Source organism: Salmo salar, chromosome ssa21, assembly GCF_905237065.1.
Source record: "Salmo salar chromosome ssa21, Ssal_v3.1, whole genome shotgun sequence".
NCBI classification, from domain to species: domain Eukaryota; kingdom Metazoa; phylum Chordata; class Actinopteri; order Salmoniformes; family Salmonidae; genus Salmo; species Salmo salar.
In genome coordinates, this window is record NC_059462.1 from 30472322 (window position 1) to 30543227 (window position 70906).

The 70906-nt window shown below is 42.9% G+C and overlaps 4 protein-coding genes and 1 long non-coding RNA gene across 15 annotated transcripts; 4 read left to right on the top strand and 1 right to left on the bottom strand.

The window, feature by feature from the left end:
• The first annotated feature begins 11944 nt into the window (after positions 1-11944).
• Positions 11945-17545, top strand: haox2 (Hydroxyacid oxidase 2). Of its 3 annotated transcripts, none has more exons than XM_014164721.2 (8): positions 11945-11968; positions 14434-14586; positions 14720-14871; positions 15351-15634; positions 15963-16187; positions 16838-16996; positions 17085-17154; positions 17287-17545. In XM_014164721.2, exons 2-8 carry the CDS (start codon positions 14456-14458, stop codon positions 17340-17342), a joined length of 1077 nt encoding a protein of 358 aa, XP_014020196.2. In that variant the 5' UTR covers positions 11945-11968; positions 14434-14455; the 3' UTR covers positions 17343-17545.
• Positions 17546-21053: 3508 nt separating this feature from the next.
• klh13 (Kelch-like protein 13) lies at positions 21054-34176 on the top strand. 2 transcript variants are annotated; one of them, NM_001140108.1, is made up of 9 exons: positions 21106-21225; positions 21982-22035; positions 22236-22581; positions 30090-30222; positions 30550-30746; positions 30904-31726; positions 31833-31946; positions 33015-33223; positions 33505-34176. In NM_001140108.1, the coding sequence occupies exons 1-9, from the start codon at positions 21170-21172 to the stop codon at positions 33790-33792; spliced, it is 2220 nt and encodes a 739-aa protein (NP_001133580.1). In that variant the 5' UTR covers positions 21106-21169; the 3' UTR covers positions 33793-34176. The 2 variants fall into 2 exon arrangements, with proteins under 2 accessions (XP_045560281.1, NP_001133580.1); XM_045704325.1 differs by lacking the exon at positions 21982-22035 and having other exon boundaries at positions 21054-21225.
• A 966-nt stretch (positions 34177-35142) lies between these two features.
• LOC106582081 (uncharacterized) lies at positions 35143-39193 on the top strand. The gene is made up of 3 exons (XR_001323245.2): positions 35143-35442; positions 38692-38857; positions 38996-39193. It is a non-coding gene; the product is annotated as an uncharacterized lncRNA (long non-coding RNA).
• A 281-nt stretch (positions 39194-39474) lies between these two features.
• Positions 39475-45998, top strand: LOC106582073 (phospholipase A1 member A). Of its 6 annotated transcripts, none has more exons than XM_045704663.1 (12): positions 39475-39626; positions 39933-40094; positions 40326-40542; positions 40707-40884; positions 41007-41115; positions 42182-42283; positions 42498-42590; positions 43351-43536; positions 43997-44086; positions 44271-44379; positions 44523-44678; positions 44787-45998. In XM_045704663.1, exons 2-12 carry the CDS (start codon positions 40025-40027, stop codon positions 44875-44877), a joined length of 1401 nt encoding a protein of 466 aa, XP_045560619.1. In that variant the 5' UTR covers positions 39475-39626; positions 39933-40024; the 3' UTR covers positions 44878-45998. The 6 variants fall into 6 exon arrangements, with proteins under 6 accessions (XP_045560619.1, XP_045560620.1, XP_045560621.1 ...); XM_045704664.1 differs by having other exon boundaries at positions 40329-40542; XM_045704665.1 differs by having other exon boundaries at positions 39496-39634; positions 40329-40542.
• Positions 45480-51631, bottom strand: LOC106582076 (popeye domain-containing 2). 3 transcript variants are annotated; one of them, XM_014164802.2, is made up of 4 exons: positions 50489-51631; positions 48615-48792; positions 48034-48514; positions 45480-46368 (listed from the first exon to the last, which is right to left on the bottom strand). In XM_014164802.2, the coding sequence occupies exons 1-4, from the start codon at positions 50983-50985 to the stop codon at positions 46286-46288; spliced, it is 1239 nt and encodes a 412-aa protein (XP_014020277.1). In that variant the 5' UTR covers positions 50986-51631; the 3' UTR covers positions 45480-46285. The 3 variants fall into 3 exon arrangements, with proteins under 3 accessions (XP_014020277.1, XP_014020276.1, XP_014020278.1); XM_014164801.2 differs by having other exon boundaries at positions 47894-48514; positions 50489-51628; XM_014164803.2 differs by having other exon boundaries at positions 47894-48514; positions 48615-48723; positions 50489-51620.
• Positions 51632-70906: the final 19275 nt, after the last annotated feature.

The window sequence follows — 70906 nt, forward strand, 5'->3', positions numbered from 1 at the left end:
ATTAACATTAAATTCTCTGGCAACAGCTCTGGTGGACATTCCTGCAGTCACCATGCCAATTGAGTGTTATGTGCAGTACCAGTCAAAAGTCTGGACACATCTACTCATTCAAGGGTTTTTCTTTGTTTTTAATATTTTCTACATTGTAGAATAATAGTGAAGACATTAAAACTATGAAATAACACATATGGAATCATGTAGTAAACAAAAAAAGTGTTAAACAAATCAACAAATATTTTATATTTGTCACGTCCTGACCAGTTTAGGTATTATTTGTATTGTAGTTTGGTCAGGACGTGGCAGAGGGTATTTGTTTTGGTTGGTTTGGGGTGGTTGGTTGTATTTAGGGTGTGTGATTTGTTAGTTCTGGGTGTTGGGTATGTTCTAGGTTGTATTACCTACGTTCTGTCTAGTTTAGTTTTTCTATGTTTAGGTTTGGGTGTGGACTCTCAATTGGAGGCAGGTGTTTCTATTTTCCTCTGATTGAGAGTCCTATATATAGGTATGTGTTTGGGGTTGTTAATTGTGGGTAGTTGATTTTGCACTGCTTGTTATTATAGCCTGTAAAACTGTTCCTTGTCTTTATTTGTTTTCTTGTTTACGGTGTTCTCTTTATTCAAATAAATAATAAGATGAGCATTCATATCCCGGCTGCGTTTTGGTCATCCATTCCCAACGATAAGCGTGACAGAACTACCCACCAAAAATGGACCAAGCAGCGGAGGAGGGAGCAACAGATGGACTATCGTGAGACATGGGCAGAACTGAGGATAAGCATTTCCAGGGCTATGGAGGAGTTAAGGGAGCCCGAGAGGCAGCCCCAATAAATTTTTTTGGGGGGGGCACATGGGTAGTTTGGCTGGGCGAGGGTTGAGCCCCAGGCAAAATCTCTGTACCTTTTTTGGGCAACATATGACTGGACAGGTCTCGTGCTTTGGGGTGATGGGTGCTGTGGGGAGGCCGGGTATTTTCAGGCCGGTATGCGCAGTACCAGCGCCCCGCATGTGCCAGGGGAAAGTGGGTATCCAGCCAGTAGGGGTTGATGCCAGTCCTGCGCTCGAGACCGCCAGTGCGCCTCTACGGTCCAGTGTTTCCCGCTACACGCACTAGCCTTGAGGTGCGTGTCTCCAGGCTGGCACTTCCAGTACCAGCACCACGCATCAGGCTTCCAGTGCGTCAGCCCACTCCAACTCGGCCGGTTCCTGCTCCCCGCATTAGCCCTGAGGTGCGTGTCTCCAGGCTGGCCCGTCTAGTACCAGCACCACGCATCAAGCTTCCAGTGAGTCAGCCCAGTCCAACTCAGCCTGTTCCGCTCCCCGCACTAGCCCGGAGGTGCGTGTCCCCAGGCTGGTACCTCCACTACCAGCCCCACGCATCAGGCTTCCAGTGCGTCAGACCAGGCCAGAGTGTCCGGCAACAGTGCCTCGTCCAGTGTCCGGCAACAGTGCCTCGTCCAGAGTGTCCGGCAACAGTGTCTCGTCCAGAGTGTCCGGAACCAGGTGAGATGGCCCACTGTCCGGAACCAGGTGAGACGGCCCACGACCCGGAACCGAGTGAGTCTGCCCGCGGCCCGGAACCGAGTGAGTCTGCCTGCGGTCCGGATCAGAATGAAGTTTACTATAACTTTGAACTATGTGAGTCTGCCTACAGCTCGGAACCAAATGAGTCTGCCTACGGTCCGGAGTCAAGAAAGCCTGCCTACAGTCTGGAGGACAGTAGGCCAGAACCTGAGCCACCTCCAGTATAGGTGGGTTGGGGAGGGGGGGTGTAGCACAGGTGCCGTCGTTGACGGCAGCCACCCTCCCTTCCCTCCCTTTAGTTAGGGGTTTATTTTGGGTTTTATTTTTGTTGAGGTGCATCCGGGGTCTGCACCTTTGGGGGGGGGGTACTGTCACGTCCTGACCAGTTTAGGTATTATTTGTATTGTAGTTTGGTCAGGACGTGGCAGAGGGTATTTGTTTTGGTTGGTTCGGGGTGGTTGGTTGTGTTTAGGGTGTGTGATTTGTTAGTTCTGGGTGTTGGGTATGTTCTAGGTTTTATTTTTCTACGTTCTGTCTAGTTTAGTTTTTCTATGTTTAGGTTTGGATGTGGACTCTCAATTGGAGGCAGGTGTTTCTATTTTCCTCTGATTGAGAGTCCTATATATAGGTATGTGTTTGGGGTTGTTAATTGTGGGTAGTTGATTTTGCACTGCTTGTTATTATAGCCTGTAAAACTGTTCCTGTCGTTTCTTTGTTTATTGTTTTTTCCGTGTTCACATTATAATAAATAATAATGATGAGCACGCAACCTGCTGCGCCTTGGTCCTCTCTCTCCTACGACAGCCGTTAAAATATTTGAGATTATTCAAAGCAGCCACCCTTTGCCTTGATGACAGCTTTGCAAACTCTTTGCATTCTCTCAACCAGCTTCTTGAGGTAGTCACCTGGAATGCAATTCAATTAATAGGTGTGCCTTATTAAAAGTTAATTTTTGGAATTTCTTTTTTTCTTAATGTGTTTGAGCCAATCAGTTGTGTTGTGACAAGGTAGGGGTGGTATTCAGAAGATAGCCCTATTTGATATAAGACCAAGTAGGGTCTTTTACCAAATAGGGCTAGACCACTTGGCCTCCCGAGGGCGCCACTCGGCCTTCCGGGAACAAGTATTATCTGTGCCACTAGAGATTCTGGGTTCGAGTCCAGGCTCTGTCGCAGCCGACCCGCAACCGGGAGACCCATGGGGCGGTGCACAATTGGCCCAGTGTCGTCCGGTTTAGGGAGGGTTTCGCCAGCAGGGATGTCCTTGTCCCATCGTGCACTAGTGACTCCTGTAGCGGGCCGGGTGCAGTGCACGCTGACACGGTCGCCAGGTGTACAGTGTTTCCTCCGACACATTGGTGTGGCTGGCTTCCGGGTTAAGTGGGCATTGTGTCAAGAAGCAGTGTGGCTTGGTTGGGTTGTCTTCCGGAGGACGCACGGCTCTCAACCTTCGCCTCTCCTGAGTCCGTACGGGAGTTGCAGCGATGAGACAAGACTGTAACTACCAATTGGATACTACAAAATTGGGGAGAAAAAGGGGTAAAAAAATACAATATATATTATATTATGGAAAGAACAGCTGAAATAAGCAAAAAGAAACGACAGTCGAACATTACTTTAAGACATGAAGGTCAAACAATACGGAAAATTTTAAGTGCAGTCTTCAAGTGCAGTCGCAAAAACCATCAAACCCTATGATGAAACTGGCTCTCATGAGGACCACCACAAGAAAGGAAAACCCAGAGTTACCTCTGCTGCAGAAGATAAGTTCATTAGAGTTACCAGCCTCAGAAATTTCAGCCCAAATAAATGCTTCACAGAGTTCAAGTAACAGACACATCTCAACATCAACTGTTCAGAGGAGACTGCATGAATCAGGCCTTCATGGTCGAATTGCTGCAAAGAAACCACTACTAAAGGACACCAATAAGAAGAAGAGATTTGCTTGAGCCAAGAAACACGAGCAATGGACATTAGACCGGTGGAAATCTGTCCTTTGGTCTGATGAGTCCAAATGTGAGATTTTTTGTTCCAACCGCCGTGTCTTTGTGAGACGAGTAGGTAAACGGATGATCTCCGCATGTGTGGTTCCCACCGTGAAGCATAGAGTAGGAAGTGTGATGGTGTGATGGTGTGGGGGTGCTTTGCTGGTGACACTGTCTGTGATTTATTTTGAATTCAAGGCACACCTAAGCAGCATGGCTACAACAGCATTCCGCAGCGATAAGCCATCCCATCTGGTTTGCACTTAGTGTGACTATCATTTGTTTTTCAACAGGACAATGACCCAACACACATCCAGGCTGTGTAAGGGCTATTTGACCAAGAAGGAGAGTGATGGAGTGCTGCATAAGATGACCTGGCCTCCACAATCACCCAACCTCAACCCAATTGAGATGGTTTGGGATGAGTTGGACCGCAGAGTGAAGGAAAAGCAGCATATGTGGGAATTCCTTCAAGACTGTTGGAAAAGCTCGGCAGTCTCAAATGCAGGTCGCTATTGAACATTTTCAACACTGCAGGAGCTGTGTTTACTTTTCTTCATTCCGGGACAATGTGGACCGCCCGGACTTTTAATGTAGCAACTGTTTGCTTGCAGAGGACTACAAGGGCGAAGTGGCTACTCTTAGCAAACAAGTAGTGAACCTCCACAAGCTACTGGGAAATCCACGCCCGCCTACTTTTTATTTTTCTTCTACCCCAGTAGCCGGACGCCGCTCTGGTCTGGTGGAAGTGTCACCGCCGTTTCGGCGGGGATCCCTTCCCGAAGGGGTCTCCACCTTCCCTGGAGAACAGAGGTAATAGGATGCTTCTGGATGATTTGGGGGATGTTCCCGTTCTCGACTCAAAAAAACAGCCATGGAGATATGTAATTTGCGGTGGAAGTCGAAGAAAGCGTCCTCTGGTAACAGGTGCCTCCTTGGAGATGTTAAGCCCAGACCAGACATAGACCAGAAATGGCTTTGAAGCCCTGAATCCAGAGGTTTCGGCCCCTTCTTCCTTAGGGGCTTCCAATTTGAGATCGGATCCGGAGGTACCTACGCCTTTGTCCTCTGTTTTGTCTCAGTCTATGACTAGGGTGGCTGGAGTCTTTGACAATTTTTAGGGCCTTCCTCTGACACTGACTGATATAGAGGTCCTGGATTGCAGGAAGCTTGGCCCCAGTGATGTACTGGGCCGTACGCATTACCCTCTGTAGTACCTTGTGGTCCAAGGCCGAGCAGTTTCCATACCAGGCAGTGATGCAACTAGTCAGGATGCTCTCGATGGTGCAGCTGTAGAACCTTTTGAGGATCTGAGGACCTATGCCAAATCTTTTCAGTGTCCTGAGGGTGAATAGGCTTTGTCGTGCCCTGTTCACGACTGTCTTAGTGTGTTTGGACGTCGGAAATCCACTGTGTGCAGCTCACCGCACACTATCAGCTCCAAAATAAATAACATGAGCTAGTCTACATCTGATAAGCTTCCCAGTAAGTCATTAAAAACAATCAAGCAACCCAGAAAAGTGCTAAAAATAGCCCATATTAACATATGTAGCCTAAGAAGTAAGGTTAATGAAGTCAATAACTTGCTTGTAATAGATTACATTCATATTCTGACTATCTCTGAAACTCACTTAGATAATACCTTTGATGATACAGTGGTAGCAATACAAGGATAAAACATCTACCGAAACGACAGAAATGCCAACGAGGGTGGTGTTGCGCTCTATATTCAGAACCACATTCCTGTAAAGCTTAGAGAGGACCTCATGTTAAATACTGTTGAAGTAATATGGCTAGGGGTTCATCTGCCTCACCTAAAGCCCATTCTTGTGGGAAGCTGCTATAGACCACCAAGTGCTAACAGTCAATATCTGGATAATATGTGTGAAAGGCTGGATAATGTATGTGATATCAACAGAGATGTTGTCACGTCTGTCGTAAGGAGAAGCGGACCAAAGTGCAGCGTGTGTGTCGTTACACATTTTATTTACACTGTGAAACTATGCAATACATAAACTAAAGAACAAAACAACAAACCGTGACGCAGCGGTGAAACATACACTACTCAAAAACAATCTCCCACAAACCCAGGTGGAAAAAAAACCCTACTTAAGTATGATCTCCAATTAGAGACAACGAGGACCAGCTGCCTCTAATTGGAGATCATCCCAAACAAAACCCCATCATAGAAATACAAAACTAGAACCTGACAACATAGAGATAGAAAACAGAAAAAAAACTGTCACGCCCTGACCTACTCTACCATAGAAAATAACATATTTCTATGGTCAGGACGTGACAGACATTTATTTTCTGGGTGATTAAAATATTGACTGGCTTTCATCAAGCTGCCCACTCAAACTTCAAACTGTAACCAGTGCCTGCAACCTGGTTCAGGTTGTCAGTCAACCTACCAGGGTAGTTACAAACAGCACAGGAATGAAATCATCAACATGTATGGATCACGTCTTTACTAATGCTATAGAAATTTGCTTTAAAGCAGTATCCAAATCCATTGGACATAGTGATCACAATATAGTAGCCATATCTAGGAAAACCGAAGTTCTAATATAGCGTATAAGAGGTCATACAAGATGTTTTGTAGTGATTCTTATGTTGATGATGTAAAGAATATTTGCTGGTCTGTAGTGTGTAATGAGTAGCAACCAGACACTGCAATTGACACATTTATGAAATTGTTTATTCCAGTTACTAATAAGCATGCACCCATTAAGAAAATGACTGTAAAAACGGATAAATCCCCTTTGATTGATCAGGAATTGAAAAATGGTATGGTTGAGAGGGATGAGGCAAAATGTATGGCAAATATGTCTGGCAGCCCAACCGATTGGCAAACGTACTGCAAATTGAGAAATCATGTGACTAGACTAAATAAAAATAAACTATACTATGAAACAAAAATAAATTATATAAAGAATGATAGTAAAAAGCTTTGTTGCACCTTAAATTTAATTTTGGGAGAAAAGGCAAACTTGGCTCCATCCTTCATTGAATTAGATTGCTCATTCATCACAAAATCCACTGATTTTGGCAACTACTGTAATGATTTTTTTCATTGGCAAGATTAGCAAATTTAGGCATGACATGCCAGCAACAAACACTGACACTATACATCCAAGTATATCTGACCAAATAATGAAAGATAAGCATTGTACTTTTGAATTCCGTAAATGTGTATTTGACCAGATACTACAATGCTATTATACAGTAAAGAAATTGACAACAGACTTTCAGCACGCTTATAGGGAAGGACATTCAACAAGCACTGCACGTACACAAATGACAACTTTTTTTTTGCTGAGAGAAATTGATGATAAAAAGATTGTAGGGGCTGTTTTCTTAGACTTCAGTGCAGCTTTTGACATTATCGATCATCGTCTGCTGCTGGAAAAATGTATGTGTTATGGCTTTACACCCCCTGCTATATTGTGGATAAAGAGTTACTTGTCTAACAGAACACAGAGGGTGTTCTTTAATGGAAGCCTCTCCAACATAATCCAGGTAGAATCATTTATGGGCTCCTGAGTGGTGCAGCGATCTAAGGTACTGCATCTCAGCACTAAATTGGGAGTCCCATAGGGCAGCTCACAATTGGCCCAGGGTCGTCCGGGTTAGGCTTTGGCCGGTGTAGGCCATCATTATAAATAAGAATTTGTTCTTTACTGACTTGAATAGTTAAATTAAAAAAATAAATCAGGAATTCCCCAGGGAAGCTGTTTCGGCCCCTTCCTTTTTTCAATCTTTACTAACGACATTCCACTGGCTTTGAGTTAAGCCAGTGTGTCTATGTATGCAGATGACTCAACATTATACACCTCAGCTACTACAGCGACTGAAATGACTGCAACACATAACAAAGATTTGCAGTTAGTTTCAGAATGGGTGGCAAGGAATAAGTTAGTCCTAAATATTTAATAAACTAAAAACATTGTACTTGGGACACATCATTCACTAAACCCTCAACCTCAACTAAATATTTTTATGAATAATGTGGAAATTGGGCAATTTGATTTGACTAAACGACTTGGAGTAACTCTGGACTGTAAACTGTCATGGTCAAAACATATTGATACAACAGCAGCTAAGATGGGGAGAAGTCTGTCCATAATATAGCGCTGCTCTGTCTTCTTAACAACACTATCAACAAGCCAGGTCCTACAGGCCCTAGTTTTGTCGCACCTGGACTACTGTTCAGTAGTGTGGTCAGGCGCCACAAAGAAAATTACAATTGGCTCAGAACAAGGCAGCATGGCTGGCCCTTAAAAGTAAGGGAGCTAACATTAATGATATGCATGTCAATCTTTCATGGCTCAAAGTGGAAGATAGATTGACTTCATCACTACTTGTTTTTGTCAGAAGTGTTGACAAGCTGAATGTACCGAGATGTCTGTTTAAACTACTAGCACACAGCTCAGACACCCATGCATACCCCACAAGACATGCCGCCAAAGGTCTCTTCACAATCCCCAAGTCCAGAACAGACTATGGGAGGCGCACATTACTACGTAGAGCCATGACTACATGGAACTCTATTCTATATCAGGTAAATGATGCAAGCAGTAGAATCAGATAAGAAAACGAGTTAAAAAAACACTTTATGTAAGAGCGGGGACTGTGAAGAGACACACACAAAGGTACAGACACACGCATACGCACACAAGCACTAGCACACTCACTCTACAAACACAAACACATACATTGTAAGATTGTTGTATGGTGGTATTATACATTTTGTATTGTAGTGTAATAATGTTATATGATGTACGGTTTTATCTTTTGTTTTATATGTAATGTAAGTGCCTTAATGTTTTCGGACCCCAGGAAGAGTAGCTGCTGCCTTGGTAGCAGCTAATGGGGATCCCTAATAAATACAAATACAAATAGAAATTGTCCACACCATTAAAACTTGAGACATCTGTGGCATTGTGTTGTGTGACAAAACTGCACATTTTAGAGTGGCCTTTTATTGTCCCCAGCACAAGGTGCACCTGTGTAATTATCATGCTGTTCAGCTTCTTGATATGCCACACCTGTCAGGTGGATGGATTATCTTGGCAAAGGAGAAATGCTCACTAACAGCGATGTAAACAAACGTGTGCACAACATTTGAGAGAAATAAGCTTTTTGTGCATAAGGAACATTTCTGGGATCTCTTATTTCAGCATGGGACTAATGCTTTATTTGTAGCATTGATATTTTTGTTCAGTGTAGTAAGAAACAAGTACAGTTCATAACCTGTTGGGTGGCAACTCTGCCACACATTTGACCACATATTTTTTGTAACCTTTATTTGACTAGGCAAGTCAGTTAAGAACAAATTCTTATTTACAATGACGGCCTACCCCAGCCAATTGCTCACTGCCCTATGGGACTCCCAATCACAGCCAGATGTGAATCAGACTGGATTTGAACCAGGTGCTGCAGTGACACCTCTTGTACTGAGATGCAGTGTCTTAGACCACTGCGCCACTCGGGAGCCCAAACATACAGGTTGCTCCTCCCTGTTCTAAGGACTGGGATCAGCAGCCAGTGTTATGGCCTCAATGCAAGGTGGAACGAAACAGTGAGACCCAAACACCTGAGACTACACACCTATGTAATTTATTTTGTCTCAGAATGTGAAAAAGAGAGCCTTAGGTATAAAAAGAGTAGTGAATGCTAGCCAGGGCAGGATAACACCCTAACAATCCAACACACATGTCCTGGGCTAGCCGAGCCGTAGCCTGAGGGAGAAGCAGCATGTGGTAGAGGTTTTCTCCCGTCCTCTCCTAACACGTCTGAGGAGTGGGAGTGAGATAGACGCAGTGATAGGCATCAGAGCCAGCTGTGGATTAACACAATTTACACTTCACTTAGAGTAGGTAACAGAGCCACCTCCCCATGGCCCTTAGAAGGGTCTCCAGTCTCAGCTTCAACACCAGCCTCAGTCCTAGCCTCAGCCTCAACTCAAGCCCCTGGCCTGCACCTTCACAGTCTTTGAGTTTAAACCAAATAAAACACTACAAAGAGCTGTTTTAAGAGGCCAGGCTCTGTTACTGCAGCAGATACATTTACTAGGAGTAAATCAAATTCCAAAGTAGTAATGAAATAGAGAGACAAAATCGAATTTAGCACCACTGCACCCACTGCTGTTTTAGAACGCTTGAACAACGTTTCATGGCGTTTTGTTACATTCGTGGCAAGTTCAGACACTGTGACATTTATTGAATTCTCTCTCTCTCTCTCTCTCTCTCTCTCTCTCTCTCTCTCTCTCTCTCTCTCTCTCTCTCTCTCTCTCTCTCTCTCTCTCTCTCTCTCTCTCTCTCTCTCTCTCTCTCTCTCTCTCTCTCCTCTCTCTCTCTACTCCATCCTTTTTATGTAATGAAAAGATGTATGTGTGGGTGTACAAAGTCCGTTGGAAAACAAGTTGAACATTTCCACAGGACTTTGACAGTAATGATTTAGAGTCAATGGGGTATTGTGCACATGACAAGATGAAGATTATAATTAATCAAAATTACAAAAAGCGGTAATCATTCGACTGTATCCAGGATACACATGCACACACACCGTTCAGTGAGCAATATGACTGTCGCCTTACTCACTCCTACATTTTTAAATTATTTAGCAGACACTCTTATCCACAGCAACTTACAGGAGCAATTAGGGTTAAGTGCCTTGCTCAAGGACAGATACTGCTGACAGGGGAGGCTAGTGTTGAGCCAGTGTGTGTGAGTGGGCAGTGGGGGGCGGTATCAAAGGGATTCTCCCAATGGAAGGGTGTGGAGCTAGAGTTGCCCTGCCCCTGACACTGTCCTGCCCTGCCCTGCACAGGTGTCACATGAGAGGTGACAGGCTACAAGAGAAAACCAGGCCAGGGTAAAGGACAAGGTAAGACACCTCACATATTTTCCTCGTTTGTGGTTGCCCCCAGGGCCTTTTTATATCAGTTAGGCCTACAGCCAATTAACACAGCAGAGCTAGGGAGAGAGAGGAGAGGGAGTGAGCGAGAGAGACTGTAGGCAAAATTCCGATGTACATTACTCATTAACACCATCACCTCCTATTTATTTTTGTAGCTTTTCTTTCTTTGATTAGTATCAAAACATCTGAAGTCATAATAATGTACATCGTGTGATCTTCAGTAAACCAAATCTTGAAATAAATAGTCAAAATATTTTTATATATTTATATATATATATATATATATATATATATATATATATATAATTTTTTTTGCACATTTCCATCGTGTTTCTTTACTTATAATACACACAGCTGCTTTTCTAGAAAGGTATTGTATGTATTGACAGGTGTAGAGAGGTACTGTAGGTAGTTTAACATTCATAATCTATAGGACAAAGGCAAAAATTAATTTAACATCGTGTTCATCTTACTTCAACTGTTATTTGTGGAGAAACGTTAACATAGGCCTGGTCGGATCTGAACATCACATGCAAGTCTATCTTGCACATTCTAAAGAAGACAGAATTGATCAGAAATAGTATGATCATTGATTGAACAACTAATCTAAACTAATCTAAATTCAACACAATGCATTTTACAGTAGGTCCCTATGCATCTGACATATAGTATTGTCAATGGCCATTTTCATTTGAATGGAAATTCAGTGTACTTGCTGAACATTAGGTACTGTACATGTCATGTTCTCTCACTGAATGTGTGATGGCCTGGGATATTATACAGGTTGAGATTGAACAGTTCTGTGTATAATACCTTTATTCAGTATTGCACTGCCCTCAAGTGTTCATAGATCACATTGTTATCACATAGCATTGGAGACGTACAGGCCAAAAGATAAACGCTCTGCACAATAGCAAAAACTTGAATGAGTTTTTATGATTTGCCATTCAGAGACTCAGCTGTAATCGGTGAGTGGTCCTCCATGGATGGCTGCTCAGGTCAGCGGGTCAAATACAGTCACATACAGTATACTCAGAAAAAACTGTAGAGTAATAATCTCAGTCAGGCAAACTCAAAGATAAACCTAGGGCAGTTTTATACACTGTCAACCCTGTGATCATTTGGTATGTAGGACACAGTAACGCTGCAAGTTATTGTGTATGATGAACAGTAGGTCTATAGAAGTCACTGACCACCCTGCTGTTACAGTACTATTACTGTAATGCTGTGTGTTACTGACCATGGTACTGTTTGCCACATTCTGTGTGTTTTATATGTAGGCCTAGTATGTATGTCCCCATCTGTGCTGTAGTATGTAATGTGCGACCCCCCCCCCCTACCCTCTCTATGGATCACTGTGGCATCAGCACATTTCTAGCCTCTGCGGGGTCACACTCACTGTCAGTGTTAATCTCTGTGATAGTTTTATTGAACTCACACAAAAGCATACAATCACACAATAGGAATAGAACTAACTATGAGCTGCATCGTCAGACACCAGACATTTCAGAATGGAGTTGGTGTCATAAGGACTAGAGTGGTGAGTAATAGAGAATGATATTAGTAGATCCTTCCAACTCAATACCTAAATGTATTTTGAAGCAAGTGGAATTGATGAAATGTTGTTGAGATCTACTAAAATTACAATCCGTTATGTTGTTATGAGGTTCATTCTCAGGTTAGGCCAATCAAAATGTGTTTGGGTGCATTGGTGTTTCACAAATGGACTAAGATGGCCTCAGTCTCTTGAAAATGGTTAATATTTAATGGGGTTCATAGTACAACACTGCCAAGATGAGAGATATACTGTTAACCGTTTGTTGACACTTTTACAGAGCTCTTTTCAGAATAAGCAGTTGCCTGGTTTTTAGGGCATGCTAGGGTTGCTATTTGTGTTATCATTCACCATAGCCAATGTGTGAGAAGGTAGGTCTATATTTTCCCCTAATACTTTTGCTGCATTGATAAATGATGTACATTATTTTTAGTTTTACACCCCGCCCTCTGTCTGTCTGTGTTCAGTCGTCGCTGTGTGTGTTGCATTCTTTGCTGTTTCGCTCGTGTGCACCTCTATCGACTTAAGTTTGCATCGAAATACGTTTTTTTCCAGACACCGATTGACATTTCGTGAAATGACAACTACTAGGTGAATACATAGCCTGTTAACGCGGCAAACTAGTTACGCTACTCAACTGAAGGAAAGGAGATTCATAGGCTACTGTAGTAATTTTGTTTGATAAGGAAAAAAGATGAAAGTGACTGCACTGTTATGTTTTCTGGATAACACATTTATTGTGTAGATTTCTTGCTCTGTCATGGTAATTGTTTAGTATTGTGCTAGTCCAGTAGGCATTTTTACAAATGAAAAAAAAACTGGTGTTGACAAGTAGGCTAGTTTTGTATGTTGTCCTTAATTTTCTTTGGGTAATTTGAGGTCATCCCTGTGCGCACCGATCCAAGCCCAGCTGTATTTTCAATGCAGTTTGTAATGCAGTGTAGCCTAGTTTTATTGAGAAGGGTTAATTGCAATCCACAATTCAAGGTGTTCCTGCATGTGGGCATTCCTGCATCTGCAGGAACTCCTCTTTATACATATATTGGTCCATTTTTAAGCTAGGACTCCGGTACACAGGCGGGAGGCGGGGGCGATCCAGTACAGTAGGTGGAGTTAATGCACAATAACGTTGGTTGCCAACCTCCGATAAACCTTACAGAAGAAAAATAGGCAGGGATGACAACGGTAGCTAGTTAGCGAGGACACAGGTATGTCATAACAACAGCGAGGTCAGGTATTGGCAGACAGAAGTGAAGGACACCGTGTGCTAGCGAGCTAGGACGCCGGTACACAGCAGGCTGATAAAAATAATCATATAGACAATCAGGGAAACTCCAGAACATCAAAAGTGTCACACAAGTATGAAGATGGCATGTTCGGGGAGTGGGGGGGAATGAAGGGGATGCTCAAGGGAGGGGGGTGTTCATGCAGTAACCAATGGGATGCTCGGGGTGTTCCCACATGCAAGATCCCAATCCCAAAATCATTTGGGGTTAATGCTGCGTTCGTAACCAAGTGGGAGGTGGGACTTTACCAGTTGTAAAGTCGTAAATACCAGTTGGATGCATTCACATGCTTTGAACTCGTTGAGAAACGCAGATTGGCTAATGGCCAAAAAGCTGCGTAAACCATAAACTAAAAGTACAACTATCATGCTTGTAATTAATATTAATAGATTGTTTTTTATACATAATGTTTTGTTGTTGCATTTGTTATCGAGTTAATTTCCTTAGTAGGTGAAATCAGAGGTCAGCATGTGGGAGAAGTGGGAGCTCAGGATGATAGACGAGTTGTCTACATGGAGGACCATTCAAGTGGATTTTTACCAGTCGTATGTGTTACGTTTCCACTTCCTTCTTGGTTACGAACGCAGCATTAGCCCTCTGTAACGTGTGCGCTGGGAGTCAGGAATCAAGTTCAGTGAGTGAATAATTTAATAAATAAACTAAACATAATACCAAACAAGAAACACGAACAACACACAGACAGGAAACTGAAACAGAACCAATAACACCTGGGGAAGGAACCAAAGGGAGTGACATATATAGGGAAGGTAATCAGGCAAGTGATGGAGTCCAGGTAAGTCTGATGCCGTCGCTGGTGCCATAACGATGGTGACAGGTGTGCGTAAAGAGCAGCCTCGTGACCTAGAGCGCCAGAGAGGGAGTATACGTGACACCCCCAGGTTCTGGTGACGCCACTGAATGTATTTGTGTATTTGTGTAAAATATGCACCAGAAGATGTTTGCAGTTATTGTATGCATTTAAATTGCACAATTTACAACTCAGCCTACAACAAAGAACAGTGTTTTTACTATTTTAAATCTCCACAAATGCCATAAGTATTTATCCATTCCGCTTTTAATACAGGATTACCTGATAGTGTAATTGACATATTGATAGCATTTCTTTACAACTGCTGTCCCTGACAATGATCATATATCCTACAGAGAGGGGACCTGCTGTGCTGAGATGGCTATGGTATGTCTCACAGACTTTGAGGAGTATGCGAAGGAGCACCTCTCCAAGGCCACATGGGACTACTACGCAGCCGGAGCAGACGAGTGCTGCAGCAGGGATGACAATCTGCTGGCCTACAAACGGTAGGTACCTCTCCCAATCCTGCAAACTACAGTACCCACGATTCAATGTCGGTCACTAACATCACTCAATAACAGCACACCTCAAACTGTAGTGCTTGGAAGATCCAAAATAATCACTTTGTCTCGGTCCCAGGATCCGTCTGCGACCACGGATTCTACGGGACGTGTCATTGAGTGACACCAGGACCACGGTGCAGGGCACAGAGATCAGCTTCCCTGTGGGCATCGCCCCCACTGCCTTCCACTGCCTGGCCTGGCATGAGGGAGAGATGGCCACTGCCAGGGGTGAGGACTAGGAGGGCTTTAACAGCTGTAGAGCTCTTTAGGGGTGAGGACTAGGAGGGCTTTAACAGCTGTAGAGCTCTTTAGGGGTGAGGACTAGGAGGGCTTTAACAGCTGTAGTGCTCTTTAGGGGTGAGGACTAGGAGGGCTTTAACAGCTGTAGAGCTCTTTAGGGGTGAGGACTAGGAGGGCTTTAACAGCTGTAGAGCTCTTTAGGGGTGAGGACTAGGAGGGCTTTAACAGCTGTAGAGCTCTTTAGACCAATAGCTTTGTTGTCACTGAGTATCCAAGGGGTGGTCCACTCAAAATCTCTTTCTCTTGTTTACTATTGCTCTTCTTTACTATTGCTAATACTGCACAATTTAAACACTTTCCCCCCAAAACCCCCTTCCCTGATGCATGTGTAAATAAATTGTGCCTTCCTGTATTATACTTGTGCAAAAAAATATATATGTTCTACTTGAAACTCTCTCTCTCCTCAGCTACGGAGGCAGTGAACACATGTTACATCACCAGTACCTACTCCACCTGCTCTGTGGAGGAGATCGCAGCTGCAGCGCCTAACGGCTACCGCTGGTTTCAGCTCTATGTGTACCGGGACAGGAAGCTGTCTGAATCAATCATTCACCGTGTGGAGGCCCTGGGCTACAAGGCCTTGGTCCTCACCGTCGACGTGCCCTACACTGGGAAGCGCCGCAACGATATACGCAACCAGTTCAAGCTCCCGCCACACCTCAAGGTCAAGAACTTTGACGGTGTCTTCCAGGTCAATATTTTTAACAGTAATGATTTTTACCGTAAAATCATATAGGGATGGTTTCCTGGACAAAGATTAAGTCTAGTCTTGGACTAAAAAACACTGTCAATGGAGAATCTTAATCTGTGTCTGGGAAACCAGCCCATAGTGCCATAGTAGCGAGACAGTAGCTGCTCTAGAATTATTTAAGAATAATCCAACTAATGTATTTCCCATGAGGCCTCCTTCTGTGTGTATGTGTTTTGTTCTGTACTGTACTGTCTCCTGTATTGTATTGTGTTCTGTATTGTATGCATCTGTCGTGTCTGGGTGGGTGTCCCTCTGACTACTTCTGTAGGAGGCTACAGGTCCTGCGGGTGAGGAGTATGGGGTCCCTGCTAACACCCTGGACCCCTCCATCAGCTGGAAGGACGTGTACTGGCTGCAGTCTCTCACCCGCCTGCCCATCATCATCAAAGGCATCCTGACAAAGGAGGACGCTGAGCTGGCCGTGGAGCATGGCGTCCAGGGCATCATCGTGTCCAACCACGGAGGACGCCAGCTGGACGGAGGGCCCGCCACAGTAAGAATGGGCACAGAGTATATCACTTCATCATCATCTCACCTCTATTTGACCCTACAGTCAGCAAGCCAAACACCATTTTGTTTATGAAATGTTGATTTTAAAGGACAAGGTCGTTCCATTTGATTTCAATCACTTTTGACCACAACCCTTTTCATACATATTTTCCCATTTTAGAAGTGGTCAGAAGTGAAATTTTGGACCTGAATGCCCACACATTCAAGACATAGAAGTGCTCAAAGTTGACCCTTTTTGCAAAACCCACCATACCATGAGACATCCGTGTCCTCATCACTGGAAAAGATAAACAATTGAGTTTATCATTGAAGATCTTAGAAACAGGGTTGTCAAACTATTCTATACTTTTTTTTATTTCCTAGCCTAGACCCTATTTTACATAATCTGAAGTGTTTGTGTTGTGCCAGCCATCTGTTTAGATACAGCATGCTCTTGAATACAGGGTGGGTGTCATGTTTTGGCTGATAAATGTACTAAAAGGGAATCCAATATAAATGTTCACTTTCAAATGGTACCACAAAGATGGTTGGAGGTCCACACATCATAGAATGTTGATTTGAATATCAGTTGTTTTAAATGATACTGTTAATATTCCATAGGAAGTTTCCTCTGCTCTCTTCTCTACCACCCAGATAGATGCCCTGTCTGAGATTGTGGACACAGTGCAGGGGCGGATCGAGGTATATCTGGACGGGGGCGTCCGCACTGGTAGTGACGTGCTGAAGGCTGTAGCTCTGGGAGCCAAGTGTGTGTTCATCGGCAGGCCTGCCGTGTGGGGCCTCGCCTATAAGGTAACAATTAACATTGTGTGAGATCAACCTATTAACTTGAGAAACTGAGAATAACAAACTGTCTTGCTGCCTGTGTCTGTTCCTTCAGGGTGAAGAGGGGTTGAAGGAGGTACTTCATATCCTCAACGATGAGTTCCGTCTGTCAATGGCTCTGTCTGGTGAATGAGGAACCAAACTTCTTACATAATCATATTTTTTCCAGTCTGAGATTCAAACCCCTTGCTTAGCTATCATTACCTCAACCTCATAACATTGCAACACTAATGTTTTGTTGGTCTTTCCTCCCTTAGGGTGCAGGAACGTGGCTGAGATCAACAGGAACCTCATCCAGTTCTCCAAACTGTGACTTGACAGCAGGGGGCGCCAGAACCAGCTTGACGAATAACGACGAAAGCAATACAGCGCTATCCATTCAATCAATAGAACTTCCAATTAAACCAGAATTTGGGACAACAAAATGAAACCTCTCATGTGAATCATAATGAACTGAAACTGAATCTGACATCAATCAAATAAATCCTGAAATCATAATAAATCTGAATAGTTTTATCCAATGTGGCTGCCTTAGTTCTTGTGAAAAAATAACCAGACATATTTAAATATAAGCATCTTCCATATGATATAAGCAACAAAATATGGTTTTCACTCAGCTATTCCTAACTCTCAATGGCTGCCGGCCCCCTGTCAACCCATCTATGAGTGAGAGAGGCCTGATATTGTGTCTCTGATGAACAGGGGTGGCAGAGAATATGGTGACTAAAATACAGTGCCTTCAGAAAATATTCATACCCCTTGACTTATTACACATTTTGTTGTGTTACTTCCAGAATTCAAAACGGAATAAATATATTTTCTCTCACCCATCTACACAATAATATCAAAGTGAAATCGTGCTTTTAGATTTCTTTTTGAAAATGTAGTGAAAACTAAATAAAGAAATTGTGAGGAACAACACTGCAGAAGAGAAGCAGGTACGGGGAGTTGACATTTAATTAGGAATGGAAATGTAACAGGACAGGAACAGCGTCAGAACTGGGAAAAACAAAGACAGATGACAATCAATGCAGCACCGGGGAACTGACAAATATAGGGGAGGTAATAAACAGATGATTGAGTCCAGGTGAGTCCAATAATCGCTGATGCGTGTGACGAAGGAAAGCAAATGTGCGTAATGATGGTGGCAGGAGTGCATAATGCAGGGCATCCTGGCGCCCTCGAGTGCCGGGGGGGAAGAGTGGGAGCAGGCGTGACAGTACCCTCCCCCCTCTAGGGGCACCACCCGGCGTCCCACCTGGGCGAGCCTGACGGGCCGGCCGAGACACGGGTGCTGGACAAGCCGGCTGGGGGTAGAATCCCGACGAACCAGCAGAGACGTGGGAGCCTGGCGGGCCAGCTGAGGCATAGGAGCCTGTCGATCCCACTGAAGCGTAGGAGCCTGATGATCCAGCTGAGGCGTAGCAGCCTGATGAGCCGGCTTGGCGTAAAAACCTGACGATCCGGCTGAGACCTGACGTGGGATATGCGCCTTCCGAGCCAACCTGGGCAAGGAAACCTAGCAAGCCGGCTAGGGCATGGAAGCCCAACAATCCAGCTAAAGCACCCCCAATTCCATCGGCGCCAACCCCCGGACCCAACGTCACCACCAACTGAACCGCCAGCACTCCCTGATGCTTTATTTGATGGTGGCTGCATTCTGTACGGAACGACGCTGCAGAAGAGAAGCAGGTACGGGGAGTTGGTATTTAATTAGGAACGGACATGTAACAGGAAAGGAACAGCGTCAGAACTGGGAGACACAAAGACAGATGACAATCAATGCAGCATCAGGGAATTTACAAATATTGGGGAGGTAATAAACAGGTGATTGAGTCCAAGTGAGTCCAATAATCGCTGATGCGCGTGACGAGGGACGGCGTAATGATGGTGTCAGGAGTGCGTAATGCAGGGCAGCCTGGCCCCTTGAGCGCCGGGGGGGGAAGAGTGGGATCAGGCATGACAGAAATATCAAGTTTACATAAGAATTCACACTCACATCTCTGAGTAAATACATGTTAGAATCACCTTTGGCAGCGATTACAGCTGTGAGTCTTTCTAGGTAAGTCTGTAAGAGCTTGGCACACCTGAATTGTACAATATTTACCCATTATTCTTTTCAAAATTCTTCAAGATCTGTCAAGTCTTGCCTTTGATTTTCAGGCAGATTTAAGTCAAAACTGTAACTTGCCCACTCAGGAACATTCATTGTCTTCTTGGTAAGCAACTCCAGTATATATTTGGCCTTGTGTTTTAGGTTATTGTCCAGCTGAAAGGTGAATAAATATCCCAGTGTCTGGTGGAAAGCAGACTGAACCAGGTTTTCTCTAGGATTTTGACTTTGCTTAGCTCCATTCTGTAAATCTTTTATCCTGAAAGACGCTGAATGTGTTGTATTGGATTTTCCCCAGACATAACATTTTGTATTCAGGACAAAAAATGAATTGCTTTGCAACATTTTTTGCAGTATTATTTTAGTGCCTTGTTGCAAACAGGATGTATGTTTTAGAATAACTTCCTTCTTTTCACGCTGTGTCACACCCTGACCTTAGAGATCATATTTATTCTCTATGTTTGGTTAGGTCAGGGTGTGACTCGGGTGGGAATGTCTATGTTTTCTATTTCTTTGTTTTTGAGCCGAGTGTGGTTCCCAATCAGAGGCAGCTGTCTATCGTTGTCTCTGATTGGGAATCATACTTAAGCAGCCTGTTTTCTACCTGAGTTTTGTGGGAGGTTATTTTCTGTTTAGCGTGTGTGCCTGAACTGTGCGTTTTCGTATTTCCCTTCTGTTATTTTGTTTGAGTGTTTCTTGAAAATAAAATATCATGAGCACTTACCACGCTGTGCTTTGGTCCACTTCTTCAACTACAAACGACGGGCGTTACACTCTGTCAATTAGGTTAGTATTGTGGAGTAACTACAATGTTGTTAATCCATCCTCCAGTTTTCTCCTATCAAAGCCATTAAACTGTTTTAAAGTCACTATTGGCCTCATAGTGAAATCCCTGAGCAGTATCCTTCCTCTCCGGCAACTGAGTTCAGAAGGACGCCTGTGTCTTTGTAGTGACTGGGTGTATTGATACACCATCCAAAGTGTAATTAATAACTTCACCATGCTTAATTTGTAAAACATTCTAGAAATATGATTCCACTTTGATATTATGTGGTATTGTGTGGAGGCCAGTGACAAAAAATCTAAAATTCATCCATTTTAAATTCAGGCTGTAACACAACAAAATGTGGAAAATGTCAAGGGTTGTGAATACTTTCTGAAGGCACTATAAGTGAATTGTGAAGGTGAATTTGCTTTTAGATCAGTGGCCAACAGAGATCCATCAGTCAAAAAATGTTGAGGGTGAAATGATTGATCCCTTCTGGTTTCATTGTAATAACTGTTCTGGCTGGTGAGGTGGAAGCGAGAGGAGTGTAGTTGGTTGATAGAGTGATGTAACAGGGCTGTTTGGCATTCCAGTTCCTAATCCTCTGAGAACAACAGCGTGATTTGATTCAGAACCCTGGAGACACAATGAGATGAGAACTGCTGTAAAACCACTTTGAGAATAAAATATATTTTAAAATACTTTCTGCCTCCTGTCATACATTTACTTGTATTTGATGCTAAAATATTTGATGGGGTTTGTTATTTGTTTCTTCTTACAATTTAATTGACATCTTTGAAACTTGAGATTATAATGGGATTCTAAAAAAGAATTGTAAGAAACTGTAGTGCCACATTTGACACTAGAGAAGTATAGGAGACTCTAGGGACTGAAAGGATGAGCAAAAACCCACTGGGCACACACTGGTTGAATCAAAGTTGTTTCCATGTCATTTCAATGAAATTACATTGGACCAACGTGGTATAGATGTTTATTTGAAGTCTGTGCCCAGTGGGAAGTCATTGTATGCTTCTGTCTTTACAACAACTAATGTGTAAAAATAAGAGTGGGGAGGGCTAGAACAAAAAGAGAGAGAAGGAGAACTGACACAGGAAGTGGCTGAGGTCTTGGTTAGCTGTGAGAAACTGACTGTGTTGCTGCTTACCCCATTCTACATAACGGTTCCACTCTGCATCCAGCTGCTGCAAGGAGACATTTAGTGATCTGTAAAGAATTTAATAGATTGCTGTATGTTGGTTATATGTCAGAAGAAGGCCTTTCGGTTAAGGAGAGCCTGTTGAAAAGAATAGCTTCAAGGTAGGTTCCTTCCTTTCCTATAATTTATGTTAATGCAGGTGTAAAGTTCGTACACTTGATATAGAGTACAGTCTTGCACAGAAACTGCCATGACCCAAAATAAAGAATATAAATACATATGATGAATACGAAGCGAAGCGTAAGTTCAGTGTTCAGAGGCTACTGAATTAGATCTTATTAACACTACAGTTATCCACTTGAAACATTAACCAATGTGGAAGTAGTGAAACAACACCACAGCACGATAAATCAAATAACATTTTATTGGTCGCGTACACTTATTTTGAAAATGTTATCACAGGTGGAGCGAAATGCTTATGTTTCTAGCTCCAACAGTGCAGTATACTTAACAATACAAAACAATACACACAAATCCCCCAAATTAAAGAAAGAAATTAAGAAACATTAGATACTGCAACATAATCAAGTTCAGGACAACAACATTAAAATAGAGAAGTTAATGAGTTAAGTTACAGGAGTTCAATGTATTAACATTTACAGCAAATACACATAGTATAGTAACAATGTTATCAGGAAAGCCCCACATCTGCATATCTTCTCTGGGCCTGTATATTAAGTGAGTCGTACTGCCTACCAGACAACCTACATATAAAACAAAGACATACTCAACAGTTTCATTTCCCATTTTGTAGCTTGTTCAGAGTGAAGAGGCTCTGAAAAAGAAAACAGCAAATGATTTGGTACTGACAGACCAGACATCAATTTAATCCTGCCCTGTCTTATGCATCTGTTTAGGAACCTTTCACAAAGGTGCAACAGGAAATCCAGCAACACACCAACTGATATGGGGTAGGCTGAAACAATTTTTGGGGTCATTTTTAGGTAATTTAATAGTACATTATAGTGAGTAAATACTGTACATTTCATAACAATCAATATTAGAATGTACTTGCTTCAGTAAACTGCAATGTGAACTGCCAAGCAGTGGACTAAACTACTACAGTGGCTGAAGATGGTACAGCAAGGACCCCTGTTATTTTGTGTTCCAGGGGCAGTGGTGAGGAGAAGGAGAGTGGTCCGGGGAGGCTTCACAGGAGACTGTCTCGTCTGGGGAGCAGAGGCTCTCTTAGAGAGCCCGCCAGACTTCCACCCCAACCTGTCCAACCCCCAGCACCATCTCCGGCCCCAGCCCCAGCTCCGGCCTCAGTCCCAGCTCCGGCCCCAGTTGACAGACCCACTCCCCCAACATCAAACCCTCCAACCCCTCCAGATCCAGCACCTAAACCATTGGAGCTTCCCCCGAAACCCCCTGATATCAAACTGAAGCCAAGCCTCCCCCCAAGGCCTCTAACCAGGAAGTTCAGCAGCAATGAGCATGGCACCGCAGTCCTACAGGTACAACCCAACCACACCGCTCATACACCAGCCAGAGTTATGAAAGGGTTATTGGGGTTATTACTTTGCTGGGAAAGTTGTCAAGATGTATTAGGATCCTAGGACGATTATTTTTGTAATCTATCTGAATGGTGTCCAACACATGCATTTATCAATAGGATACATGGGGAGATAGTTATTCCATTTTGTACCGTCAAAACTGTGATTATATGTAGAAGCCAGACAACATAGTTTAAATTAAGCCTTTAAAATTGATAGATCAAGAATATCACTAAACAAACGGGAGAGAGTGAGCGGCTAGTAATACACAACAGCGAACCAATCTGTGAGTAAAGTGATGCTGAGACTCGAATCCGACAAGCCTTGGCTTCCCTTAGAGGTAAAGACAAAGAACAACTTGGAGATGCAAATGAGAGCAACGAACAGCTGAAGGATATCCAGGAAATCATAGCTAAAGTGCTCTCAATGCTCACCAAAAAAATAGAGTCTATCATGTCAGATATGCATATACAGAGCAGGCACGTGGACGAACAAGACAACGAAATTGGCCTTCTGGAAACAAATGTGTAAACTTTAGAAGATGAACTGATTCAGCTAGAAAACAGATAGAGACAAAATAATATGATAATGTTGTCCCTACTGGAAGATGAGGAAAAAGGGGACCTTTCCAGCTACGTGAATCACCGAAGGATCTGGAGCGATGCCATCGGATCTGCATGAAGCAGAACAACTCTAAATACCCTGGCATGGTAATCTTTAAGCTGTGGAACTATCATACCAAAGTCAACATTCTGCGGGCACAGGGAGGAAAGGAGATCAAGGTCCAGGGCCAGTCCATTCGATTCGCCCAGGACGTGTCTGCTAGGCTTAGGAAAAAACACAAGCAATTCATTCCAATCAGACAGTCACTGGAGGAAAAACAAATCAAGTCTCATCTCCAATTCCCGGCAGTACCGTGAACAGGCTGCAGGAAACCTTTCCAGTTGAAGAAAGAGAGACCAGTGCCCTGAGGAGAAGCAGAAGTGGAATAAACAGATAAGCACACTACAGTAGGCTACATACATTGATGCCCAAGACCAGCTTATCGTAAGTTGAGACAATATTCGTTCCCCCTCCACCCAATAAAATCTAGACTCTATTGTCCCCAAGTAATTGTTCTTCTCTATGAAGTAACGATAGAATTAGCCGATACCAATGAGATACATGGACACTGAAAAGACAATATAAAAGTGTGAATACAGCTAATAATTGTCAATAATTGTTCTATGGATGTGTGTGTGTGTGTGTGTGTGTGTGTGTGTGTGTGTGTGTGTGTGTGTGTGTGTGTGTGTGTGTGTGTGTGTGTGTGTGTGTGTGTGTGTGTGTGTGTGTGTGTGTGTGTGTGTGTGTGTGTGGGAAAGAGGGTGTGAGTGGGTGTATGTGTGGGTATGTGTTTGTCAGTGGAGGCAGCTGACGGGAGAACGGCTCATAATAATGGCTGAAATGGAGTAAATGAAATTGTATCAAAAACATATTTTTAATGTATTTGATACCATTCCATCCACTCCATTCCATCCATTATACTCTATTCCAGCCAATATTATGAGCCGTCTTCCCCTCAGCAGCCTCAACTGGTGTCCCATATGAATGGGAGAGTGAAGGAGGGTGAATATGAATATGTGTAGGAAGGATGGGTGTGCGAAGGCATCGGATATATGCTGTGTGTGGATGAAGGAGAACGGATGAGTAAGCAGATGTATAGTAAATAATTATAGTAAATAAATGTATAGAGGTGTGAATATGTTTGAGAAGAAGGGTGGAGGAAGACGGAGGTTAGGATAAACTTAGCCTGGGTGGGTAAGGGAGGGCAAGGAGGGGAGGTGGTGACAAGTTTCGCTTGGGGGGACAAGGGGGAGTAAATATGGGAGGTGGAAATAAGCTTGACTTGGGTTGGATAAAGACAATTGGATTTGGATTTGGTTTGGGAGAAAGAGAAGAAAGGAATTATACTACAATGCCATTGTATTAGTTTTTTTTAATAACTTGTAAACCTGTTGTAAAATGAATAAGAGTTCTGGATAGATTAGGAAAGGATGTCGAATCATTATTATTCCTTGTTTGTAATTACAACAAAGATTTAATGGTGGTTATTGGTGAGAATGGAGAGGGGCCATATCCAGTGACTGGGAGGCCATCAGACACTTCTCTGAGGTGTGTGTGGGGCCTCCACTCATCCCATTTCAGTCTCTCGGAGGACCCACTCACCCTAAGTAGACCCCCACCAACCACTATAATTTAATTTAGAACATAATGCAAACCAACCACAGTACTTCAGTGGCAGTCTTTCTTCAAATATATGTACAATGTATGTATCCACAGTTTTTTAGGGGTAACATTAGGAGAGGAGTCTGCGCAAAAAAATACATACTTTGCTTTATGTTTTTTAATTTTATTTCTGCTCAGCTCACATGCCCACACACTCTGTATATGTAATGTATACAATAACTATGTATTTATACTATGATCCTCCCATTCTATGGAATGCCCACCGCCCTCATATGTCATGTATGCTAAAATGTTTTAATTGGTTCTTAAATGATAGACAGAACAGATAAGGTTAACTTTGATTCTATACTAGTAAAGAGCAGCATGTAATGTCCACGGGCTCCATGATGGGGAAAAAAGCATATGGTTCTCCAACACCTTGTACCTTACATGGTGAAAAATACATATTGATTTCATTGTGTATCCCACCAGGGGAAAATCTGGTGTTTTTAGATTGAATTCAAGCTACTTTATGATAAAATCCAGACAGTAACTATTATTTTAGCAGGAGACCTAAATTATATATTAGATAATATTGACAGACGTAGTAATAAAAAAGGAAAATTTATAAAAAATGGAATCTCTACAAATGAATTACAGGACACCTGGAGATCATTATTCCCAACTACAAAAGACTATTCCTTTTTTTTCTCGAAAAAGTAAGAAAAGCTATTCAAGAATTGACAAAAAAATGTTTCTCCAAAAATACACTCAACAATTTACTGGATAAAAAAAATGAATGATTAGTGATATCGGATCCGGTATCCTGTTTAATTATGCCAATTTAAAAAAAATTGCCGACAGAGTTTGGAGAATGAACAGAATGCATCTTCTGGACACAAAATGTATTAAATACATAAACAAAAACATTTCAACCTTTGCCATTACAAATGTAGACATAGAGGACAGAGAAAAGCCAACCCCGATATAATTTAGGATGCCTTTAAGGCATACATTAGGGGGATGATAAGATCATACTTGGCAAAAGTTCAGTCTGATTTAGAAATTAAAATTAAAGAAAAATAAATCTTAGAAAAAGCCCAGCAAAAAATCTTTACAAGGTAAAGAAGAAAATACCATTTCTGAAAATATCTTGCAGCTCTCACAAAACGAATACGTGCTAAACCAGTTACAATTTCTAAAGATAAAGATACAAAAACGGTCATTAGAAACAACAACGTGATTAATGACAATTTTAAAAGCTTCTATGAAAATGTATATAAAACAGAATTAAACAACAGTTGGAAGGATCTGAAAGCCTTCTTAGACTCAACAACTCTGAAGCAATAATCAGCAGACAAAAAAATGTCACTTAAACATTCGCACAGAGAAAAGCACCAGGAATGGATTGCTTTCCCATAGAATTCTATTCAACATTTTGCAACAAAGTAGCACCCCTATTTACACAAATGACAACACACATGTCACTCATTTCAGTACATCCTAGTTCCATGTATCAAACAGTTATTTCAGTTATATTAAAACCAGAAAAATCTGGAGAGTCCACTGCTGACTACAGACACATAAGTTTAATAAATTGTGACAACAAAATATTAACAAAGATTATAAGCAATAGAATGGCAAAAGTCTTACCAGACCTTATACATATCATTCAAACAGGGTTTATAAAAATAGGCAGTTACAAACAAATACAATAACATATTTCAGTTTAATACAATACCCCAAAAAACAAGATATAGGTTCATCAATAATGGCTGTTGATGCCGAAAAGGCTTTCAACTACCTTGAATGGCCTTTTCTATTCAAAATTGTGTAAGCTTTCAACTTTCCAGCTGAAATAATAAATTTAATAAAATATTGTATAAATGCCCTAAAGCAAAAATATACACAAATAATACATTGTCTGATGAAATTGTTTTAGAAAGGGGCACAAGATAGGGATGTCCCCTCTCCCCCCTCCTGTTTGACTGGCATTTGAACCGCTTGCAGAAAGAATTAGACCCAAACGTAGCAAGTGTCAGTATTGGTAAATATAAATGAATATAAACTATCTTATTTGCAGATGATCTCCTGATATACCTGACCAATATTGAAAACTCAATGCACCCTTTGCTAAAGATATTTTCAGACTACTCAAAAATCTCAGGATATAAAATGAACGTGGAAAAAAACGAAATAATGGCAGTAGGAAAAAGAAAAAGAATAACTCACGATCTACAGCTATTCTTTAAGTGGACCACAAAAAATATTAAATACTTAGGATGCTTAAAAAGTGACAACAAACAACAAATATATAAAGATAACTTTATTCCATTACTCAACAATATGAAAGCAGATCTAATTAAATGGAATAAACTTCCCAGAAATCTTACAGGTAGAATAAACCTCTTTAGAATGGCATGGCTGCCAAAGTTTTTGTATTTATTTTCAGTAATACCAATTACCCCACCGAGGACATTCTTTAAAAAACTACACTCGGTCATAACATACTTTATATGTGCAAATAAAATTCATAGAATAAAAAGGAAAGTTTTACATCTTCCTAAGTCTGAGGCTGGTTTTAACCTTCAATTTGCTACCCAACTATTCTACTTCTGACATATAGTTAAAGAGGAACGTGGTACATATTGTAGATACGCATGGTCATCCCCAGAATCTTTTTCGTATCTATTTTCAAAGGATAAAGCTAACAACTTTGTAGTTAAGAACATTATAAAAATATGGAAGAAAATTAAACGTATTCCACAGGAACAATATCACTCCCTAAAAACACAACCTTATGGAACAATCCTTGGATAGTTTTTCAGAATTCACCGATAAATTGGTCCACCTGGAAATGACTTGGTAATAGGAAATACATTTATTTTCATGACAGAATTAAAAAGTAGTTTCAAATAAAAGTTAAAAGTTACATATCAGAGCAACCTGGAGGGAATCTTAGTTGAGTCAGAAAAGGATGTCTATATGATAGGGAAGATATACAAAACCTTTCAGGGAGCTCATCCAACTACAATCTCTTAGAAAAAAAATATTATCTATTGGAACCAAGGTTTAAGAAGAACGGATGTTGGCACAAGATGGAGGGAAAGTTGGAGCATAACTGACTAAATTACAGTTAACTAAAATGTACACTTAATCCAGTATAAACTAATGTGTATAATTTATTATACAAGAGACAAAATTCACAAATTCGAAATTGGCTGTCAGAAGTATTACAATGTAAACTTACTTTTAATCCATCTGTCTGCATATTTCAAGACATGGCATAGGGGGGTGTAGTGAGATACCCGATGGGCTGGACGATTCTCTTCTCATCACTCATCACTCATCTAAAAACTTGGAAATCAATCAATCTGCTATCATTAACACAATGGAAAAATCGAATGATTTATTATTGAAATATTGAAATAGCATGGGCGACTGAGAAAAACAAATTGGTACAATTTAAGGCCAAGTGGCAAACAATAACTAGGGATGGGGACAGGGGTGTGAGCATCCGGGTCAGGGCAGATAAGATGTAGTAGTCATATGTTGTTGTACTTACGTATAATTTTGTATCTGGAGTGAAAAAGATATATACAGTACCAGTCAAAAGTTTGGACACACCTACTCATTCAAGGGTTTTTCTAAATTTTTACTATTTTCTACATTGTAGAATAATAGTGAAGACATCAACTCTATGAAATAACACAGATGGAATCATGTAACCAAAAAAGTGTTAAACAAATCAAAATAGATTTTATATTTGAGATTCTTCAAAGTAGCCACCCTTTGCCTTGATGACAGCTTTGCACACTCTTGGCATTCTCTCAACCAGCTACATGAGGTAGTCACATGGAATGCATTTCAATTAACAGGTGTGCCTTGTTAAAAGTTAATTTGTGCAATTTCTTTCCTTCTTAATGCCTTTGAGCCAATCAGTTAGAGGTTGTAGGGGTGGTATACAGAAGATAGACCTATTTGGTAAAAGACCAAGTTCATATTATGGCAAGAATAGCTCAAATAAGCAAAGAGAAACAGTTTCACTGGTCAGTCTGTGTCCATCATTACTTTAGGACATGAAGGTCAGTCAATACTTCAAGTGCAGTCGCAAAAACTATCAAGCGCTATGATGAAACTCTCTCTCATGAGGACTGCTACAGAAAAGGAAGACGCAGAGTTACCTCTGCTGCAGAGGATAAGTTCATTAGAGTCACCAGCCTCAGAAATTGCGGCCCAAATAAATGCTTCACAGAGTTCAAGTAAAAGACACATCTCAACATCAACTGTTCAGAGGAGACTGCGTGAATCAGGCCTTCATGGTCGAATTGCTGCAAGGAAACCACTACTAATGGACACCAGTGAGAAGAAGAGACTTGCTTGGGCCAAGAAACATGAGCAATGGACATTAGACCGGTGGAAATCTGTACTTTGTTCTAATGAGTCCAAATTTGAGATTTTTGGTGCAAACCGCCGTGTCTTTGTGAGATGCAGAGTAGGTGAACGGATGATCTTTGCATGCGTAGTTCCCACCGTGAATCTTTGAGGAGGTCTGATGGTGTGGGGGTGCTTTGCTGGTGACACTGTCATGGATTTATTTAGAATTCAAGGCACACAACCAGCATGGCTACCACAGCATTCTGCAGTGATAAGCCATCCCATCTGGTTTGCACTTAGTGGGACTATCATTTCTTTTCAACAGGACAATGACCCAACACACCTCCAGGCTGTGTAAGGGCTATTTGACCAAGAAGGAGAGTGATGGAGTGCTGCATCAGATGACCTGGCCTCCAAAATCACCCGACCTCAACCCAATTGAGATGGTTTGGGATGAGCCTGACCTCATGTGAAGGAAATCATCCAACAAGTGCTCAGCATATGTGGGAACTCCTTCAAGACTGTTGGAAAAGCATTACAGGTAAAGCTGGTTGAGAGAATGCCAAGAGTGTGCAAAGCTGTCATCAATGCAAAGGGTGGCTACTTTGAAGAATCTCAAATATAACATATATCTTGATTTGTATAACATTTTTTTGGGTTACTACATGATTCCATATGTGCTGTTTCATAGTTTTGATGTCTTCACTATTATTCTACAATGTAGAAAATAGTAAAAGTAAAGAGAAACTCTTGAATGAGTAGGTGTGTCCAAACTTTTGACTGGTACTGTATATCATGAAGAGAGAAAAAATATTGTGGCCAACACTATTAGACAATGGAGGGGATCCAGACCATAGATGTAACATTTATGTTGTTCTTCCTTTCAGGGGTTTCAGTTGTTCAGAGGTGATGAGACTCTGTGTGATGTCATCCTAGTGCCTGGGGACAGCAGTGACACCTTCCCAGTACACAGAGTCATTATGGCCTCCGCCTGCGACTACTTCAAAGCCATGTTCACTGGTCAGTCTGTGATAAATAACATTCAATGAGGTTTTTCAATATGTTAATATATTTCAATATGCCAGTATATTTCACTGGTGATTGTTTCACAATGTGTGATCGAGAGCAGTCATCGAGTAAGTAAGTAAGTAAGTAAGTCATATTTTTTAACAGATGTGTCTTTTAGGGCTGAGCCTATGAAAAGTCTCTCTCTTACTGTATTTGCTCTCATGACGTCCACTTAGACCATTTTCAAACTATGTTTGAAAATTCTTTCACTCTTACACCATTAACTGTAACAGCATTCACCCTCTATATGTCTCACTTTTCCTCTTTCCCTCTCTCTAGGGGGTATGAGAGAGCAGGAGATGAGGGAGATTAAGCTCCATGGTGTGAGCAAGACGGGCCTGATGAACATCATAGAGTTCATCTACACATCCCGGCTGAGTCTGAGCATGGCCAACCTGCAGGACACTCTGGAGGCTGCCAACTTTTTACAAGTCCTCCCCGTCCTCGGCTTCTGCAACGAGCTGCTCAGCACTGAGGTGAGTTGATCAGGTTACTTACTGGTACTGAAACAATGAACAGGTGGATGTGCTGGATGGGTGGATTGAAGAGACAGTGAAAAGCATGGCCAATGTAAAGACAGGAGACCTGTCACAAGTTCATCCAGTCGTGTCTGTTTTCCTGTGTGTGTGGTAGATCACCATTGATAACTGTGTGGAGGTGGAGCGCATCGCCGGGGACTTGCTCCTGGAGGACGTGCAGGCCCACATTGGGAAGTTTGTCTGTCAGAACCTGTCAGCGTTGCTGCAGTCTGGCCGCTACCTGCAGCTCTCCGGGCCCAGCCTAGCCAACGCCCTGGCCAGCGACAGCCTCAAGGGCTTCTCTGAGATGGAGCTGTACCGCATCGCCCGCTCCTGGCTGGACCACGACCCTCCTACCCGCCGCACCGCCGCCTACTCCCTGATGCGCCACATCCGCTTCCCCCTCATGACCCCAACGGAGCTGCTCGAGATCTCCCAGGAGGATGAGGGGCACGACGACGGCGGGGCAGCCATGATGCGCTCGGACACGGCCTGCGTAAACCTCCTGCTAGAGGCCAGCAACTACCAGATGATGCCCTTCCTCCAACCTTCTTTACAGACAGAGCGCACGCACATCCGGTCCGACGCCACACACCTGCTGGCGCTGGGTGGGGTGATGCGGCAACAGCTGGTGGTGAGCAGGGAGCTGAGGCTGTACGATGAGGAGAGCGGCCACTGGAGGGCGCTGAGGCCCATGGAGGTTCCATGCTACCAGCACGGCGTTGCTCTGCTCGGGGGCTTCCTCTACATCGTGGGCGGCCAGAGCACCTACGACACCAAGGGCAAGACAGCGGTGGACAGCGTCTACCGCTATGACCCGCGCTTCGACCGGTGGCTGCAGGTAGCCTCGCTCAATGAGAAGAGAACCTTCTTCCACCTGAGCGCCCTGAAGGGGAAGCTGTATGCTGTTGGGGGCAGGAACGCCTCAGGAGAGATCGGTGGGGCACTAGTGTACTGGAGATGTTTTTATTGCAATCTGTTACAGAGAAATAGGGATCTTTAAGGTGCATATTGAGTGAATTTACGTTTGTTTTACTCTTTTAGACACCGTGGAGTGCTACAACCTCAGAAAGAACGAGTGGATGTTCGTGTCACCCATGATCGACCCCCACTACGGGCATGCTGGGACAGTCCATGGTGACCTGATGTATGTCTCAGGTAAGTTTCTCAGACCACTGACAGTTAGAATACAAACTCACCAAACAGTTAAAACCTACAAAGTGAAGGCTTGAATTGACTGTGATTGTTGTCCTGATGCAATCAGCTCAGTCAGACCAGAGAGGTTTACAGTTAATGTATTCAGGCAAACAAATGATGTGTTGTTGACCTATTTTAATCCACTCTCGCCACTTAACAGCTTTGATAGACTTTAACATAACATAGTAGCTCTGGACCGTTATCATTCTCATCTTGGTCGATTTCTATGATGGTCTCCTAGCAACCTTGGAGTAGAAACCAATTTCTCATGTTGAGAACAGAAGTTGTAGATATGGGATTGAGGGCCAGGAAACACAAAGACCTTTAGTTGAAATGGGTCAGAGAGTAGGTTAACCACAGCTCTCTGATGAGTAATTGTGTCGATTTTATGCTCGCGGAGACAATCAAAAACCAGCTAATTCTGAAAAGATGCTTTAAAAGGTCCATGCAGAAAATGTATTATTTTTTAACTGCATTCATTTCAGCATCCAAGTGTTAAAGTTACAAAGCAGTGGCTAAGTAGTTTGAGCCCAAGGGTGAGTGGGGATGGTATGGCAAAGAGTAGGTGGATTTCATCGGAGGCGTGGTGACATGTAGGGGATGGTGTAATGGAATAATGGTCACAGCTCTCTGCAGCTCACAGCACCAGACCACATCCTTCCTGTTCAGACCCAAACGGTCTGTTTTTCACAGTAGGGCCCTACTGCTCCTGTCCCACTCTATGGTTGATCATGTGGGTAGAAGAGCACCCGACCACTGCCTAACAGTTCAGCCCCCTACACCGTCACTCTTTCCTTCTCAACGTCCATTCTTTACATATGCTACAGTCCCAAAGTTACACTGCCCTCCCCTTGAACTCTCTCTGACTGTGGTGTATTCCACATCAGATGAAAATGTCATGGATGGATTGAAATGTTTGACTTATTAAAACCAGAGGATATTAGTTTGTACACATAAAACTGTATTTTAGTAAACATGTTTTCATGGTATCTATCTAATAAAACCAATGTCAATCCACTGATCCAACAGGTGGCATCACACAGGACACATTCCAGAAGGAGCTGTCATGTTATGACCCTGAGACTGACACATGGAGTCACCGTGCCGACATGATGGAACTGCGTGGCCTCCACTGCATGTGCACGGTGGGCGACCGACTCTACGTGATGGGAGGGAACCACTTCCGGGGCAGCAGCGACTATGATGACGTACTGGACTGTGAGTTCTACAGCCCCGAGGTAAGGCATGGCACTGGGCTTAGTTTTGGTCCCAACAATATGATAGGCAATTTGACCACTTTCTCGATACCTTACCCTTTTCCTAACTGTTCTGACTTTGATGGTCACATGTCCGGAAGTTTTAGGAGCTTTCTGGCTTGGGCGAAAATGATGACCAAACAAGGAACAAATTATATTAGGGGAGAAAAGCGGAATTCTGTGAGGCAGCTAGCCAATCAGAACTCAGATCTTATTATGATGTTGTCCCAAGACAAAGACCTGTGTTTTATATCTTCCCCCAGGTGGACCAGTGGACAGTGGTGGCAGCCATGCCATGGGGCCAGAGTGATGTGGGGGTGGCCGTGTTCAAGGGCCAGATCTACGTAGTGGGGGGCTATTCCTGGAACAGCCGATGCATGGTGGACATTGTGCAGCGCTACGACCCAGAGAAGGACGAGTGGGACCGGGTGTTCAACGTGCTAGAACCACTGGGCGGGATCCGGGCCTGCACCATGACTGTGCACCTACCTGAGGGTGCTGTGGACGACGGACAGATGCATGAGTGCCCGCTGGACACTGCCAAGAACTGAGAGCTGAGAGCAAGGACATATGGCTTTAGCCTCTGTGTTTGTGATGCTGAAAAATGTGACCTTTTTGCAAGCTTGAACTGTGTGAGAAGTGGAACGAACGTCAGCGGTAGCATTTCTCTAATATATCCATACATTTGGTTGACTGACTGTTCTTTTGTAATCTTTGTCTTTTGTGTTGGAATTATTTTCGTATCTGAATGACTTCTGCTTTGCTCTTTAATGTGAAACACCTCTCAAAAAGCTCCTTTTCATGGAGAATATGTTTTTTACTTTTGACAATGTATTTTCAAACTATAAGTGATGGCTTGAATTATGTTTTATTGATGGAAGAGTATTTTGTATTGTAATATGAATGACTAATGAAAATAAAATACATACTATTAATCATCATACTTTTCAATACAAAACAGACACCACACAATCTAACAAGTCAACCCACTAACTAGTCTAGGGGCTCCACCCTTCTTGGTTACTGTTGCAACCTCAGACAACCTTTTCCCGGGAAGCCCAATTCCCCATTCAACCAATGGCGAAATCCCCTCACAATGATCTCAAACTGTGTTTCTAATACACACTGGAATTGAACTCAGACTACCCATTGCTAACCAGGAAAGTCTTGGGTATGTTGTGGTGGACTGTCATTACAATTGCTTCATGGGAGCATGGTACAATTATGTTTGTAATATAACTACCGATGTAGGATCTTAAATTGATCACTCTTTTATTGATAATAATTTTACTGTACAGCAGCTAATGCAAACTTTTAGTGTGTTTGAGGTTTAAAAAGGCTTTTAAAGTTTGTAATTTCCACTTTCAAATGACAGACTTGATTTGCCCTAACAAAAAATGTATCAACCCCTACAAAAAATGTCCATTAATTAGAATTCACATTTCCTGTTGCTGTAGCAAACTGGCTCAAATTAAGATCTTACACTGAATGGCTGAATGGCTCTGAATTCACTGCCAGCAGGCAGTCAAAGCCATAACCACTGTTGGAGCTAACTAGTGCTCTCAAATCGCATCCTGATGTCTAGAGCAGATGGGAGTTGTATTCATAACATCGCTAACTTAGCTAGCTGACACGTTTTGAGAGAGAGAAAAAAAAAAGTACCCTCTCAGCTCTCTTGCCTGTCACTTTACCTAGTGGCAATCCCCATCGAAACCAGATGCAGTTCGACTACAATAGTAAGTTGAGGTCCAATTCACTAGTGTTGCCCCCTCGATTTAGCTTGAAGGCGCAAGTGAAGAACTTTGATCACTTTTGGGGTTGATATTACCCACAATTCAATGCAAACTGTAGTCACGTGTCAAACTCCGGTGGCCGCGAAGTGTCAAATTTAATCAACAGAACTGCATTTTCAGGATGTCAGTTGATATGATGATAGTAGCTTGCTAAAATATATAGATGACATTGATTTTAGAGTTGGGAAATTGGCTTCGTCTCATAATGAGGAGCCTATAATACATAACTAGCTTCATAAACATATTTTGGGGAATTATGACATTTATTGGAATAAATGACCAACTATTCAACTAATTAGCCAGCTATGATTAACTGTAGCTAGCTGGGTTAGCTTGCTCGGTACATTAATAACTTTAGGTTGGTTGTTTTTAAGCACCAAGGATGTTGCCTCTCCGATCATCGCTTGGGTAAGGGTCATTTAGTAAGGTACACTTGGATGTGACGATGTAAAAGGTCATTCAAGGGCTGAGGGTTTAGGGCCGAGGGCTGTCTACTTTGAGTTTGGACTGCAGCCAAGTTATATTAAATGGCTAGCTAGCTAGCGTTAGCAACGTTTGTTGGCCAATGAGACTGAGAGTTAGCTAACCAGCTGAGCTAGCAAACGATGTAACAAAAGTATAATTTCATCAACAGGCTCTGTATTTCAGGGATCACAGTAGCAAGTTCTCCTTGTGCATTGTTAAATTATTTAGCCATTTCAATATTTATTTTTTAAAGAAAACTCAGTTTTTGCCATAGTCCTCACTGGCTTTCATGCGATTTAAACGTAAGCTTTTCCAAGGTTTTGGGACTTGACAACAGTTCTGTGATTGTTTGCCCAAAATTATGGGGCGGGGCTTAGTGAAGGGTCAATTGAGTTGAAGTGATGCAGGTGGAATATGGAGGCTTTTGCATGTTTCAGCTCTAGCCTTGTCACAGTGACGTCATCCTCCATCCTCCAGAGAGAGCAGAGAGAGAGGCCCTGACACCAGACCAAGGACAACTAACGCTTTTGACACGTTTACAGACACCTTAATGCATACTTTTAAATTATTATATATATATCCTTGGTCTGGTGTCAGGGCCTCTCTCTCTGCGCTATATATATATATATATACACAGTGCCTTCGGAAAGTATTCAGACCCCTTTACTTTTCCCACATTTTGTTACGTTACAGCCTTATACTAAAATGGATTAAATTGTTTATTTTTTTTCTCATCAATCTACACACAATAGCCCATATTGACAAAGCAAAAACAGGTTTATATAAATCTTTGCAAATATATAAAATAAAAAAATGGAAATATTACATTTACATAAGTATTACTCAATACTTTGCTGAAGCACCTTTGGCAGCAATTACAGCCTCGAGTCTTCTTGGGTATGACGCTACAAGCTTGGCACACCTGTATTTTTGGAGTTTCTCCCATTCTCTGCAGATCCTCTCAAGCTCTGTCAGGTTGTATGGGGAGCATAGCTACATAGCTATTTTCAGGTCTCTCCAGAGATGTTCGATCGGGTTCAAGTCCGGGCTCTGGCTGGGCCACTGAAGAACATTCAGAGACTTGTACCGAAGCCACTCCTGCATTGTCTTGGCTGTGGCTTAGGGTCATTGTCCTGTTGGAAGGTGAACCTTTACCCCAGTCCGAGGTCCTGAGTGCTCTGGAGCAAGTTTTCATCAAGGATCTCTCTGTTCATCTTTTCCTCGATCCTGACCAGTCTCCCAGTCCCTGCCGCTGAAAAACATCCCCAGAGCAGGATGCTGCCACCACCATGCTCCACCGTAGGGGTTGTGCCAGGTTTCCTCTAGACGTGACACTTGGCACTCAGGCCAAAGAGTTCTATCTTGGTTTCATCAGACCAGAGAATCTTGTTTCTCATGGTCTGAGAGTCTTTAGGTGCCTTTTGGCAAAACCCAAGCAGGTTGTCATGTGCCTTTTACTCAGGAGTGGCTTTCGTCTGGCAACTCTACCATAAAAGCCTGATTGGTGGAGTGCTGCAGAGATGGTTATCCTTCTGGAAGGTTCTCCCATCTCCAGAGAGGAACTCGGGAGCTCTGTCAGAGTGACCATCGGGTTCTTGGTCAACTCCCCGACCAAGGCCCTTCTCCCCCAATTGCTCAGTTTGGCTGGGTGGCTAGCTTTTAAAAGAGTATTTTTGTGTCCTCCATCTTCCCTTTAAGAATGATGGAGGACACTGTGTTCTAGTGGACCGTCAATGTTGCAGAAATGTTTTGGTACCCTTCCCCGGATCTGTGCCTTAACACAATCCTGTCTCGGAGCTCTACGGACAATTCCTTTGACCTCATGGCTTGGTTTTTGCTCTGACACGCACTGTCAGCTGTGGGACCTTATATAGACAGGTGTATGCCTTTCCAAACATGTCCAATCAATTGAATTTACCACAGGTGGACTCCAATCAAGTTGTAGAAACATCCCAAGGATGATCAATGGAATCAGGATGCACCTGAGCTCAATTTCGAGTCTCATAGCAAACGGAGACTTTGCTATGAGACTCGAAATTGATACATTTAAAAAAGTAGAATTTTATCCATTTTAGAATAAGGCTGTAACATAAAATATGGAAAAAGTCAAGGGGTTTGTACATTTTCCGAAGGCACTGTATATATAAAAACATTTTCCTTAAAGTATTTTTTTTTGTACTGTTACTGTCCACACTACAACAATCAAATACTTAAATACATGTAATTTTGTCCTTGAAACATTTAATTGAAATTCCATTAATTCCTATGGAGGACTGTGCCTACTTGGGAGTGCCAATTTGGCCGGACAGTGGCTTCAAAGTCTCTCAATGGCCAATACATAGTGTCAGCAATCCAGGGTTAATATACGTCATTGATATTGTAGCCTCTCATTATAAGACATGTCCAGGGTGTTCAAAACCCCACAAAACCAGCTGCAATCACATACATTAGGCAGTCTCTGAGAGGATGAAACCACTTCAACATATGCTACTCAGATATAGAATAAATGACACTGTTAGGGTGAAAATACTGCAGATGCTTTATAGATCACGTTGAGAATCAGTGGCCAAGCCAGTCAAAATTAACCCAGCCACTAAATCTGCAGCGTATTGACTCTACCCTGACCAGAATCAGTTCATCACTGTGTCAATGGGAGAGCAAAGCGAATCGTTAGTCATCTGGCAGACGTCGTCTTGACTTTCAAGTCATCTCAAACTGTTTTCCTTGGCTGGTCTGGGGCCAGCAGCCTTGGTGGCCATCCTTGGCAGATACTGGTTGAATAAAATGTCCCTGCCCTCTCTCCCTCTCTTGCGTCTGCCTGCCTCTAGAACATGCCTCACTTCTCGCCCCAGAGTGGCAGAGTTACTGTCACTTCCAGCACATTCCCTCAGGCTAGAAAAAGGGGTTGTCGCAGAGGGGGATAACAGAGTGGGGTGATAGGTTTGGAGTGGGGACCAAGTCCGGAGCATTGGTCATGTAAAGGGCATGTTCAGCATGTTGATGAGCTGCCGGTTTATGGGCAAGTACCTGAAGCCCAACGGCGACTCATACAGTCTCTGGAAAATAAATACTGTACCAGCTCTCCTTTTGTTCTCCGTTCCTACCAGGGTTGGTGTAAATATTGATATTTAAAAAAATGTATTTGGTTTGTTTCTTCTCTGATTCATTTTTTTCTTCTCTGTTTGTTGGTAGAGGTCAGAGGTGACATTGTGGTGAGTGTGTTTGAGGAGGACATCAGGGACAGTGAGCTGCTGAGGACAGTGTGTAAAGGGAGCATCGCTGGTCTACCACAATGTGTCCCTCATAGATGTCATCGAGAAGGTGGACTACAGCGAGATCCACGGAGTCAACGTCAAAGGTATGGTCGGGTTTCACTGAAACATTGGGTTGGGATTGGCAGCAGTCCTGAGTGAAATGTCCAATACTTTCAAATACTTGAGCTGCACTTGAAAACTGAATTGACCCTGCTAACTCATTAATCTAATTTCTTCCTCAGGAACCCAGCTCCTTCTGTAGACGTACGTCTGGGAAAATGTGGTGTCCAAAGAAAGAAAGTGAATAAAGGCTAAATAATTGCCCAAGGCCCTGCCTGTAAGACTGTTCCTATAGCTGACCATCCCCTGGTCCATGCTTATAATCATTATTACAGTGGTCTGTAAATGTGTAAATTAAAGTTGTGTGATTACAAATCAAATGTCTGGCTTTTTCTTTCCTGGTCTGTTCCCATTTACAACCACTCTGCCTAATCCAGTTGATAACATTGTTAATTAACAAGAGAAGAGGAGACAGATTGTATTTTCAATCCCAGAAACAATAAATGCACTTGACCTAATTCTCTACTACAGTCAGATTGCAGTTGCAGGTCCATCTCTATGTTCACATGGACTAGCATAAAGGTAGAATTGGTAATCCATTGCTGAAATGTCGCTTATTACCATATAATACAGTGAGTGTCACCCCCAGATGGCCAGAGTGCAGCATGAAAACAAACAGGCATTGATCATCGGTGAGGTCATGGATCCACGGCCTGTGTCCTCCCCCCCTCCCCCATACAGACTAAGCACTTGACCAAGCACTGGGTCCTAAGCAAAACACCGACCAACGACTGGAGCAGGAGGGGTACATGGGTATGTGGGTATGTTTTCATAAGCCTAGTTTACTGTGCCAGCTGAGCTTTACGAGAAAGCAGGGAAGGAAATTCCTCCAACCCCCCATCTCTGTACTGTAATCAGATGTTGTAACTTAATATTTCAATGCCAGGCATTGTGAAATAACGTATTCTCTTCGACTTAATTCTCTTAAGGAGATTTCTGCCCTGTTTGAGGTTACTGTTGAACAGTAGAGGTTTGAATGGCATTTCTAGATCCAAAGTGAATTACAGTACTTTTAAATAGTCATTGCATAACTTCAAGCACTGTTGGGAGGGATAATAGGTTTTCCAAAGCTAAGGATCTGAGGCACAGACCACCAACCTAAGCGGTAAAGCTACAGAACAAGTTACCATTCGTGACATTCTTTCAAGAGAATGGGCTGGAAACTGAAAACAGCGGAAACTTTTCTCAGTATTTTAGCATTCTACATCACGTCCACAGTAGGTAAGTACCACTCATCTCTATTGCAGAAGCTTCTTCCTAATACATTTTTCATGTAATAAACACGATCCTTGCTCTAAGCATATTTATTATAGCATATGCCACTTCACTGTATGTAAATAACTCTGTTGTGAAACATGATTTTTAACGCAAATGGTGCATCTGTCATTGTTGTTGTTGGTGGTGGTGTTGTTGTCGTCAAGGTTCTTTATGGACATTTCTCCTCTGAACCAGCAGGGGAGGATGAGGAGTCCAGATCAGAATGTGCTGACTTCAACAACACGACCTGGCTGGAGTACCGTCAGCAGGGCAGCAAGCTACAGGTGCAATACCTGCTCCTGACACGCAAGAATACAGACTGTGCCAGCCTCTTCAGTCAGGAGTCCCTCAGCAACAACACCTCCTACTTCAACTCCTCCCTACCCACCAAGATCATTGTCCATGGATACAGGTGAGGAGAAGGGAAGGGAGGTCAAAAACTTGACACAGTAATTTCATACTCTTTACAGAGGTGAGAGAGATAGAGAGAGAAGTTATGCTGATGGGCACATATAAAGTGCGAGGGGATCTACATATAAAACATATAAGCTATCTCCCTCCCTCCCTCCCTCCCAGGGCTCTGGGCAGTAAGCCGTCCTGGGTGAAACAGCTGGCCCAGGCTCTGCTGCGGGCGCAGGATGCCAATGTGGTGGTGGTGGACTGGGTCTATGGGGCCTCCTTCGCCTACAACCTGGTGGTGGAGAACTACAAGGAGGTGGCCGTCCAGATATCTGTCCTCATCAACCAGCTCCAGGTCAGGGCCTACTCATTTGTTTATGTTTACATACTAATAAATGCAATCTCAATGTTCACTGACCAACAGCAAATTAAGTTAAAAGTAATGAAAATAATGTAGAACTGATGTCTGTCTCACAGAACCATGGATGCAAACTGGAGTCATTTCACTTCATTGGGGTTAGCCTCGGGGCACACGTGTCTGGATTCGTGGGGACCCTGTTCAAGGGGGAGATAGGGAGAATCACAGGTGAGCTCCATCTGTGTCTGACCCAGTAACAGTTGCACAGGGCCCCTACTGTCTGCAGAACAAGGCTCTACAGGGCCAGACAACGACTGGTCACCACAAAGCAGAGCAGTCACTCACCCTTTCATCTCTGCCAATTGGACTGAATGAGGCTTTCAGAGAAAGAGAGAGCGCGCTCCAGAAAACAACAGCAGACATTGAAAAGCGCTGCTCTGAATTTGTGAACGATGGAGACGTTACCCTTCTGAGGACACACAATGGCACAACAATGCATACAATTGTCTGTCTTCACATTATCTCTGGTGTTTTTGTCTGAGTAGAGGCATTCAGCCCTGTGATGTGAAGTAGTCTGAATGTTTAGGTGCAGTAATTCACAGCCGTGTGTGTGTGTGTGTGTGTGTGTGTGTGTGTGTGTGTGTGTGTGTGTGTGTGTGTGTGTGTGTGTGTGTGTGTGTGTGTGTGTGTGTGTGTGTGTGTGTGTGTGTGTGTGTGTGTGTTTGTGTGTTTTACTATTCAAGAATTGTAAACAAACAACAATTTGACCAACTGGGGACATTTTGTTTGTCCACACGAGGTCAAATGCTATTTCTAGGGGGATTAGGGTTGAGGTTAGAATTAGTGCTAGGGTCAGGGTTAGGAACTAGGGTTAGTTTTAGGGTTAGGGTTAAGAGCTAGGGTTAGGTTTAGTGTTAGGGTTAAGGTTAGGTTTTAGGGTTAGGGTTAGGGGTTAGAGAAAATACGATTTTGAATGGGATTGAATTGTGTGTCCCAATAAGGTTAGCTGTACAAGACTGTGTGTGTGCCCCTCTTTTTGCTGTAATACTGCCCCATGGCAAAATGAGTAGAATTGCAGGAAATTAACTCTAAAACCGCTAGCAAGAGGAGGATCGCTTAAATGTTTTACTCGCATGGCTCTGTATGGATGTGGGTACGCAGAGCCAACGCGGCCCCTCACGATAAGTTGAGATTTTTTGTGAACCCCAACCCCATCAAAGTTGCCCATCCCTGCTGTAGCCTATCACTCACTCACTTCAATCATTCACTGCTCTGTCTGTATCTCCTCCTGTAGGTCTGGATCCAGCTGGACCCATGTTTAAGGGAGCCGACACGTTTGACCGTCTTGACCCCTCAGATGCACTGTTTGTGGAGGCCATCCACACAGACTCTGACTGTAAGAGAACACACAAACAATGTTATTGCAAAGAGATGTCTGTTATTATCTTTCCACCTAGCTTGCTGGTTATTGGGCTAGGTAGCTAGCTTGGATGCTAGTGTGTTCTGTTTTGTTGTAGGTCTATTCACTACACAAAGGTTGGCTGCACCCCAACAACACTGCTTACCTGACAATCTCCTGATATCAGCCGTTTGTCTATATTTTCTCTCAGACTTCGGTATCTCCATCCCTGTTGGCCATGCTGACTTCTTCCTGAATGGTGGGATGGACCAGGCAGGTTGCGCACGCTCAAGGTTTGAGTCAAGTAAGTGTGTGCTTTTGCCGCCAAAATGTTTAATTGGTGTAATATTATTTAAATTGAGGAGCACATCCTACTACAATTGGCATAGAGGCCTGTGCAGAGGCGTCATTCCTACAGGGGGCACAGGGGCAGGTGTTCCCTCAGATTTGTCCTTTATTTTTAATTTTTTTGGGGTTGTTTCTCTGTAATAATACTGGCCCACCAAGCAATTTAATGGTTGGATTTAGCTAGCCCAGATAGGTTCACAATCTCCCAACGTGATAACAAGCTATCGAGAAGCCATTTCAGGCTATCAATCAAGTTAGAGTAGCTAGTGTGTCTAACTATCTTAGCTGGCATGCCTGCTGGTAAGGTTGGTAGACTTCAGAAAAGCAAGCAATAACTAAATGTACTGACTAAGACTCACATTCCTTTCAATCTTTTACCCAGATTTTAGCAGAGATGAAGAGAAGCATATTTAGTTTCTTTAAAAATAAGAACCACCAGTCAGATGGATACAAACACCTCAAGAGGTATGCTTAGATATGCAGAAAAATAGGCATATATATTTTTTTATATAGAATCAATTATAACAATTATGTCTCTAAATTGCAGGAAAAATCTGTTTCAGGTGTTTGAAAAATTCTATATTCTACAACGTCCATGATGCCCCTGGTCCTGTGTATGATAGTATGATATGCCTACATAAACTTCAGACATATTTGGTGGTAGATATATTTGGTGGTAAGCTGATGGCTACCTGAGCCTCTTCGTTTGTTGTCAGTTCTTGTCTACTTTCCAGTGTATGGCTATGTGATCTGTGACCACATGAGGGCGCTCCACGTCTACATAAGTGCACTGAACGGGACCTGCCCACTGACTGGCATCCCTTGTTCCAGCTATGAGGAATTCCTGAAGGGGCGCTGTTTAGGCTGCCAAGGTGTCTTCAATGGCACATGTCCACAAATAGGTAGGGTTATCAACATGACACAATTTCCTGAAAACTAATCCAACCTGTTGTCTGTGAGTACTTTGATCATGGGAATGTAAAAAATATAAATAGCCACTTCATACATGTATAGTAGGCTATATGTAAATGATTTTCATCATGTTCATATTTTGATATTTTGAATAGGCCTAATCATATTAAAAGTTCCCAGCACACTTTCCATTTTCACCTTAATTAGGTTTCACTCATTGAGAGATAGGGCTTCTGTCTGACCTAGCAAGTGTCACGTCTGGTCTGGTGTCCACTTACAGTATCACTGTGGCCACTGGCACTGCAGATACAGTTACAGACATACAGTATACAGACAAAGCGTTTAATGTAGTCTGGAGGCCTTTCATCTGTCATAGATGTGATAGGAAGGTCTACTTTACATCTCACTCTCTCTGTCTTTTGTACATCCATGTGTCCTTGTGTGTTTCAGGGTTATTGGAGAACAGCGGTATAACAGCCTCTCCTCTTCCTCAACAAGAGAAGCTTTTCCTCCTGACAACCTCTGCACCTCCTTTCTGTGGTGAGTAGGTGCATCTAGCCTACCTCTCGTGATCTCAGACTGACTGTCCAGCAGAAGATTGTTGAATTTCCATGACACGTCACCACTACTTTCACCCCACAGTTTAATGCTTAAATAAAGCAATATTTGAAGTGATGATGATAAAGTTATTTTCCGTCCCCCTCCTCCACCCTCTCCCCCTCAGCCCATCACATCCTGGTGCAGCTGGAGGTATCCCCCCTGGACAAGACTGCTGAGGTGCAGGTGACCCTAAGAACCAGGGGACTTCCTGAAACAGAGCACAGACTCAGGCTGTAGGTATAACAACCTCTAACCTCACTGTTAGAGACAAAACAAATATTTAGACAGCAGCATGAATCACAGCTGTTCACTTTATGATACGTAAACATGGATTATATTCTCAGTAACAGTCATGCTGTGTGTGTGTGTATTCCAGAGAGACAGACGGTACCGTTTACAGGAGGGTGATAGCCCACCTGGTGCCACTGTGTGAGATAGACTCCATCCAGCTGAAGAACACTGGAGCACGCTTCTACAGACAGGGAGACATCCACTTTGTGTCTGTCTGCATATCAGAGTTCCCCTCTGTCGGGTATATGTCCTTTCATCTATTTAACACACACACACACAGCAGCATGCAGTCTGTGTGTGCGTACCTGTGCATGCATATGACACTGTTTCTCATCTGTTTCTCTTTCAGAGAAGTGGAGTCGTTGTGTGTGAAGAAGATTGACATTAGACGAGGATCTCCGTGGAACCATGATTTTGTGCAGCTGTGTGGGAATGACTGAGAACCCTTATGTCCTGAACACACACAACCTATGCACCAACATCTGTTTCTTTGGCTGTGTCAACATCCCAATAGTTCTGAACTAGCATCCTCTCCTCGTCTCCTTTCCTTCATCATCAATGATGTGGAATGCTTTGATAGGTCTAAGCAGTAAGGAGGAAGCCTATCCTGTCCTTATCATTAGGCATGAAGGAAAGGAAATTAGGAGAGTTTTACTGGGACGCAGCCTGTTTCCAGCTCACACAGAAACACACACACATGCAGCCAATAGCTCCTGTTGGAAATATACATACAAACACACACTCATATGTTACTGATGGACCACCTACAGCCAGACTACGCTACAATTTTCTTATTGTTACATTTCTTCTGTATTTTCTAATAGCATTAGTATTGCTGTACATAATCATTCCGATGCAGCTGAATGTTACTTTCTTAATAAGAGCTTCTGTTGAAGCGAAACAGTTCTGAGAAGCAGGGGTGAGCAATGTGTTCAAACTGTGATGAGTTTGAATACCTCATCATGATAAACCTGAAGACTCAATCTTATTCTGACTGAGGATGGAGGAGAGAGGAGACATAGATGAAAAAAATGACAGTCAATGCATTTTCACCAAGACCTTTACGGAGAAAGATTGGCCCCATGAAAATACATGTTTATCACATTATGTATATGTAGGCCCACATTTTGGGGGGGGGAAACAACAAAAACAAAATACTCCTGTTCTATGTTTTCTGACAAAATGTACAATGTGTGAGGCATCTCACGTTTACAAGCACGTAGACAAAATGCAGAAGTGCCTGTTACATTTGGAATCATGATTTGAAAATATGTATGTATGAAGAGAAAACCCTTTTAGCATGCTCTCACTCAAACATTATTCTCTCAGATTATGTCTGCACAAACAAACAAGATTAACGTGCCCCTAGCTAGCCAACCCAACCCTGGCTGTTAAAAAATCTAATACTCATGATTAGTTTATGTGGAATCATAATAGCATAATCCTATCTCTACTTCAAAAGACTTTCCATCCAGATGAATGGGAGATGTGAGTGACATAATAAAAAGAGTATACCATTCTTTTCTGTGACATTAACTAATAAATTCAGTTTATAACATAATTATGTTCAGTGTCCAGAGTCTCACTCTCTCCTTTATTGTCACGCGTAGATGACATCACAGGAGTGAGATAATGTTAGGTGAGAGACTGGGATGTGGTGTTGGGTGGGCCTGATTCCACCCAGGACAGTGGTGATAGTTATATCCCAGGTTGTCTTTCCTGCAGTTCCACTGGTTTTCTCAGGAAAATGCTATAGATATGCATAAACATTTTGTGATAGTGTTATAAGCTGCACAGCATGACTGTAATTAAGACAACCTGGAACTGTTTGCGCTTTGGGTAAAACTATCACAGCTTAGGGGTGTCCGTGGGAGCCAGAGGAGCTCTTCCTCTCTGGTATCGCATTGGTAGAGTCCCAGCGGTTTCCCCTCCTGTGGAATAAACAGAGGACATCTGTCAAAAAACAAGCATAACTGTTACTACGACAAACTTCCTTATGGCAGGCAAGCAGATCATATTCACCTTGTCCGAGTACAGAGAGTATTTCATTGTCACCTAAATGCTATGTATCACGCATTACAGCTGAACATATAGTATAGTGTAAGGTTGCAACATGATCTCACAACGAACGTTCCCATTGGTCGAATTAAACTGGCATAGTCCTCACATTCCTGACAACTGGTTAACAGTGAGAGATGGAGGAACTACTGACCTATGATGTCACAATGACATTGGAGTGATAGGCTGTTCTCTGAGCCTGGCTGGTCTCTGCTTTCACATGACCCACATCCCTCGCCCTTCTCTTATCCCTTACCCCTGTCAAACCCTCACCCCTCTCATTCCCCTGCTTGCCGTAGCCACTGTCTAACTGACCATAGCCTGCATCTGAAGGTCAGCAGCAGCCGTTACAATGACAGCAGAGCCAGAGCCCTCCACCAACCACCCAGCAGCTGTCCTGGAATCCAACCCCCCTCCTGCCCCCCTCTCTCTCCTCCGCCCGAAACACGATCTGCCCCCGGTTGGGTCAGGGAGGATTTTAGGATAGGGGGGAAAGGGAGGGGGTAGTGGGTAGGCATGTGGATTAATGGCATGGCACTGGATCTCTGACTGCCAGGATATCCCCAGTTTCCAGCAGGCTGTAATCATTGTCTCTGTCAGAGAAAAACACACAGATGATTGCCAGCCTCCCACCCTGCTGTCTCCCTATCCTGGTCCAAACTACAAACCTCCAACATATATACAGATGGTACCCCCATCTGTTTGAACCAACATAAGCTATCAGGGTCACCCTCAGGTAAACTGTTGTGTACAACACCGTCTTTCATCTGGCCAAGCTTTGGAATCCAGCCAGAAAGTACAGTCTAACTAACCTAGCTAAACAAACACACTCTCCATACACACTCTACAGTACATCCAGCTACCAAGAGGACATGCCACATACCGGAAGAGGAGTGGTGGAGAGGCTGTAATATACTGTACATACATATACAGTATAATGTAGAGAATTAGACCAGCAAGAGTTTTGGGTGTAGAGATCCTGAGGCATCAGATCTCCATTGAGATGGAGTGGAGGTAAACTTTATAACAACAATCCTCAGAGACAGAGTGCGTACCTAAGAGGTGAGGTGTCCCAGTTTTGCCAACTCTTTGGTCAATCTAATGTTCTTCCCTTCAGGCTCATTCATTTTGACCAAAAAATTTATTACATTTACTAACTCACTCTCTAAACGTTCATATCATTTTCAAAAGCGAAGGAGCAAGCAGTGCATAGCCTCTGCATAAGATAGATGGAATATGTGTGAAAACAAACAGAAAATCACTTAAATAATTGTTGAAATGAGGTTCTTTAACACAGGGCATTGCCATTTTAAAACTGGATTAGTGAGAGTGTGGACATAGCAAGCAAAACACACAACCCCCCCAGCCCACCCTATCACTGCACACAGCTGTACTTACATGTAGCTTAAGTAGTGGCCCAGTGTGTTAGCTCCAACAACCTGCCCTCTACCTCAAATAATCCCTCTCACTCCCATAATCCATTAAGGACCCGGTCATATCAGCGAAGTCCTCCAGGACCAGGCTGGTGGAGTCCTCACCAGAGAGCATCTCCATGTCTGAGGGCCAGGGCTGGCGCTGGGGGTGTGGGCCCTGGGGTTGGCGGGGGCTTGCAGTTGATTGGTTGGGGGACTTCTCTTGGATCTGCAGCCGTGGGGTCGGTGGTGTTGGAGGCTCTGACTTCTGGTAGGCTGGCACCGGGTCCACATCCACCACTGCTGCCTCCTGCTGCTCCACTGGGTCTACCCGGTCCCTTGCACTACCACTGCTGCTACAGACCTCACCCTCGCTGCCCGGGGGTGAGGGGGCCAGGACATGGTAGAGACTGGGCAGGCGGATGTCGAGGCGCACACCGCTCTTGGCGAAGAGCTTATCATTGAGTGAGTAGAGCTTGTTGGCAATGTCGCTGCCCAGCATGACGGAGAAGAGGCGGGTGATGTAGCGGTCCTTGGACAGCAGCATGTAAAGGCGGCGCCGGCTCCACGAGATGTAGCGGCAGTCCGTCTCCGCCGTCAGGGTCACCTGGTGGTTAGGAATGTCAAAAGTCAGTGGTAAGTGTGAAGGAAAAGGCTAAAGCTTCAGAAATTAATGAATGAATGAATGACGAGAATCCGTCCAGTACCTGAAAGTTCCCCTCTTCATTGGGTCTGAGAGACTCCCACTCAGGAGAGTCCAGGAACTGGAGTGGGAAGATGTAATGGAGGAACTGTCCTTCTAGAGACACACGGATCCTACCAGGGAGAGCAGGAAAGGACAAGGTTAGTAAGAGAGGAGAGGGGGAAAAGCATGGATAGGTGATACTGGGAGAAGAAAGAGAATACACACATCACTAGGTTTGATCCAAAACTTTGAAACAAGTTAACATGAATATCTATGTCCTTAACCTCAACACTCAGGGAAGTAATCCAAGTTAAACATAGACAGAGGAAAACATCTATTCTTGGTTTATAAATCACAGACACTCCAACAGTGCTCTTTCATATCTGATTAATGTTGATGGTATTCATTTGAATCAATTGAAACTAGGAATTGCTTGTCATAAACAGATGTCATCTTAAGACACCAAATGTTATTTGCATATGATAATTAGCTATCCTGAAGTTATAAACTTGACTTGCACTCACATAGCTGTCAGTACCTTTAATGAACCATTCATTTTAGAGGCCGTATAGGAGTTAGTTAACTGTGTTGATACACAACCTAAGGAGAGCAAAAAATATTTATAATATCACAACACTTTAGCAGCCGCCAGACCTGGGTCAAATACATAATATACTTCCAAATTCTTGAACAGCACTTGATTTAATTTGCCCGGTACAATGGAGCTAAATCAAGCACACCTCAAATACTTGAAAATAAAGTGTTTGACATGATGTATTTGACCCAGCTGTCTGCTGCTAAGGGGAGCAAGTACACTACAGTGAGTCAGTGACACGAATACTCTGTGTTTTACAACGTCTGGGGCTCTGACATTTTAACCATACCCTCCCAATCCCAACACACTTGATACACACACTAAACCTGATATTAGCCAAAAAGCAAAGAAGTGATGGAGTCACTGCTGAGGACCAGTGTTGGGGAGTAGTGAATTACATTTAGTTCAACTAGTAATTGCATTATATTTTGCAGTAGCTTGGTGGTAGTTGAACTAAATTAAAATATTGGTAGTGTTTTCAGTAGGTAATACATTTTTTTGCCATGTAGTGGTGTAGCTAACTACTGGAATTACACACTACTTTATTTTAGCTCAAATAAAATATGGGTGAAGTAGTCAAGAATGTCCTTTCTTTTTCATCATCAGACATGCCTAATTCTCACTTGAAACACTTTGTGCCTAATTCTCACTTTTTTGTGTTTAATAAGCTAAATTACACATTATGTTAACATCTGTCTCCAGAGTGATTTGTTCTTGCAATTTGTAGTCTATGACATTTCAGATTTAGATATGATAATTTTTCACAAAGTAGTTTGGATGTAGTGAACTACTTTTTCTAACTAATTTTAGTTAAGTAAGATGTGTTTTTCTTAAGGGTAGCTTTAGTGCAGCTTAGCTTCTTCCTGTGTGAAGTAATTGGTAGCTTAGTAAACTATATTTTCAGAGTAGCTTCCCCAACACTGCTGAGGACACATGACCTCTTGAAAGTGTTCTGTGTTTAATTATATTGTTGGTATGTGATATATCTCACTCAGGTTTCCATGAGCCCTAGTCTAAGCCATTGTTTTTTTTGGACAGACAGATCAAGAGATAAAATGCTAAGAGAAGAACATTCACTGGGAACACTAACTCTACTACCTGACAATTGCAATCTACCTACAGCAATGTAATTAAACTACAGTTGGCTATGTTCCTCCAGCAACTCAACTAAAACAAGACTCAGGTCTGTTCCAATATCTCCAGTAACATAATACCAAGAATGAATGAAGTAATGTACTATTGATCATGCATTCTAAGTGGTATGATACAGACATTAGAACTGACACCCTCCTCTCGCTCACCTCCCAGACAGCAGAAAGGATAGCTGGTTGATGGGTGTCTTGCCCTCCACTGCGTATGTCTCCTCTACTCTTAGGGCCAGCACCTTGTTCTCACAGGCCCCCACAATGTCTTTGAACACCAGTACGGGCACATCCAGGGGCAGGTAGACGGCTGAGTAGAGGGCCGACAGCTCCTCGTTGGCCAAGCCATCCTGTTGCAGCCTGTATATGAGGTGGCAGATCTGGAGCACGCAGGCCACCAGCAGCAGCAGGTTCCAGGTGAACACGTCCACCCCACACATGGTCATCCAGCCCCACAGGGCCAGGCAGGTGAAGGCAGGCGTCATGAAACCAAAGATGAACAGGGAGCCGTAGGCGCTGCTGCCCCCCATGTACCCCAGGAACAAGATGGTGTTGCCCAGGTGGTAGAAGGCCCCCTCTGTGTTGTTGGTCCAGCCATCACACAGTGGATGGCCGTAGAAAACTGTCTCCAACAGGGTGGAGTTGTCAGCACTCATGGTGGAGGGAAGCTGTTATTCCAAACCAAACTGTCTAGTTGTTCAATAAGTTCCAAAAAAACTGTTACACTCAGAATATTCCAAAATTTACTACACTACCTGAGGTCAAAGCTGGAAGAAAAGGTTTGTCCTTCACTCAAGCCTCAAGTTGTTGTTGTTGCTTTACCAGTGAGTCTGAAAAGTTGTCATTGGAGTTGGTCTATTTCTTAAAAGTTCAATCAAGGTATTGTCAAAACAGAGAAAACGTTGCAAAAAATAGTATGAATTGTCAAAGGTTGCTCTGTTGCCCTCTTACGTACAGCTGGACTACAGATTGTCTTTGTCCTGCTTCGGTTATTACACCATAAACATGATTGGAATGGATTTCTCCTCACATTGTGCGTCTCTCCCTCCCTCTCGTCCCTTCTTTTCCCCGTCTGTGTTTTGCTGTGTCTGTCTCTTGATTTTCTCTCTATTTCCCTCAGCCATTTGCTTACTCTGGAGAGCTTACAGTTGGCAGCAGAGAGAGAGAGAGGGAGGGAGAGGGGAGAGAGAGGGAGAGAGAGAGACCCCTAGTAGGATAACCATGTTTGGAATTGAAACCCAAGGAGTAGAAAGCCACAGACAGAAAGCAGACCAACTACTTATCATAACACTGCTGGGGAGAGAGAGAAAAATAGAGAGGGAGGAGCGAGATGATAACAAGTGACAGAGAGAGAGAGAGAGAGAGAGAGAGAGAGAGAGAGAGAGAGAGACCCTTGAATTGAATTGAGAGAGAGGCTATAGTCATGCCTCCAGGTAAGTCATACCAATAAAACTCTCCCTTCTGCCAAAACGGAACCATGTTTTAACAGAATACTTATTTGGCCCCTAAACCTCTGGTTCAATGGGGTGCCAAGAGAGTGGGTCTGCTTGGTGCACATTTATAAATCCTGAAATAGTATAATTACAGTGTAGGTCGGGTTAAAAAAATTCACCATGCCCCACCAGTCAGACACTGTTCTAAGGGGACTGTGTCACTGGAATAGGGGTCAGGGTGAAGTGAGTGGCTTTGTTATCATACCAGTTGGGATATATTCAAAGCACACGTGATTCTGGTGTGTGTGTGTGTGTGTGTGTGTGTGTGTGTGTGTGTGTGTGTGTGTATCTTAGAGACTCATAAACAATTTGGACTGAAAGTTACATTTGCTTCAAAAGCACAGGTGCTTTGAATCATATAGACGTATCTAATGATTCTATACAAGGTGTGTAGACTATGCCCCCACTCACATCTTTCTCGTACTGTACACATACTATCTCCTTTACTTGTGTGTATCAAAGACATCAGTCAGGCAACGGCTGTTCACATGGCAGTCCTGAGTAGCTCCCGCCTTCTGCAGCAGCAGATAAGTCGGAAAGGTCACAGTGTAGGGCTGGTTCCCTGGCATGGCGTCCATACAAGGCATTGGGCCAGGGAAAGGGTGCCAATGCAGAGATACCTCAGTGTTCTCTCTACTAGTATATTACAATGGCATTCTTCTGCAGGACACAAAAACAAGATTTATCACAGATACTTGTCCTAAACTACCAAGAAACAAATTGCGCTGGGAAGATTTCTGCAGTTGGTACATTCCAGGTTGTGTTAACTGCCTAAAATACCTACGTCGATCTATTTGCAGAATTTGGGACACTGGCAACGCTCATTACATTTCCATTAAGCACTTGGCTCCTTTGCAGCACATAGGCCATTGAATGACCTCCATATCACTGCTCATTATGTTCGCATATTTAGCAAGCATCAGGTCTTACAACTTCAAGTCCATTGCTAGCAAGCAGGCTTCTAAACTGAAAGGTACTCAGCACTTCACAGAACAGTCGCACCTGCGGCAATGTTTACACAGTGAGCCCAATTAAGATATATATTTTATTTTTTCACTAACTGGTCTTTTGACCAATCAGATCAGCTCTTTTGCCTATAATTGGGCAAAAGATCAAAATTGGGCTCTGTGTAAAAACAGTCCTTGTTGTGAGAGGAATTCAGATATGCGAAGTGTTGACTTGAGCAGAAGTTATTTTAAGCCAAAGTGCATACCAGAGAGAGCAGCTGTCACAAGCCAGCCTCAAACAGGAAGGAGAATATCAAAGGACATTCAAACCAGGAAGTTTTTTTCAGGGCGACAGGAAGTAAAGTCTGCTTATGTGTATATAGTTATGGCGTCGGTATGGTTCAGCATGAAATTAGGACAGTATTGCATCTTTAAATGGCAATCCACAGTTCAAACAATAAAGCTTTTCTCCCATCCCCATTTCACTAAAAAGCTGAGGGATGGGGCTGGGAAAATGTAATCACTTTTAAATGTAGTTAGAACTATGTATGCAAGGACTGACCATCCATGATATAAAAATGTGTTTTAACCATGTTGAGGCTATATAGGGTTTACATTTACTTTGTTTACAAACATTGGACATAAAAACAATGTTATATTTTGGTTTCTGGTTGGGTACATTTCAACTAAGCTCATGGGGCATTTATAAAGTTACAGTTGAAGTCGGAAGTTTACATACAATTAGGTTGGAGTCATTAAAACTCATTTTTCAACCACTCCACAAATTTCTTCTTAATAACAAACTATAGTTTTGGCAAGTCGGTTAGGACATCTACTTTGTGCATGACACAAGTAATTTTTTCAACAATTGTTTACAGATTATTTCACATATAATTCCCTGTATCACAATTCCAGTGGTTCAGAAGTTTACATACACTAAGTTGACTGTGACTTTGAACAGCTTGGAAAATTCCAGAAAATTATGTCATAGCTTTAGAAGCTTCTGATAGGCTAATTGGCATCATTTGAGTCAATTGGAGGTGTACCTGTGGATGTATTTCAAGGCCTACCTTCAAACTCAGTGCCTCTTTGCTTGACATCATGGGAAAATCAAAAGAAATCAGTCAAGACCTCAGGAAAAAAAAACAGTAGACCTCCACAAGTGTGGTGCATCCTTGGGAGCAATTTCCAAACACCTGAAGGTACCACGTTCATCTGTACAAACAATAGTACGCAAGTATAAACTCCATGGGACCACGCAGCCATCATACCGCTCAGGAAGAAGATGTGTTCTGTCTCCTAGAGATGAACGCACTTTGGTGCGAAAAGTGCAAATCAATCCCAGAACAGCAGCAAAGGACCTTTGAAGATGCTGGAGGAAAAAGGTACAAAAGTATCTATATCCACAGTAAAACGAGTCCTATATCGACATCACCTGAAAGGCCGCTCAGCAAGGAAGAAGCCACTGCTCCAAAACCGCCATAAAACAGCCAGACTGCGGTTTGCAACTGCACATGGGGACAAAGATCGTACTTTATGGAGAAATGTCCTCTGGTCTGATGAAACAAAAATAGAACTGTTTGGCCATAATGGCCATCGTTATGTTTGGAGGAAAAAGGAGGATGCTAGCAAGCCAAAGAACCCCATCCCAACCGTGAAACACGGGGGTGGCAGCATCATGTTGTGGGGGTGCTTTGCTGCAGGAGGGACTGGTGCACTCCACAAAATAGACAGCATCATGAGGATGGAAAATTATGTGGATATATTGAAGCAACATCTCAAGACATCAGTCAGGAAGTTAAAGCTTGGTCGCAAATGGGTCTTCCAAATGGACAATGACCCCAAGCATACTTCCAAAGTTGTGGCAAAATGGCTTAAGGACAACAAAGTCAAGGTATTGGAGTGGCCATCACAAAGCCCTGACCTCAATCCTATAGAAAATGTGTGGGCAGAACTGAAAAAGCCTGTGCGAGCAAAGAGGCCTACAAACCTGACTCAGTTACACCAGCTCTGTCAGGAGGAATGGGCCAAAATTCACCCAACTTATTGTGGGAAGCTTGTGGAAGGCTACCTGAAACATTTAACCGAAGTTAAACAATTTAAAGGCAATGCTACCAAATACTAATTGAGTGTATGTAAACTTCTGCCCCATTGGGAATGTGATGAAAGAAATACAAGCTGAAAGAAATTATTCTCTCTACAATTATTCTGACATTTCACATTCTTAAAATAAAGTGGTGATCCTAACTGACCTAAGACAGGGAATTTTGACTAGGATTAAACGTCAGGAATTGTGAAAAACTGAGTTTAAATGTACTTGGCAAAGGTGTATGTAAACTTCTGACTTGAACTGTATACTGTTCAAGAATCACTGGGTACATATGATTAATTTATAAGTACAAAAATGGATGTAACCACTGCAGATTGCCCCTTTAACACTACCTATACAATTAATTTAATTGTGGTTCATCCTGCCATAAAAAAACAAATAGTCATGTTGCATTGGACATATATTTAATTCCAATCAGCAGAACAAGATTCACATAATTCAGAAAATCAGAACATTAAGCCAACACATTTCACTCAGTGGAACATCATCCTTGCAGCGATCACATCTTCCATTCAGGTTGCAGTATAAATACAAACAAGAGAAATATCCCAGGTTTCCTTCCGGACAGCCGGCCACCAACGACACACTGCAAAGGGAGAACAGAGGAGTGTCAACTTTAGCACATATAAACCATTTCATATAGCAGTCAGACCTTCTTAAATGTTGTTAATCCAATGTGACAAGGTTATGAATACTCTGATCAAAATAAAGAAAAGCACTACTAATATACAAGCTTGTCCCCATCACTGCTTGCGAGCATCATTTAATAAATCACATTTAATCCTCTTTAAGTCAATCCAAGAGAAACAAGCCCTGCACCACCAAAGGTTATTTGCTCTTATCCATAAACAAACACTACAGCTGTTGACATCAGCAGCTTGATCAACTTGAGCAGAAAAAAAGGCAGAACATGCTAACTTACAGAGGACACTGCAAAACATGCAGAAGTTAGGGAGGGGCCTTATCCACAAAGCATCTCAGAGTAGAAAATGTGTTAGTTATAGAACTGTCATTCTCATTGAAAGCAGGTCTAAGAAGCGGTAGGTCTGTTCCATGAGCACTATTTCTATACTTCTCTTAAGTTTCGTTTTTGCATCTTTTACTTTTGTACATCAGCTTCAAAAACAGCTGAAAATACAATATTTGTGGTTATTGAAAATATATTTCACAGCGGTTTGGACGGTACAATGACTACCTACACCTGTTTTGTCAAAGTGAAATTAGGCAAACAGGAAATGGCGGATGGATTTCGGAATATTGTACCTTTAACTTCATTTTAATGTAAATAAAAATGACCTAATAGCAGGAGTGTCTACTACTGATTAGGGATGGATCAAAATTCACAGAATTGGTACCTGGAGGAAAATGTGGGAGGGTCATTAAATTTCAGTCAACGGGAGGGTTTAGTATTTTTTTTTAAATCTAGTCCAGGGGAGTGTCATGTAATTCATAATTGATGAAATGTATATTTCCCAGTGTTTTAGAATGTATTGCTTATTAGAAGATGAGATCGATAAACAGTACATCTGTCTATGTGTGCTCAATGCCGCCCCTCATCTCTGATTCTCCACTGGGAATGCAATATCAAGTGAGTCTATAGGCTATTTAGTGTGGTCTAAATCAAATGATACATAGCCTATAGGCTACGAAGTGCATGCGCGTAGACGCACAGAGCAAAGTTATATTTCTAAGATAGCTGCTGGGACGGTGTAAATAAAACTAGTCTGCACTACACATTGCAATGGATATTCCAAACCTGATCCCGGCCTGCTCTGGCTGATCAAATCTAAATTTTATTAGTCACATGTGCCGAATACAACAGGTGTAGACCTTACAGTGAAACACTTACAAGACCCTAACCGAGAGTGCAGTTTAAAAAAATATGGAAAAGAGATAAAAGTAACAAGTAATTAAAGAGGAGCAGTATAAAATATTATATACAGGGGGGTGCTGGTACAGAGTCAATGTGCGGGGGCACCGGTTAGTTGAGGTAGCATGTACATTTACATTTTAGTCATTTAGCAGACGCTCTTATCCAGAGCGACTTACAGTAGTGAATGCATACATTTCATACAATTTCATACATTTTTTTTTTGCTGGCCCCCCGTGGGAATCGAACCCACAACCCTGGCGTTGCAAACACCATGCTCTACCAACTGAGCTACAGGTAGGTAGAGTTAATTGAAGTGCCTATGCATAGATGCCAACAGAGTGCCAGTGTTGCGGAGAGGGGAGGTCAATGTGAATAATCGGGGTAGCCATTTCATTAGATGTTCAGAGTCTTATGGCTTGGGGGTAGAAGCTGTTTAGAAGCCTCTTGGACCTAGACTTGGCACTCCGGTACCGCTTGCCGTGTGGTAGCAGAGAGAACAGTCTATGACTAGGATGGCTGGAGTCTTTGACCATTTTCAGGGCCTTCCTCTGACACCGCCTGGTATAGAGGTCCTGGATGGCATGAAGCTTTGCCCCAGTGATGTACTGGGCCGTTCGCACTACCCTCTGTAGTGCCTTGTGGTCAGAGGCCGAGCAGTTGCCATACCAGTCAGGATGCTCTCGATGGTGCAGCTGTAGAACCTTGAGGATCTGAGGACCCATGCCAAATCTTTTCAGTCTCCTGAGTGGGAATATGTTTTGTCGCGCCCGCTTCACGACTGTCATGGTGTGCTTGGACCATGTTAGTTTGCTGGTGATGTGGACACCAAGGAACTTGAAGCTTTCAACCTGCTCCACTGTAGCCCTGTCGATGAGAATGGGGGCGTGCTCTGTGCTCTTTTTCCTGTAGTCCACAATCATCTCCTTTGTCTTGATCACGTTGAGGGAGAGGTTGTTGTCCTGGCACCACACAGCCAGGTCTCTGACCTCCTCCCTACAGGTTGTCTTGTTGTTGTCGGTGATCAGGTCTACCACTGTTGTGTCATTGGCAAATTTAATGATGGTGTTGGAGTCGTGCAGTCATGAGTGAACAGGGGGTACAGGAGGGGGCTGAGCACGCACCCCTGAGTTGAGGATCAGCGTGGCGTGGTCCGTCAGGATCGAGTTGCAGAGGGAGGAGTTTAGTCCCAGGGTCCTTAGCTTAATGATGAGCTTCGTGGGCACTATGGTGTTGAACGCTGAGCTGTAGTCAATGAATAGCATTCTCACATAGGTGTTCCTTCTGTTCAGGCGGGAAAGGGCAGTGTAGAGTGTAATACAGACTGCATTACAGTGAGGGAAAAACGTATTTGATCCCCTGCTGATTTTGTACGTTTGCCCACTGACAAAGAAACGATCAGTCTATAATGTTAATGGTAGGTTTATTTGAACAGTGTGAGACAGAATAACAACAAAATCCAAAACACATGTCAAAAATGTTATAAATTGATTTGCATTTTAATGAGGGAAATAAGTATTTGACCCCCTCTCAATCAGAAAGATTTCTAGCTCCCAGGTGTCTTTTATACAGGTAACGAGCTGAGATTAGGAGCACACTCTTAAAGGGAGTGCTAATAAATCTCAGCTTGTTACCTGTATAAAAGACACCTGGGAGCAGAAGCAATCAATCAGATTCCAAACTCTCCACCATGGCTAAGACCAAAGAGCTCTCCAAGGATGTCAGGGACAAGATTGTAGACCTACACAAGGCTGGAATGGGCTACATGATCATCGCCAAGCAGCTTGGTGAGAAGGTGACAACAGTTGGTGCGATTATTCGCAAACGGAAGAAACACAAAAGAACTGTCAATCTCCCTCAGCCTGGGGCTCCATGCAAGATCTCACCTCGTGGAGTTGCAATGATCATGAGAACGGTGAGGAATCAGCCCAGAACTACACGGGAGGATCTTGTCAATGATCTCAAGGCAGCTGGGACCATAGTCACCAAGAAAACAATTGGTAACACAGTACACCGTGAGGGACTGAAATCCTGCAGCGCCCGCAAGGTCCCCCTGCTCAAGAAAGCATATATACATGCCCGTCTGAAGTTTGCCAATGAACATCTGAATGATTCAGAGGACAACTGGGTGAAAGTCTTGTGGTCAGATGAGACAAATGGAGCTCTTGACATCAACTCAAATCGGCGTGTTTGGAAGAGGAGGAATGCTGCCTATGACCCCAAGAACACCATCCCCACCGTCAAACATGGAGGTGGAAACATTATGCTTTGGTGGTGTTTTTCTGCTAAGGGGACAGGACAACTTCACCGCATCAAAGGGACGATGGATGGGGCCATGTACCGTCAAATCTTGGGTGAGAACCTCCTTCCCTCAGCCAGGGCATTGAAAATGGATCGTGGATGGGTATTCCAGCATGACAATGACCCAAAACACACGGCCAAGGCAACAAAGGAGTGGCTCAAGAAGAAGCACATTAAGGCCCTGGAGTGGCCTAGCCAGTCTCCAGACCTTAATCCCATAGAAAATCTGTGGAGGGAGCTGAAGGTTCGAGTTGCCAAACGTCAGCCTCGAAACCTTAATGACTTGGAGAAGATTTGCAAAAAGGAGTGGGACAAAATCCCTCCTGAGATGTGTGCAAACCTGGTGGCCAACTACAAGAAACGTCTGACCTCTGATTGCCAACAAGGGTTTTGCCACCAAGTACTAAGTCATGTTTTGCAGAGGGGTCAAATACTTATTTCCCCTCATTAAAATGCAAATCAATTTATAACATTTTTGACATGCGTTTTTCTGGATTTTGTTGTTGTTATTCTGTCTCTCACTGTTCAAATAAACCTACCATTAACATTATAGACTGATCATTTCTTTGTCAGTGGGCAAACGTACAAAATCAGCAGGGGATCAAATACTTTTTTCCCCTCACTGTATCTGTGGATCTGTTGGGGAGGTATGCAAATTGGAGTGGGTCTGGGGTTTCTGGGATAATGGTGTTGATGTGAGCCATGACCAGCCTTTCAAAGCACTTCATGGCTACAGACGTGAGTGCTACGGGTCAGAAGTCATTTAGGCAGGTTACCTTAGTGTTCTTGGGCACAGGCACTATGGTGGTCTGCTTAAAACATGTTGGTATTACAGACTCGGACAGAGAGAGGTTGAACATGTCAGTGAAGATACTTGTTAGTTGGTCAGCGCATGCTCGCATTACACATCCTGGTAATCCGTCTGGCCCTGCGGCCTTGTGAATGTTGACCTGTCTAAAGGTCTTACATCGGCTGCGGAGAGCATGATCACGCAGTCTTCCAGTACAACTGGTGCTCTCATGCATGTTTCAGTGTTATTTGCCTCGAAGCGAGCATAGAAGTAGTTTAGCTCGTCTGGTAGGCTCGTGTCACTGAGCAGCTCTCGGCTGTGCTTCCCTTTGTAGTCTCATGGTTTGCAGACCCTGCCACATCCGACGAGTGTCAGAGCCGGTGTAGTATGACTCGATCTTAGTCCTGTTTGCTTTGCCTGTTTGTATAACGCTCCTTGAAAGCGGCAGCTCTAGCCTTTAGCTCAGTGCTGATGCTGCCTGTAATCCATGGTTTCTGGTTGGGGTATGTACGTACGGTCAGTGTGTCGACGACATCGTCGATGCACTTATTGATGAAGCCAATGACAGATGTGGTGTACTCCTCAATGCCATTGGAGGAATCCCGGAACATATTCCAGTCTGTGCTAGCAAAACAGTCCTGTAGCTTAGCATCCGCGTCATCTGACCACTTTTTTATTGATCTAGCCACTGGTGCTTCCTGCTTTAATTTTTGCTTGTAAGCAGGAGGATAGAATTGTAGTCAGATTTGCCAAATGGAGGGCGAGGAAAAGCTTTGTATGCATATGTGTGTGGAGTATAGGTGGTCCACATTTAACATCTTGATAGAAATTAGGTAAAACTGATTTAAGTTTCCCTGCATTAAAGTCCCCGGCTACTAGGAGCACCCCCTCTGGGTGAGCGTTTTCTTGTTTGCTTAAAATGGAAACAACTCATTCAATGCTATCTTGGTGCCAGCCTCTGACTGTGGTGGTATGTAAACAGCTACAAAGAATATAGTTGAGAACTCTCCCGGTAGTTAATGTGTTCTGCAGTTTATCATGAGAAACTCTACCTCAGGCAAGCAATGGTTCGAGACTTCCTTAGATATCGTTCACCAGCTATTGTTTACAAAAATACATAGACCGCCGCCCCTTGTCTTATCAGACGCTACTGTTCTATCCTGCCAGTACATCGTATAACCATGTTGATATTGTAGTCGTTCAGCCATGACTCTGAAGCAGAAGATGTTACAGTTTTTAATGTCCTGTTGGTAGTTTAATCTTCCGAATAACTCATCCATTTCATTGTCCAAAGATTGCATGTTTGCGAGCAGAATTGAGGGGAGTGGGGGTTTATTCGATCGCCGTCTACTTCTCAGAAGGCAGCCCGCCCTCCGGCCTCTCTTTCTCCGCCTCCTCTTCACGCAGATCACTGGGGTCGGGGCCTGTATATCACTGGGGTCGGGGCCTGTAGATCACTGGGGCCGAGGGAGCCGTATATCCTCCGCATTGGGCTCATCAGAGTCGTGAAATAAGAGAAAGGATTCTGCTCGTCCGTGGTGAGTAATCGCAGTCCTGATGTCTAGAAGTTATTTTCGGTCATAACAGACGGTAGCGGCAACATTATGTACGAAAATAAGTTACAAACAGCACAGATAAACGAACGTAAAACGTCTGCATTCTGCTCCGCCGCCATTTTACAAAACCTTTTTTTGTGTGCTGCCTAACCAATACTGTGCAGGCTTACATTGGCAGATCAGGAGGAGAGTCTAAGGCATCTTCTGAAAATATTATTTTTATTAGGCCTAGTCCAAAAAATGAAATATCTTAGCCTATTCAGTTCAGTTTGAGAAGGCGATCACCGAGAAGGAGGACCAGAGGTCAACTTGAATTGCTTGCTACAACTATCATTTATTTCATTTTAATTACTTTCCTAACAACAAGAGGGCTTTGTGTTGGAGCCTATTTCTTGCTATTTAAGAAATAAGAGGTAGGCCTACCTGCTTCACAGTCAAAATTATGCTACAGGTGTCTATTTCCATAGATTTCCTGGCAAATTCCTACACCCACCATGCACTCTTTAAATAGCCTACCTCCTTCCTGTCAGTGAAGGGCTATTCAGTTAAAACCAGGACTCAAATTGAGGGGGTATGAGAGGGTATGCCATAGGCCTACCTTTTATTAAATAAAATGGCAAAAAGCACAGACCTACCCCTTGTTAGTTTCAGATTTTGAAGAAAATATTTATATAAAAGTGATCTACTGTATAACAGCGCTTTGGTCCACAATGCTTTATGCTACAAACAAGCTGTAAAATACCTGGGAAAAACGTGACTCCGATGCATATGGGGATATCATTGTTTCGTTTCTTTGACATTGAGGATGAGCAAAGTCCTCGGCTATACAAGGTTACCACTTTTTTTCACCTGACAGGTGTGGCATATCAAGAAGCTGATTAAACAGCATGATCATTACACAGGTGGGGACAATTAAATGCCACTCAAATGTGCAGCTCTGTCATGCCACAGATGTCTCAAGTTGAGGGAGCATGCAACCAATCAGAGCTCTTGCAGCACGAACTGACATGTTGTCCACTCAAAGGATCAGAGAATAAATCTAGTACTGAAAGCATAAGCTACAGCTAGCTAGCACTGCACAAAATGTGGTGAGTAGTTGACTCAAAGAGAGAGAAAGACCATTTTTAAAGAGTTAACAAATGTGTTTCTTAAAAATGAAGAAGCGAGAGAGAGAGATGTTTTTTTATCACTTTCAGTTTCACTTAGCTCGCAAATGTCATGTTAGCTAGCTGGCTATGACTATCCAACACAAGTCTACCAAGTAGAGCTGTTCTTGGTTTTATTAATTTATTGCCACTGGGGCCCGCCAGTGTAACTACTTACTGACTATACACTAGCATTACTGCATGATTGTAGCAGGTTTAGTAATGCATTAGTTCTAATAGCTATGTTGACTAGGATTACTTTAGCTAATATGGGTACAACGATGTAGACTGCACGTAGCAGTTATGACATGGTTCGGCTTGTAAAGGTTTTTTCACCTGGTCACATACAGCTGTGTTGTTTGTTGAACTTAAGGTGAGAGGAGTAGAGTACATAGAGGCAAGAATGAATACAACGTGGCTGCTATGAAAGTGAACTGTGTTTATGCGTGATCAGGGGTGTATTCATTCCGCTGATTTTTTGGGGGGAAAAACGTTTCTCAAACGGAAGAAAACAAAACAGGGATAAAAATACTAATTTGTCCAATAGAAACACTTTTTGCAAATGTTGGACTAATGATTACACCCTAGATAATCTAGATGCAGGCAAGAGTGTGCAAGGCGATATTGAATGTGTCACTGTCTGTCCATGTGTCACTATCATCTCAAATTTCTCTCTCAACCGGTGTACATTGCAAACTTTCCTTCATAAGCCAGGTTGTAGCAACCTCATGATGGGTATTGGGAAAATTTGAGTATCATGTAGTTGCCTAAACCTATTGATGTTACATTGAACTGGGTGAATGGAATATGAATTACAGTCATCTAACATGATGTAATAGAAATAAGGCCATACTCATGTAAAAACAAAATCGTCCTCCCTCATCAAAAACCCCACAGACCGCCACTGAACTGAATACTCCAGAGAAGACAGTCCACAAGAAACTGTCACTTTACAAGTATAATGCAATTCAAGTTCCAATACATGTAAGCCTACCAAACATCCCTGACTTTCTTCGTCTCAGGGCACGCACAACTGGGTTTCAGTGGTTTATTCTCTGTGCCCTCAATGGCCCGACGCTGGCAGCAGACATGGAGGACATTTTTCAGGCTGTAAAATAAACAGTGTAAGCGATTAGCTGCATGGCATCATCATAAAACGGTCAATGTTATCCCGTTTCCTTAGAACGTCCCTACCCTTAACCATATTAAACGTCAACCTCAAAATTGGGTGGGGATGTCCCAAGGATCCCGGATAGAACGGACCATCATAGAACGCAGAGTGAAAATGGAGGCAACTTTACACGAGAAGATACTCTGCTACATGCGTTTCAAAGTGACAGTTCTCAATATATTTGCTAGCTTCCCAAATTGACGGCAACATTGTGATTGTAGGTAGTTATTTAACTAAAGACAAACACAGTTTCCTATAGCTGATGTCACTTCGCTTGTTACATTATAGGTAACTTAATATCACGTAGAAATTCAACTTGCAAAACCATAGTTGGCCATCTGCTAGAACCAAAACTATATGTCTAGGCTAGTTATCTAGCTAACATACAAAGCTATATTTTAGAAAAACATTAGCTTGTAATACTGTATGTCAAGATCACTCGTACTGAATTATTTAAGAGCAGAGCACAATTAAAACATTCAGTAGAGAAGATATTTAACAACACACTAACGAAAATAATCCTTATGTAAGATACTTAGCTAGCTAGCTGTTATGCATGGATGCCGATTTATGTGTGTCCTTCCTTATACAACACGGTGTAGCCAGGTATGTTTTTTGATTCTCATTTCTTTGGAATACCTCTGGCTGTTATGTTTATGTTTTGCATGTTACTGTTAATTTTTTTAAAAGTTTTTGATGGTTGCGCTAACATTTCTGGGACATGAAGTTTTCATTTCCAAGCTGCAACAAAATTGACAAGTGTAAGTTATTCCACTCATCTTTGCTTCTACCAGGGGCGCAACTTTCACCGGGGGGGGCATGATGCCCTCACATTCTGAAATTGCATATTTGTCCCCCCAGTTTTATCGTTGCACTGTGATACGCAACGCAGCACCGGTGTGCTTTAGGACCATCAAATCAAATTTTTGGTCACATACACATATTTAGCAGATGTTACTGTGGGTGTAGTGAAATGCTTGTGTTCCTAGCTCCAACAGTCCAGTAGTATCTAACAATACACACAAATCTAAAGTAAAATAATGGAATTAGGAAATATATAAATATTAGGACGAGCAATGTCGGAGTGGCATTGACTAAAATACAGTAGAATAGAATACAATATATACATATGAAATGAGTAAAGCAGTATGGTATGTAAACATTATTAAAGTGACTAGTGATCCATTATTAAAGTGACCAGTTATTCCATGTCTATGTATATGGGGCAGGGTTGAGTAACCGGGTGGTAGCCGGCTAATGATGGCTATTTAACAGTCTGATGGCCTTGACATAGAAGCTGTTTTTGAGTCTCTCGGTCCCAGCTTTGATGCACCTGTACTGACCTAGCCTTCTGGATGATAGCGGGGTGAACAGGCCGTGGCTCGGGCGGTTGATATCCTTGATGAGCTTGTTGGCCTTCCTGTGACATCGGGTGCTGTAGGTGTCCTGGAGGGCAGGCAGTGTGCATTGGGCAGACCGCACCACCCTCTGAAGAGCTCTGCAGTTGCGGGCAGTGCAGTTGCCGTACCAGGCGGTGATACAGCCCGACAGGATGCTCTCAATTGTGCATCTGTAAAAGTTTCTGAGGGTCTTATGGGTCAAGCCACATTTTTTCAGACTCCTGATGTTGAAGAGTCAGATTGTCAGTGGTGTACGCTGATGAACTTGAAGCTTTTCACCATACAGATATGATAGAATGCCCAGTCATGTTCATATAATCTCAGACAAATTACTGCAGTTTAAAACCCATCCATAGAAGGTACTATATGCCAGTGAAACTGAATATCATGCGCTCAGAAATGTTATTCTTCTGCTGGAGGTGTAAAACACAAAGGGGACGTAATATTATTTGCATATTTTATGGTCTTGTGGACGCTGGCTGAATTCTGGCAAAGAGTAAGTTATTTTATCTCAGCATATCCTAAGATTCTCCCTTCTCCCTGTTTTTGTTTGCTTGGAAATGTTGATACTGGAGACTGTTAGGCATTCCCTAGCTGCTGTGCTGCTCATTCCTGGCCCTGGGGGTCTGCCGCACTGTTGGTTGTCACTCTGGCCGTGGCCTAACACACCTGAAACCAATAATGAATGTTTCACTAAGATCCTAAAGCTGAGTGGGGTGTGTTGGGTTGGGGCGCTGCAGGGCAATGGACCCCTTGGGGCAAGACGGGATGACCCAGCTATATTGTGTGCAAGTAAAAAGAGCTCTACAGTACTATTAGGCCTATGATAGAACTAAAATGTAAATGTAAAATGTAACCGAATTTGGCAAAAGGCTCGGCACAAGCATACTCAGGCTGACTGGCTATCGTTCAGGCAAATTAGAAATAAGTGCACTCAGGCTATCCGGAAGGCCAAAGTTAGTTAGTTTAAGGAGCAGTTCTCGCTCTGTGGGTCTAACCCCAAGAAGTTCTGGAAAATGGTTAAAGACCTGGAGAATAAACCCTCCTCACAGCTGCCCATGGCCCTTAATGTTGATGTGGTTGTTACTGACAAGAAGCACATGGCTGAGCTCTTTGATCACCACTTCATTAAGTCAAGATTCCGATTTGACTCAGCCATGCCTCCCTGCCTGTCCAACATTTCCTCATCTCCCTCCCCTTCTAATGCGACTATCCCCTATGCTTCTCCCTCTATTTCCACTGCACCGCTGCAAAGTTTCTCCCTGCAGATTGCTGCACCCATCTTCGCCAAGTCTGTCTTCTTTCTGGGGAGGTTCCCATTGCATGGAAGGCAGCCACAGTTAGTCCTTTATTTAAAGGGGGAGATCAAGCTAATCCTAACTGTTATAGGCCTATTTCTATTTTTCCCTGTTTATCAAAAGTGTCAGAAAAACTTGTCAATAATCTACTGACTAGCTTTCTTGATGTCTATAGTATTCTCTCAGGTATGCAATATGGTTTCTGCTCAGGTTATTGATGTGTAACTGCAACCTTAAAGGTCCTCAATGATGTCACCATTGCTCGAGTCGAAGCAATATTGTGCTGCTGTTTTTATTGACTTGGCCAAAGCTTTTGATACAGTAGACCATTCCATTCCTGTGGGCCGGCTAAGGAGCATTGGTGTCTCTCTCAAAGAGCGCAGTGTATAAAGTCAGAAAATCTGCTGTCTCAGCCACTGCCTGTCACCAAGGGAGTACCCCAAGGCTCAATCCTAGGCCCCATGCTCTTCTCAATTTACATCAACAACATAGCTCAGGCAGTAGGCAGCTCTCGCATCCATTTATATGCAGATGATAGTCATACTCAGCTGGCCCCTCCCCAGATTTTGTGTTAAATGCTCTGTTACATACACCTCTTGGCAGAGGTAACGGAACACCCTGCTACAACTCAACTCCCCATGGAGTGAAAAAGGTGTGTGATCGTAGGTGCGGGGGAAGGACGACAGAGGCAGAGAAAATTACCGTTACAGGTAATTTATTATTTCTAACACGGAATTGTGGGGAAAAGGGGCTGGACGGAACCAAAGCAAAGAAAGTAAGAGAAAGAGTCCCCTCTCCTACCTTACCTGCCTACCCACTACTTCCCTAATCTTTTAGCACCTCCTGGCGCGCCAACCAAAATACAGGGGGTGGTCCTCCCAGGTCTTACCTAGTGTGCATAGACAGTAAATACTACAGGTTATGTATGCCCGCAGGCCTCTTGCCTAAACACTCCCAAGGTGTATTCTCCCCCCCCCCCCCGAGGAACAAATAAAATAGAATTACTAACTTGAAGTGAACAATTTCAATAATCAAAAACACTAAATCCTATTGGCATACCCATACCTCATGCATAGCGGCTACAAAATACTTCCAACAAAAACTTTAGTGGACATCAAAGAAGCACTCCCCTCCTGACAAAGGAACACTGGCTTTTATCCAGCTGTAAAAAGGAGTTGGTAATTCAAGACAGCCGTTTCCCCTGACGAGAGGGAGGGTTCAGAGCTCCAATCGTCGATGGGGCCGACCAATCAGCTGCTTGAAGAATCCAGGATTCCATTTCCTGAAATACACACAAACCCACAACACAGAAACTGGGGAGCGTAACACTCTACAACAAAGCTTTGTTAGTGTCCAACAAGCTTTCTCTACCCTTAACCTTGTTCTGAACACCTCCAAAACGTAGGTCATGTGGTTTGGTAAGAAGAATGCCCCTCTTCCCACAGATGTTATTACAATCTGAGGGTTTAGAGCTTGAGGTAGTCACCTCATACAAGTTTTTTTATTTATTTTATTTCACCTTTACTTAACCAGGTAGGCCAGTTGAGAACAAGTTCTCATTTACAACTGCGACCTGGGCAAGATAAAGAAGTGCGCCAAAAACAACAGAGTTACACATGGGATAAACAAACATACCATCAATAACAAAATAGAAAAATCTGTATACAGTGTGTGCAAATGAAGGCAATAAATAGGCCATAGCGGCAAAGTAATTACAATTTAGCAATTAACACTGGAGTGATAGATGTGCAGATGAGGATGTGCAAGTAGAAATACTGGTGTGCAAAAGAGCAGAAAAACAAAAACAAATATGGGGATGAGGTACAGTTGAAGTCGGAAGCTTACATACACTTAGGTTGGAGTAATTAAAATTTGTTTTTCAAACACTCCACACATTCTTGTTAACAAACTATAGTTTTGGCAAGTCAGTTAGGAAATCTACTTTGTGAATGACACAAGTAATTGTTCACAGACAGGTTATTTCCCTTGATCACAATTCCAGTGGGTCAGAAGTTTACATACACCAAGTTGACTTTGCCTTTAAACAGCTTGAAAAATACCAGAAAATTATGTCATGGCTTTAGAAGCTGCTGATAGGCTAATTGACATCATTTGAGTCAATTGGAGATGTACCTGTGGATGTATTTCAAGGCCTACCTTCAAACTCAGTGCCTCTTTGCTTGACATCATGGAAAAATCTAAAGAAATCAGCCAAGACCTCAGAAAACAAATTGAAGGTACCACGTTCATCTGTACAAACAATAGTACGCAAGTATAAACACCATGGGACCACACAGCTGTCATACCGCTCAGGAAGGAGATGCGTTGTCTCCTAGAGATGAACGTACTTTGGTGCGAAAAGTGCAAATCAATCCCAAAACCGCAGCAAAGGACCTTGTGAAGATGCTGGGGAAACGGGTACAAAAAGTATCTATATCCACAGTAAAACGAGTCCTATATCGATATAACCTGAAAGGCCGCTCAGCAAGGAAGAATCCACTGCTCCAAAACCTATAGAACTGTTTGGCCATAATGACCATCGTTATGTTTGGAGGAAAAAGGGGGACGCTTGCAAGCCGAAGAACACCATCCCAACCGTGAAGCACGGGGGTGGCAGCATCATATTGTGGGGGTGCTTTGCTGCAGGAGGGACTGGTGCACTTCAAAGTAGATGGCATCATGAGGATGGAAAATTGTGGATATATTGAAGCAACATCTCAAGACATCAGTCAGGAAGTTAAAGCTTGGTCGCAAATAGGTCTTTGAAATGGACAATGACCCCAAGCATACTTCCAAAGTTGTGGCAAAATGGTTTAAGGACAACAAAGTCAAGGTATTGGAGTGGCCATCAAAGCCCTGACATCAATCCTATAGAAAATTTGTGGGCAGAACTGAAAAAGCGTGTGCGAGCAAGGAGGCCTACAAACCTGACTCAGTTACACCAGCTCTGTCAGGAGGAATGGGCCAAAATTCACCCAACTTATTGTGGGAAGCTTGTGGAAGGCTACCCGAAACATTTGACCCAAGCTAAACACTTTAAAGGCAATGCTACCAAATACTAATTGTGTGTATGTAAACTTCTGACCCACTGGGAATGTGATGAAAGAAATAAAAGCTGAAATAAATTATTCTCTCTACTATTATTCTGACATTTCACATTCTTAAAATAAAGTGGTGATCCTAACTGACCTAAGACAGAATTTTTACTAGGATTAAATGTCAGGGATTGTGAAAAATTTTGTTTAAATGCATTTGGCTAAGGTGTATGTAAACTTCCGACTTCAACTGTAGGTTAGTATTGTGGAGTAACTACAATGTTGTTGATCCATCCTCAGTTTTCTCCTATCACAGCCATCAAACTCTAACTGTTTAAGGTCACCATTGGTCATCATGGTGAAATCCCTGAACGGTTTTCTTCCTTTCCAGCAACTGAGTTAGGAAAAATGCCTGTATCTTTGTAGTGACTGGGTATATTGATACACCATCCAAAGTGAAAGTGTAATTAATAACTTCACCATGCTCAAAGGGATATTCAATGTCAGATTTTTTTTTATTTTGAGCCATCTACCAATAGGTGCCCTTCTTGGGAAAACCTCCTTGGTCTTTGTGGTTATATCAGTGTTTGAAATGCACTGCTCGACTGAGGGACCTGACAGATAATTGTATGTGTGGGATACACATGAGGTAGTCATTCAAAAGCATGCTAAACACTTATTGGACACAGAGTGAGACCATGCAACTTACAGTATTATGTGACTTGTTAAAAAAAACGTACTCCTCAACTTATTTAGTCTTGCCATAACAAAGGGGTTGAATACTTATTGACTCAAGACATTTCAACTTTACATTTTTAAATCATTTGCAAACATTTATAAAAACATAATTCCACTTGGGCACTGGCGTATTTTGTGTAGGCCAATGACACAAAATCTCAATTTAATCAAAATTAAAATTCAGGCTGTAACACAAAATGTTAAAATGGCGCCGGAAGAAATGGCAGCAGTTTTACGGGCGCCCAACCAATTGTGCTATTATGTGTTTTTTGTCGCGTTATTTGTAACTTATTTTGTACATAATGTTTCTGCCACCGTATCTTATGGCAAAAAAGAGCTGCCGAATATCAGGACAGCGATCACTCTCTTCGGATTAGACAAAGATTTTTTCTTCAACAAGCAGGACGCACAGGACATTCTCCTAACACTCGACAAGGCCAACATCCCAGTTATTTGCAAGAGGAAGAGAAGCAGGTACAGAGGACACAGAGCGGGATGCCTCGTGAGGATCCGCAGAAGGTGAGTGGGAAAGCTGCCGTTACGTCAATATTACTCGCCAACGTGCAATCATTGGACAATAAATTAGACGAGGTACGATCATGAATATCCTACTAACGGGACATCAAAAACTGTAATATCCTATGTTTCACGGAATTGTGGCTGAATGATGACATGTATATTCAGCTAGAGGGAAATATGCTGCACCTGCAAGATAGAACAGCA

Excerpts from the sequence above, each read along its gene's own strand:
- haox2 (XM_014164720.2), top strand. Across the intron at positions 14,587-14,719 it reads AATCTGCTGGCCTACAAACG|GATCCGTCTGCGACCACGGA; the intron begins GTAGGTACCTCT and ends TCTCGGTCCCAG. Across the intron at positions 16,188-16,837 it reads TGGACGGAGGGCCCGCCACA|ATAGATGCCCTGTCTGAGAT; the intron begins GTAAGAATGGGC and ends TCTACCACCCAG.
- klh13 (NM_001140108.1), top strand. The coding sequence starts at position 21,170 with ATGTCAGAAGAAGGCCTTTCGGTTAAGGAGAGCCTGTTGAAAAGAATA. Across the intron at positions 22,582-30,089 it reads ATGGCACCGCAGTCCTACAG|GGGTTTCAGTTGTTCAGAGG; the intron begins GTACAACCCAAC and ends TCTTCCTTTCAG. Across the intron at positions 31,947-33,014 it reads TGACCTGATGTATGTCTCAG|GTGGCATCACACAGGACACA; the intron begins GTAAGTTTCTCA and ends CTGATCCAACAG.
- LOC106582073 (XM_045704663.1), top strand. The coding sequence starts at position 40,025 with ATGGGCTGGAAACTGAAAACAGCGGAAACTTTTCTCAGTATTTTAGCA. Across the intron at positions 40,095-40,325 it reads CTACATCACGTCCACAGTAG|CAGGGGAGGATGAGGAGTCC; the intron begins GTAAGTACCACT and ends CCTCTGAACCAG. Across the intron at positions 44,380-44,522 it reads ACAGAGCACAGACTCAGGCT|AGAGACAGACGGTACCGTTT; the intron begins GTAGGTATAACA and ends TGTGTATTCCAG.
- LOC106582076 (XM_014164801.2), bottom strand. The coding sequence starts at position 50,985 with ATGAGTGCTGACAACTCCACCCTGTTGGAGACAGTTTTCTACGGCCAT. Across the intron at positions 48,793-50,488 it reads TCCTTTCTGCTGTCTGGGAG|TATCACCTATCCATGCTTTT; the intron begins GTGAGCGAGAGG and ends TTCTTCTCCCAG. Across the intron at positions 48,515-48,614 it reads ATGAAGAGGGGAACTTTCAG|GTGACCCTGACGGCGGAGAC; the intron begins GTACTGGACGGA and ends CCTAACCACCAG.